The sequence below is a fragment of the Culex quinquefasciatus genome, chromosome 3 (genome assembly GCF_015732765.1).
Source record: "Culex quinquefasciatus strain JHB chromosome 3, VPISU_Cqui_1.0_pri_paternal, whole genome shotgun sequence".
Classification (NCBI taxonomy): domain Eukaryota; kingdom Metazoa; phylum Arthropoda; class Insecta; order Diptera; family Culicidae; genus Culex; species Culex quinquefasciatus.
Genome location: NC_051863.1, coordinates 109,956,852 through 110,028,940, shown reverse-complemented (window position 1 = coordinate 110,028,940; position 72,089 = coordinate 109,956,852). Strand labels below are relative to the sequence as shown.

Here is a 72,089-nt window from a genome sequence, read left to right as displayed (position 1 = left end):
CGATAACTTCAACTTCCCAGGGATTTGTGAGGATGTTTAGATGATCCTAGAAATTTTCAGAACTCGATTTGATCAAATCTGTAATTTTTGCAATCATTGCTCCGTGGAGTTAATCATCATCATCATTGTTCCATTGCGATTAAAAAAAGATTTATATACGAATAATTATCCACCAACTCACACGAAATCGGAAAAAGTTGCCCCGACCCCTCTTCGATTTTCGTGAAACTTTGCTCTAAGGGGTAATTTTGGTCCCTGATCACGAATCCGAGGTCCATTTTTTTTGATATCTCGTGATGGTGGGGCGGTACGACCCCTTTCATTTTTCTGGTTTGTTACTTAGATTTGTAGCTCGCAATCGTGAGAGATAGAAATTTGTTGTCGAATGGACTTTTGTGTAAAATTAGACGCCCGATTTGATAGCGTACTCAAAATTCCGAAAAAAAAGTATTTCTCATCAAAAAAAAGTTAAAAATAGTTTTTTTTTAAATCGCTACCATTTCCCGTTAATCAACTGTCAAAAATCGTGAGACATGTCATTTTATGGGAAATTTAATGTACTTTTCGAATCTGAAATAACCCAGAAGGGTCATTTTTCCATTTAGAACAAAATTTTTCATTTTAAAATTACGTGTTTTTTCTAACTTTGCAGAGTTACATTTTAGAGTGTAGCAATGTTCTACAAAATTGTAGAGCAGACAAAAAAAAATTTGATATGTAGACATAAAGGGTTTGCATGTATTCTTCACGAGTTATCGGAATTTTACAAAAAAGTTATTATTTTGACCATTTTGACCAGTTTTTCGAATTTTTAATCCCAAAAACTCAATCGTGTGCTTTTGAAAGTATTTTTTCGGAAAGTTCAGCTAATTTTTTGTAGGAAGTCATCTTGTTATATATTAAGAATGGTATTTGAAAGACCTTGCCAATGAGCCTAAAACATCGAAGATCTGACTAGCCTACCAAATTTTATAAGCACTTAAGAACAAATCTTTGTTATTATTTTCTGTTATTGTCATTCAATAACAAATCCTGAACATGAGCTTTTCCTGATTCAACCAGCTCAGGATGGCTGTTTGCTAAAACTAACATACAGCTTTAGGATCAAATTATGAGGAAGGCACCTACCACCTAAAGGTTGATTAAGCAACGTTTTTTAATCGAATCATATTCTTAATCAGGAAGCTAAAATTCGACATTCTACGTATAAATCTACCATGGCTCGCAAACTGCATTAATAACTCAAAAGTGATTAAGATACAAATGGGACATTTATGCTAACAGGGATATTGCTGATCTAGAAGATATTTTAAAAATAAGATCCAGTAACTGTTGACGGAATCGGATGAAAGCGTTTCGCTTAGAATATTGCATTCCAGATCACTTTTTCAGTATTCCACTACGATGAATCATCTTGGAGAAGCTTGCTTTTTGTTATTTGATGTTTTTGCCAATTTAAGACAATTGAAAATACCTTTCGGAAGCTTTAAGGCCGCAACATAATTGTGATAAAACAGGCATGTTTTCTCTTGCTTCAAATTGTGATATTCGTGACAGGCAGCAATTCATTTTCTAATTTGTAAACCATATCGCGAGGCATTTCCTTTCTGCATGCTCCTGCTCGAACCATTGGTGTGAGTATTCTTCTGTTCTTGAAAAGGCATTTCATGTACGTTGAACCAGGAAATAGAAAAAAATGTTGACCATGTTAACAAAAAAGAACTCAAAGTAACAAATCCGTGCTACGAAAACAGAAAAAGATAAGCCTCAACTGATGAAAAAACTCCCAAAGTTGCACTTAAAATTATGATTTATAAGACTGAATCACACCACGCCCCACCGAGCGAGTGAGTGTGCCGTCTGACACAAAACCTCCAACAACAACAAAAAAACACACCACCCACCAACACCCCCTTCCAAATCACACCTGTCCTTTTCACAGGCACACCACGCTCAGCCCAGTGCACAATTGTTGCATGTTTCTTAATCAAAAAATAACTAGTGCTGCTAAAGCCGGCTGGCCTGGCAGGCAGCAGGTGTTTCTAAACTTTGCCTTTTTATCCTGGCCGTGGATTTCACCTTGCACGACGTGGTGTGTCTCCGGTGAAGAAGGAAAAGTTTTTTTTTCCTGCCAACCTCACCTTAACGGCCTCCGCCGAGGTGAAGGGACATTCGTGAATTTCAAATTTGTGATAAATACGATTACCGCACGAAACCAGCTCGGAGTTGGTCTAGGTGGAACGGGAACGGAGAAAGGTTTGTAATAAAATTAAAATTCTTTACGCTTTTCTTGCCGAAGTAAGAACAACAATTTACTGAGGGACTTCAACCCCAACCCAACTGCCAGGTGATGTAGTAGTGTTGCCAGGCTTGTAAAAAAGAATAAATTTAGTGGACATGCTACATTTATGTTTACATCTACTTTTCTTTGCTTTTTATCAATAAACAAAAGTTCGTCTACTAAAACAAGTTTCAAGGGATTATTTTTAGCATTTTATCATTCTTGAGTTTAACTCCAATCCTTTCACCATAATTACACCACTATCTATCAACTGAGCAAAACTCACACGTGCGTGAAATCTCATTCCGAGCGTCGACCATCCATAGAGTAACCTGTCCTGACGGTCAACCAAAAACCGAAACTATCCCTGTCATGGTGCAAATTGTGTTTACTCAGTTAGTAGTGGGAGGACTCTTCTTCAAGGGTTGACTTTGGGCGTCGTCATCATCATCACCACCGAAACCAGCGAACCGTGCATGAAGACATTAAAAATTGCTTCCACGATGAACACAGTCAGTGGGGAGTTTGTTGGTTCTGGCTCTAGCCAGGACTTGGGCCCGAGGGTGATGAACTTGGCTTGTACGCTTAATTTAACTAAGTGAAATTTGAGTTGGTTCAGTTTAAAATAATCTCTACTTCCCTTCCACTAACTGTCGCATTCATTCTATAAAATAAATTGCTGACAACAAGCCTAATGTCCAACCTGATTTTTACCATTTGTACCATTAAGATGATTTAGCATCATTTATTATAGTATACCCACACTTTTTTAAAACCAAAAGTTTTAATTATCCCCTGAAACACATTACAAAGAATAGAGAATCTTTTCAGACTAACGTAAAAAAATAGTTTGGATAATTGTCTACAAGGAAAAAAACGGGTGGGGAAGGAAATTTGTCAACTTGGTTTATAAATTGCATCTAAATCGCCTAATCGCGAATAATCCACAACTTGAAAAAAAATATATATTTCATACATATTATTTTGTTATTGCATTCATTTCATTCTGCACGATAATTCGTGATAGACAGTAAAAAAAATCTGTGTAAAATCGCACGCAAAAGCATGCACATCGCCTTTGTGAGCAAAAGCATGTGGGTAATTCTCTACCAACTCACACGAAATCGGGAAAAGTTGCCCCGAACCCTCTTCGATTTGCGTGAAACTTTGTCCTAAGGGGAAACCTTTGTCCCTGAAAACGAATCCGAGGTCCGTTTTGCCTTCCTCACTGAGGTAAGGCTATAATACTGCTCTAAAAATTGACTTTGTATAAAAACGCCGTAGACCCACCTTCATGTATACGTATCGACTCAGAATCGAAAACTGAACAAATGTCTGTGTGTATGTGTGTGTGTATGTATGTATGTGACCAACAAACTAGCTCATGTTTCTCGGCACTGGCTGAACCGATTTGACCCGATCCTGTTGCATTCGGCTTGGTTTAAGGTCCCATAGATCGAGTTTTATACAGATTGAAGTTTCGATAAGTAGTTCAAAAGTTATGTATAAAAATGCGTTTTCGCATATATCCGGATCTCACTTAAATGTATGTAAACTATGTCCGGATCCACCATCCAACCCATCGTTGGTTAGGTTCCCAAGTAACATTTTTTTCCAGGAGTTCTACAAGAGCTCTCCAAGATAGCTACAGCATAGCAGTTTGGACCGCGGTAGGATAAAATTCTCTTCAAAACTTCTCCAGGAGTTTGAAAGAGTACTTGAAGAGAGTTTTATCCTACCGCGGTCCAAACTGCTATGCTGTAGCTATCTTGAAGAGCTCTTGTAGAACTCCTGGAAAAAATGTTACTTGGGTTATCAAAAGACCTTTCCAACGAGTCTAAAACATTTATGATCTGGCAACCATATCTCGAGGTATGGCCACTTAAGTGATATTTATGAACTTTTTTATTCCGGATCTAAAAAATAGATGAAATATGTTTACAATTCCATCATATCAGCCATTGTTGGTAATAAGTGAGGAAGGCTCCAACCACATAGGTGGATTAAGTTAGTTTTTTGATATCTCGTGACGAAGGGGCGGTAAGACCCCTTCAAGTTTTGAACATGCGAAAAAAGATGTGTTTTTCAATAATTTGCAGCCTGAAACGGTGATGAGGTAGAAATTTGGTGTCAAAGGGACTTTTATGTAAAATAAGACGTCCGATTTGATGGCGTACTCAGAATTCCAAAAAAACGTATTTTTCATTGAAAAAAAACTTAAAAAGTTTTAAAAATTCTTCCATTTTCCGTTACTTGACTGTAAAAAAATTTGGAATATATGTAATTTTAAGAGAAATCTAATGTACTTTTCGAATCTATATTGACCCAGAAGGGTCATTTTTTCAGCGCGATCTGCCGAAAGGTTAAATTTCGTAGCATTTATACTCGAAATTAACAATTTTGTTCATTAGCAGGGAATCCACTAAAATGCTATTCCGTCGATTGGAGCATATTCCAGAAGCCCAAATCTGCCTTATATTTACGATACTGAAGCGTTTACTGATAAAACTTCAAAAATGTCGTGATGTTCAATCAGGGTCCTTAGTGCAGGTAACCTACAAAGTTTATTCAACATCATTTATAAAATACACAATAAATACTATTAAAGCCATGTTTACTTCCAATTAGATTTCACTTTGTTTCCCAAGAAAACCGTTACAAACGGTTCTGTTCTTTTATTTATTTATTTATTTTTTATGTTTAGATTTGTCTCGTTCTTTTTTGTTAGTTGAGCAATTCCAGCTCAAATCAGGAATGTTTCTGGTACTTTTGTACCTGACCCTCTCCGATTTCAATGAAACTTTGTAGACATGTTATCCTAGACCTATATAAGCCATTTTTGTGTATATGGAGCCAATAGTACTCGAAAACAACATTTGAGAAGGGTGTAAAGTATTTAAATATTTTTGTATTGTGCAATTTAAAAATTACTGTATCTCGAAGCCGTTGCGTCGTATCAAAAAGTGGTCAAAGACAAACTTGTAGGAAATAGGACGAGCTTTCTGAAAAAAATACACTGAAACAAAAATACAGGCCACTTATATGAGATTTTTTGATTTTTAAGTCTAAAACTTAAATTTAAAGGTGATGTCACGGTTTTTTTCGTTCAAAATTTTTGAGGAAATAGCCAAAAATGTTACCAAAAGACTATCGAAAAATGCAAGATATGTATGTCTCTCCTAAAAAATACAAAAATCATTTGCTAAAACTGTTTTTTTTTTTTTTGAAAAGGGTTCTAAACGTCGAAATTTTCAAAAACCGGTAGTGGGAATCGATTCCCCAGACATTTTTTTCATAAAAGTTTCCATATTGACAGCTTTTTGATTTATATCGTTTTTATATTTACGTAATCAAATTTACTATCCTGATTTCTACCACACTGAAAAGAATATTCTCTTTTCAGTTATAAGCAATGTAATTAAGCTTATATTTGTAAGCCCTTACATCCAATTGAAATGCTGTCAAAGACAAACTTATGGGAAATTGGACGAGCTTTCCGGTAAAAATATTTACCAGACTGAAAAACCGAGTCTGTCATACAAAAATTGCCAAAAAACACCAAAAACCCCATATTTCAACATAGGACAATGGTCAATATGGAGACTTTTATGTAAAATTGTCTGGGGAATCGATTCCCACTACCGATTTTTTCCCACATGATTTTTTATAATGTCTGTGAAAAAGTCTGTGTATGTCTGTGCCTTTGTCTAAAATTCAAATATATCAATTTACAGTCATAAAAACCCATCAAAAAATGTGTTTTTAAGCATTTGAAGACTAACGAAATAATTTTCGATTGATTTTTTTACAAAATAACAATTTAATGAAGTTTTTAAAAAGTCTGTGCACCTCAAAAAATGTCTGACACGAGCTCAAATGTCTGTGAAACACAGAAAAATCTGTGTATCTGGCATCCCTGGTTTAGACCACTTTTCAAAAAAACAGTTTTAGTAAATGATTTTTGTATTTTTTAGGAGAGACATACTATCCTGCATTTTTCGTCAGTCTTTTGGTAACATTTTAGGCTATTTCCTCAAAAATTTTGAACGAAAAGAAAATCGTGACATCACCTTTAAATTTTAGTTTTAGACTTAAAAATCAAAAAATGTTATAAGTGGCGTGTATTTTTGTTTCAGTGTATTTTTTCAGAAAGCTCGTCCAATTTCCTACAAGTTTTCCTTTGTCCATTTTTTGATGCGACGCAACTGCTTCGAGATACAGTAATTTTTAAATTGCAAAATACAAAATATTTAAATACCTTACACCCTTCTCAAATGTTGTTTTCGAGAACAATTGGCTCCATATACACAAAAATGGCTTTTATAGATCTAGAATAACATGTCTATAAAGTTTCATTGAAATCGGAGAGGGTCGGGTACAAAAGTACCAGAAAAATTCCTGATTTGAGCTGGAATTGCTCAGTTTCGTTTCGTTTTGTTTTTTTATTACTCTATAAGTATCTATGAATTTATTTTTTATTTATGCTTTATAATGTTGTACTTTTGTGCTAAAATAACTTATTGCGACTTTTAAATTTAATGCATTTTTCTATTTCGTTGAAATCATTCGATACCCACTAGTAAATTATGCCTCACAGTTTTCCCGGTAAAGTTTCGAGTGTACAGTAAACGTTGCACAGTTACTAGCAGCAGCAGCAATTCAGTGATGGCAAGGCAAGTGCACTCAGCGGCGTCGCACATGTCGTATTATGATTAATAACGTTTAGCCGGGAGTTGTTGCAGGCAAGTGGAGTTCCACTTTCATGCTGGTGTTTGGTTGGCCGACCGAGAGTGGCGGCGTCGATACACGAGACATAAAATGCTGCTCCTTCGCAGGGTGAACCAGGGCTGGCCATCAGGACCATCACGGGCGGACGCTCAATGTTTGTGCACGGACCAAAGTGTGTATCATGTGATATATCGTTGGTGTTTTGATTTATGATGCCAAAATAGTTTTTTTTTGGTTCGGTTCGGTTCGTCGCTGCCGCCATCACTTAAGTGCCGTATAGTGTCTGTGGGTGGTTGATGGTTAGTTGCAAATTCTATACAACATTTATGTTTCTGGTGGGAGCTGCTTTTTGTCAACGGTGGCTTACCCAGTAGCACCAGCAGCAGTGGCCACAGCCTGTATGCAGAACGCCACTAAACTGTGTTTTTTGACGGTTAGGAGCTGAGTTCGTGAAATCCGACCAAGCCCATCAGCGGGGATCGCCAGACAGGACGATTTGCGATGGAGACGAGCCCGCGCGGATGTGGAAATGAGATTTTGATTAGCCTTAAAGGATTTCCGCTTTTCAGCGAACAGACACATCGCCATCACCATCATCGTCGTCGTTTGGACGGGGTGGCCGCATTAGGATAAAAGTCATACTACTCAAGTTCAACACGTTGCACATTATGGACGGGCGCGGTAAGTGGTGCTGTTAAACATGACATGGCCCCACGTGGGTGATAGATGAGCAGCCAGCAGGACATAAAATGGAGGTGCACACCTTGGCTCACTGCACTCAATCTGCTTGCAGGCTGGTGCCGTGTGGCAAATTGAGCGAAACATGTGTGGAAAATTTGCATGATCCGAAAATTTGATGGAAGAGGTACTTTCGAGCAGTTTAATCATTTTCACACAGTTACTCAAAATACATGGCAACAAATTGTGCACATTTTTTTTTTATTTTTCAAAATCTTCGCAAAAACATAGGTAGTTAGTTTGTTTTATTTCAAACGTTTATTACGTTTACCAAAAGTATGCTTTCACGCATGTTCAGTTTATAGAAGTATCGCCTCGATTAACCCATAACGATTTTCCTCCAAACCATAAAGTGACCATATAAAAAAATCCCTGATCGCCCTGAAGCGTCACCCCTTGCCTTATCCAGCTGTGTTTTTCTTCCGCAACACACAAAGACTGGAACGATGTACAATGTACATAAAAGAAGATATAAACCAAAAAACAGAAACGCTTAATCGAAAAGGTTCGATAAAAATTGCAATTTCTGCCAAGTCCACGCATTTTACACTAAACCACATTTGAGCGTAAATCACTTGCAAGTAAATAAAATGTTACGACGCTTCCGACATAAACAGTTTACGTCGAAAAGCCTCCGGTCGTCAACTTGCTTGGAACGTACGTGTGGGGTTGGAATGAAGTATAATCTGTTTTGGACAATATGATCAGGATTTGAAGTCATTGACCTTAGTTGAAGATTTTACAATGATTGTTTCAGCTTTGTTGTTCATAGCTTTTCTTATTTACATGATGATAAACTGATGAGTTCCACATAACTGATTGCACCGTATAACACCTCAGTAGTCTCTACTGTCTTACTGTCACCCAAATCTTCTAGAGGTGCAAAACTGCTTTGTCACAAAGTCTATACGACTGTCATCAGTGTGAAACGCGCCTTGCGCCTATGCAGTCCAACACTGAGCTGACTTGTTCAGCTGCTGCTGCTGCTGCGTTTGCATTTCAAGCAGGCGCACATGAATATTTAATTAGTCTCGCAGCCCCGTCTTGACGTATGAAATATGTTCCCGAATGTAAATTAATAAAGTTTGTTCTTAGATTTTCACTGCTGCGCTCGCACACACCCTGCCAAAGCAGCGTTCCGACTGCTGGAACGTGGCGGCAAAATGCAGATGTGGCAGCCTTTCGCTTTGGCGTTTTCCACGGAATATGGATTACTCCAAGTGATATGAATAAATGCTGTTCAAATATTTTAGTTTTTGGGTGGGAGAGAGAGCTGCTCGTGTGGTGGTGGCATATGGCAAAGGAGCAAGAGAGCTCTCTTCCGCACTGGAATGATGGAACTTTCTTCGGAACGTCAAAAATTACCATATCCGTGCAATTGTGTGCAGTGGACCGACAGTTTGAATTCATCAATTAGTGAAAAGTGCAACGACATGCTGACGCTGTTGGCGAACCTAATAACATGCACTGTTGGATTGTGTGTCTTTATCAACGAAGTACACAGTACCTGGCTCGATTTCTTGTGATAGTAACCTTACTTAATTTTTACCCAATAGTTATATGGATTTAATACTTTTGTTTAAAACATTTTTTAACCTAGTTTCATGATACAAAATTTGGGTAATTTGGGTAATTCTCTACCAATTCACACGAAATCGGGAAAAGTTGTTCGAAACTTTGTCCCAAGGGGTGACTTTTGTCCCTGATCACGAATCCGAGGTCCGTTTTTTGATATATCGTGACGGAGGGGCGGTCCGACCCCTTTTATTTTTGAACATGCGAAAAAAGATGTTTTTTTTTTCAATAATTTTCAGCCTGAAACGATCATGAGATAGAAATTTGGTGTCAAAGGGACTTTTACGTAAAATTGGACGCCCAATTTGATGGCGTACTCAAAATTCCGAAAAACGTATTTTTCATCGAGAAAAAAACATAAAAAATAAACTCTGCCATTTTCCGTTATTTTACTGTGAAAAATTCTGGAACATGTCATTCTAAGGGAAATTTAATTTACTTTTCGAATCAACATAACCGAGAAAAGCCATTTTTTCATTTAGAACAAAAATTTTCATTTTGAAATTTTGTGTTTTCACCAAATTTGCAGGATAATTTTTTAGAGTGTAACAATGTTCTACAAAATTGTAGAGCAAACAATTACACAATTTTTGATATGTACACTTAACGGGTTTATTTACAAACATCACGAGTTATCGCGATTTACAAAACAAAATTTTGGAAAAGTTACTTTTTTCGTTTTTCTTTGTTTCGTCGTTCTGTCGCGGGTGACCATGGACGGACATTATCAACGACGACCAACTTTTTCAAAACATTTTTTCCTAAAATCGAACCAGGCTCCAAATTGACCAAATGATCTCTTCTCATAAATTTTAGGATATAGACAAAAAGAAAAACATTTTTTTTAATAATATGTCGCCGTAGCGCTAACTTGTCGTACGTGCATTTTTGGCCAAATTGTGTTAAGAACGCCATTTTGTGCAGCTCACAATGCCTCACCTTATGATCTTCACAGATTCCCGAAATTCGATTTCAATCCTGAGATATTCAACGTAATCCGAAAAAACTACGTGCATTTTGGTCACATTACATATAAAAGTAGTTTCAATCTTGTCGTGCTATCTTGTGCCATCGGTATAGCTTCCGGTAGCTTCAGTGAACCACGATGTATACTAGGGTGTTTCATCCAAACAAAAAAGTTCTCAGAATCAGGCAAACCGAGGTTCCCCTTGTAGAGGATACCCATAGGGACTCTCATGCCAAATATCAGCCCATTTGGTTGAGAATTGGCCTGTCCCCAGCGGTTCAAAGTTTACATGTAAATTACTATGTGATTTTTATGCTTTTCGTTTAATCGTTCCTACAGGTCTGGGGACAACATGGATTCACTCGGAATAAAGATAGGTGTGTAGGGGATGGTCCAATGAACAAATTCCAGAAGGAATTGGGGTTGTCCATTCTGTCCCCAAGGTGCGCATTGGATCGACGTCCGGTGTCTCCAGAATCAACGATTCACCCTTCAAATGTACGCATTGTCCTTAGTATGCTATGACGGCTAGCTGAAAATTTCGACGCCCCATGTCAGACGGTGAACACGTGGGGAAGCATCGATTACATTATTATTACAAAATCATCATGTTACGTTATTTGGAGTAGTTCAAATTGTTACAGGAACATCAAAAATTATAATTTTATTGCTTTAAAGTATGTTTCTGAGCCAAAACATGAGTGAATGCGGTATAGCTTCAGATAGCTGGATTAACCTACGCTGAGTACACTGTGATATGTTGGAGTGCCATAGGTAATCCAAAAACTCCTTGAAGTTAGAGTATCCAATGTAGGTTACTGAGGGTACCCGAAGCGCCTTACTAGAATACCTAGAACTCCATTGATCAGTTAGTTATCTAGTTCATATTTTCCAAGAGTTCTTGAATGACCTGTACTGCCATTATTAATAAAACGGCCAACATGTCGAAGGGTATACATCGTGGTCCACTGAAGCTACCGGAAGCTATACCGATGGTTATTACACCCATATAAACCCTCGTTGATCAGGTAGATCATCAGGTCATATCTTCCGGGAGTTCCTGGAGGACCCATAACAATTCAACATAACCCAGAATATCCATCGTGGTTCACTGAAGCTACCGGAAGCTATACCGATGGTTATTACACCCATAAAGACCCCCGTTGATCAGGTAGATCATCAGGTCATATCTTCCGGGAGTTCCTGGAGGACCCATAACAATTCAACATAACCCAGAATATCCATCGTGGTTCACTGAAGCTATCGGAAGCTATATCGATGGTTATTACACCCATATAGACCCCCGTTGATCAGGTAGATCATCAGGTCATAACTTCCGGGTGTTCCTGGAGGACCCACAACCATCCAACATGGCGAAGAGTATCCTTCGTGGTTCACTGAAGCTACCGGAATCTATACCGATGGTTATTACACCCATATAGACCACCGTTGATTAGGTAGATCATCAGTTTATAACTCCTGGGAGTTCCTGGAGGACCCATAACCATCCAACGTACCCCAGAATATCCATCGTGGTTCACTGAAGTTACCGGAAGCTATACCGATGCTTAATATACCCATATAGACCCGCGTTGATCAGGTAGATCATCAGTTCATAACTCCTGGGAGTTCTTGGAGGACCCATAACCATCCAACGTACCCCAGAATATCCATCGGGGTTCACTGAAGCTACCTGAAGCTATACCGATGACTAGATCCCAGTTGATCAGGTAGATCATCATGTCATAACTTCCTGGAGTTCCTGTAGGACCCATTAAAAACCAACATGGCGAAAGGTATCCATCGTGGCTCATTGAAGCTACCTGAAGCTAAATCGATGACTAATACACCTATATAGACCCCCGTTGATCAGGTAGATCATCAGCTCATTTCTACCGGGAGTTCCTGGAGGACCCATAACCATCCAACGTACCCCAGAATATCCATCTTGGTTCACTGAAGTTACCGGAAGCTTTACCGATGCTTAATATACCCATATAGACCCGCGTTGATCAGTTAGATCATCAGTTCATAACTTCCGGGAGTTCCTGGAGGACCCATAACCATCCAACGTACCCCAGAGTATCCATCGTGGCGAAGAGTATCCTTCGTGGTTTACTGAAGCTACCTGAAGCTATACCGATAATTAATTCACCCATATAGACCCCCGTTGATCAGGTAGATATCCAGGCCATGGCTTCCGGGAGTTCATAGATGCCCAGATTTGTGGATGGCCCCTTATCCGTGTTCTGTGGATGACCCCTTATACAAATGTTCCAATTTTATGTAAATAAAGTACATTAAAAAAGAAAACCCCGTTTTACGCCAAAACCCCGAAATAACGCTCCCCCGATTTGCGCTCAAACCCCGAAATAACGCTCCCCCCGTTTGCGCTCAAACCCCGAAATAACGCTCCCCGAATTGCGCTCTCCCCGGTGTGCCCCCAAAAAGAGCGCACATGGGGATTTAGTGGGACTCCAGCGACCAACTTCAACCAAACTACGGCACAATGCACTGAATGGTCAGCCAAACAAAACGTGTTTGTTATTGTTTACATTGCGTGCTCTAGTTTTTCAAACATTAAAACGCGTTTTTCTCGGATGACGTCGAATTGCAACAAAAGTGCACAAGCTTCATAAACCACTACTTGCTCGCGCACTTCAGAGCAACAGTCGAGTGGACTTGAGTTTGCATGGATTCATCCTTCTTTTGTCGTAAATGTTTATAATAATGTATTAGTTTGACGACAGACCACGCTGCTGCACTTTTTAGGAACCCCACTTCAGACTTGATGATTTTTCCTGATAGTGAGGCTAAATTTTGAACGAAGCTCATCGACACTCCACAGAGAGACCAACGACGTCGTCCTTGTGGATTTCCCATTATTATGCGAATGGTTTATAGACTTCCTCGTAGGTTGCAACGGTTTTCCACTTGGCAGTTCTGCGGAAAAGGGCCCTTTTGGCCGCTGCCACTCGAGTACCGTCGAAAGTTTATTGTAGAGTCATCGGTTTCAAGATTGTGGCAAACTCTTCTTTGTTGCTGCCCGAGTTGGGTGGAAATGCTTCGGGCTTGAGCTGAGGATCCATCATAACTGAACTGCACAATGCATAATTCCAGTGAAATCAACAAGCCAGAATGAACATCATCGTCAAGAGCGCTCGTCTTATCCAACGACAACGCTGCAAAAGCCTGGCTAGGGAGCCTCACACTCAACTTAATTACACATACAAAATGTATAACATTTGTTAATTTATTACGAAATTCGAAAATGGCTTTACACATCGAAATTATACATTATGTTCGAATGAATGACTTTTCTAAAGCCCATCCAACCGAGGCCCCCGAGAACATGAACACGAAGCACACAGTACAGAAAGAGCTCTTGTGTTCACTGTTGACAACCCTGATGCGAGAATAGAAGTATGCTGTAGTACAACATCCGGGGAGCTCGGAGCCTGATGATGGCACGGGTGCAGAAGCATATAGAAAAGCTTTTCATTAGGCATGCACAGCCTCAAAGGCAGCGGCTTTGGGTGCGTTTCCTGCACGATCTGTTTGATCCCACCACCGGCCCACCACTGCTGCTACTCCATATGAATTTAACACAAAACCCCGCTCGAACAACTGCATGTACGAACAATGCTCTCAATGTACACGCACAATTACATGTGCGGAGGAGGTTCATCCCGACGTAAATCAGTGAAGTTTTGTGTAGGAACTGCAATTCTATGGTTCTCCGGACTGAGTCGACTGGATTTTGAACGAATGGATTTTGCTGCTCTTAATTATGATGGTATTAAATTTAACTTTCTTGAACTGTTGAACTGTTTCAAATAAGATTGCTACATGTACTGGCCAGTTCGAAGGAGAATAAAATTGATTTACAACTTTAAAGCACTACTGGAAAGCTGAGCAAATTTTCTACATTTTTTCACTGAGAATCTGAAACGCGGAAAATTATTTTCTGAGATACAGACTCACAAAGAATTTGAATCGATAAAAATGAGTTTTTTAAGTATCATCTAATTAGAACTAATGGTTCGATTCTAAAAGCCGGGACCGTGGTGTAGGGGTAAGCGTGGTTGCCTCTCAACCAGTCGGCCTGGGTTCGATCCCAGAAGGTCCCGGTGGCAAATTTGTTTGTCGAGATTTGTTTGTCGGACTGAGAAGTAAATGTTGGCCCCGGTCTAACCTCAGTCCAGATGTAGAAGTCGTCCCCCTGGGTCCTGCCTCGGTGGAGTAGGCAGTTGGACCAAAATTCCAAAGGTCGTCAGTTCGAATCCCGGGGTAGATGGAAAAGAGGTTTGCAATTGCCTTAACAATCAAGCCTTCGAACACCTAGTTTCGAGTAGGAATCTCGCAATCGAGAACGCCAAGGCAATGCTGTAAAGCGAATAATTAGATTTTTTTTTGGTTCGATTGTCAATGTTAAGAAATATTTTGCGATCTTTTCAATAAATATTGTACAATCAGTTCCTAGCTGGAACTGACCCCTCCCTCCCCTCACTTCGTCTCACCATCTAGCTGCAGCTTTGTTGACAAACAAACGGAGCACGCGGTCGAATGGTGGCGGCATCGAGCCAGAATAAGGGGTGATTATGTGATTAAAAATAAAAGTTTTTTCAAGAAAAATAATATTTTCCGACTGAATAAAAAATTTGCGAGCATGTTCAAACAATTATTCCTGATATCGGAGAAGTGATTGAAAACCAAAACTTTAATCCATAATTTTTCTATAAATTGAACTTTTTCACTCCAATTGGGAACCCCTAGGTCTATCCACGACCGTTTCCAATGACCGTGAAAAGATGCCAGAAAATCCAGCTACCAGCTAAATCCACAATAAATAATTAAAAATATATGATCTATTTATCAAAAAAATTTGGTCTAACTTGTGAAATGATTTTTTTTTTCAGAAAAATCCTAATCATTACCTAAAACTTTGCAGCAAATCAGTCAGAAAATTCCTTCTCAAGATACCCCACACGAACACGAACTATAATGTTATGCGGTTTTTGAAAAATTTAAGGTAATTAGGAGTGGCCAAAACAAAAACACCCTGTCCTGTCGCAACCAATCAGACTAATGTTTCGATTTCGGACTTAGTACACCTAGGGGTACTAATTGAAAAAAACTAAATTCACTGAAAAGCTGGAAATTGTTGTTTTGAAAAACCTGCAAACTGCCTCAACTTCTGGCGGCAGCTATTTCCACTCAACATGCATGTTGAGTGCATGTGTCCAAAACACTTTCGTACACTGCACTAAACGGTGCAATCTAGTCCATCACACGTGTGGCAGTGCCCCTCTTATTAAGCACCCAATTTCGTCGGGATGATGTGGCATCAGATGGCTGTCCGTCCATTCCGCGAGTGCGCGCGTTCCACCGTTAATTTATTATCTCATTATTTTCTGTCATTTGCCTGTTTTGAATAATTTATTCGACAAAATAACTCTCTCTCGAATAGTGTCAATGATGGACGGTCCGCCGAGTGGCATTTTACTGGTACACAAACACAACAAGTCCACTCCTCGGGATGTTAATCCGTTCCCGCGGATGTGCATGTTTTTGGCGAAACGTTTGCGTTTTTGGGCTCAAGTTTGACCATCACATACCGGTCAACTAGTAGATTTGGTAACGATTTACATGTTAGAGAGATGCTCTGGTTGGACAAAATAATAAAGGCTATAATTCAAACTGACGAATATGAACAATCTGATAACTTTTTCTTCAAAACTCTTATTTGAACAACTACCACGCGTCATCATCCAATAAAAATGGCTAAGGTACATGAAACGGGAACGCATGGTCATTTATCATATCAGCATTGACATTTATGTCTAAATCAAAACATAAATTACTCCTGGTTTAAATAAAAAGTCAATTTGACACGTTGTTTAGCAACATTCCGCGGAACTAGCCCCAAAAAACAGCGATTGGCCACATGTGGATTAATTTCGGATGACTTGTGTTTGCTTTTCATTATCCCGAGTGCGCGTCAATAATCCCTTTTTCAATCAATTTCATGCAAGCCAAAGTGTCAGCAATCAGCCAAATTTGCACTGATTGAGATTGATGCGAGAATCGGCTCGCATGCTGCCAAATCGTCAGTAGTCATGTTGTTTCGTCAGCTCAAGCATTCAAAGGCCCCTAATTAGTATACAGATCATCGATCATCGAATAGTAATGCAACACGTGCTAGTTTGGGTAATAAGCCATTTCATTGCTAAATTTTCAATCATTTATGAAAGCGAAAGAGCAATTCTCTACGAAATCGGTCTTTTTTCTTCAATTTTAATTTTTGTATTTTTTAATCCGGCTGAAACTTTTTTGGTGCCTTTGGTATGCCCAAAGAAGCCATTTTGCATCATTAGTTTGTCCATATAATTTTCCATACAAATTCGGCAGCTGTCCATACAAAAATGATGTATGAAAATTCAAAAATCTGTATCTTTTGAAGGAATTTTTGATCGATTTGGTGTCTTCGGCAAAGTTGTAGGTATGGATACGGACTACACTGAAAAAATAATACACGGTAAAAAAATTTGGTGATTTTTTATTTAACTTTTATCACTAAAACTTGATTTACAAAAACACTATTTTTAATTTTTTTATTTTTGATATGTTTTAGAAGACATAAAATGCCAACTTTTCAGAAATTTCCAGGTTGTGCAAAAATCACTGACCGAGTTATGAATTTTTAATCAATACTGATTTTTCAAAAATCGAAATTTTGGTCGTAAAATTTTCAACTTCATTTTTCGATGTAAAATCAAATTTGCAATCAAAAGTACTTTACTAAAATTTTGATAAAGTGCACCGTTTTCAAGTTATAGCCATATTTAAGTGACTTTTTTGAAAATAGTCGCAGTTTTCATTTTTAAATTAGTGCACATGTTTGCCCAGTTTTGAAAAAATATTTTGAAAAGCTGAGAAAATTCTCTATATTTTGCTTATTCGGACTATGTTGATACGACCTTTAGTTGCTGAGATATTGCAATGCAAAGGTTTAAAAACAGGAAAATTGATGTTTTCTAAGTTTCACCCAAACAACCCACCATTTTCTATCGTCAATATCTCAGCAACTAATGGTCCGATTTTCAATGTTAATATATGAAACAATTGTGAAATTTTCCGATCTTTTCGAAAAAATATTTTTGGAATTTTCAAATCAAGACAAACATTTTAAAAGGGCGTAATATTGAATGTTTGGCCTTTGTGAAATGTTAGTCTTGATTTGAAAATTCCAAAATATTTTTTCGAAGAGATCGGAAAATTTCACAAATGTTTCATATATTAACATTGAAAATCGGACCATTAGTTGCTGAGATATTGACGATAGAAAATGGTGGGTTGTTTGGGTGAAACTTAGAAAACATCAATTTTCCTGTTTTTAAACCTTTGCATTGCAATATCTCAGCAACTAAAGGTCGTATCAACAAAGTCCAAATAAGCAAAATATAGAGAATTTTCTCAGCTTTTCAAAATATTTTTTCAAAACTGGGCAAACATGTGCACTAATTTAAAAATGAAAACTGCGACTATTTTCAAAAAGTCACTTAAATATGGCTATAACTTGAAAACGGTGCACTTTATCAAAATTTCAGTAAAGTACTTTTTGATTGCAAATTTGATTTTACATCGAAAATGAAGTTGAAAAATTTTACGACCAAAATTTCGATTTTTGAAAAATCAGTATTGATTAAAAATTCATAACTCGGTCAGTGATTTTTGCACAACCTGAAATTTCTGAAAAGTTGGCATTTTATGCCTTCTAAAACATATCAAAAATAAAAAAATTAAAAATAGTGTTTTTTGTAAATCAAGTTTTAGTGATAAAAGTTAAAAAAATCACCAAATTTTTTTACCGTGTATTATTTTTTCCAGTGTAGTCCGTATCCATACCTACAACTTTGCCGAAGACACCAAATCGATCAAAAATTCCTTCAAAAGATACAGATTTTTGAATTTTCATACATCATTTTTGTATGGACAGCTGCCGAATTTGTATGGAAAATTATATGGACAAACTAATGATGCAAAATGGCTTCTTTGGGCATACCGAAGGCACCAAAAAAGTTTCAGTCGGATTAAAAAATACAAAAAAAATCGAATGACCGAAATCCTAGAGAACTGCTCGAAAGTCCACACGAAAATAAATTGCTTGAACAAAAGCCACTTCTTTTGAATGTCAATAACTGTAACAATATTAATGCGTTGTGCTCGAAAAGCAGAATGGTTCATTAATTATGAAAACGAATAAAAAATATGAAACGATTCGATCCCGCTCGACGACTTGCATTCAATCGCAATTGTGTGTTTAATTATACTCATGAGCAAACAATAATTACTGAATTTATGACTTTTTATTGGCTAAAATTTACGTTCAATTTAATCAGATTCAATTATTCAATGAATAATTACCGGTACTTTGAAAAGAGCTGCTTTTCCAGACTATAAAAAAGTCAATCTTTCAATGTTTCTGAGGGAACACCCGTGAAGAGTATCGGGGCCGGCATTTACAAAGCAAATTCAGTGACAGTTTATTTATCAACTAATGTCACCACCAAAACAGTTAATGTTAACAATCCACAGGTTGTCTTCCTAATATGCCTTGATCTGCCCATATTTAAAGATTCGGCTATTATGCCAAATCAAGTATTTCTAGAAAAACGCGTTCTTGTGTTCGTCACCAAATTTTAGCCACGGCAATTTCAAATTGGAATGGGATATAAGCCGTTTGGTTTTTCTCATCGGCAGCCAAAATTAAAAAATATGGTGGAAAATTCAATTTTTAGAAAATGCGTTGGAACATCCTTTACCATCTGGAGCAAAAATCTCGATTTTGCCAAAAGTGGAAAATAGCCGTTTTTCAATGATGGGCAGTAGCCTGTCCCATTTTGAGGTCATGTCGAGGAATTTCAGGTGCTCACTTCTTAAATGATATATTATGATGTTAGAAACAATGTTTTCTTTTACAAGAAAAAATAATAAAATACTTTCTCGCAACCCCTAGTCGATTTACTGAAAAAAGTCACTTTTTTTTAACTAATTTTCCAAAATCGCTTGGAATCAATACAAAAACTGATCCGATCAGGTGTGTATTATCTTCAAACGATAGGTTTTTGTCCAGAGATCAAGATTCACTATCAATATTGGACCAAAATTTATGTTTTTGGACCTTCCCAGGCTGATTTATGTCGAAAAATCGCATTTTTTCGAAACTTTTTTCAGAAATGCTCATTTAATTTTGGGTAGCCTATTTTTCCCAGTAAAACCAATACATGCATCTTGTAGGAAATTTCATGGCAAACATTTTTCACTCTGAGAAAATACAATTTCGACACTCCAGAGCCGAGATATTTGAGTTTTAGTGAGAAAAAAAGTGCCAATTTTCAAAATTTCTCAGAATTCTGAAGCAAGGCCTACTAATTACATGATGTTGCAAGCATATGTCTTAAAGGTCAGGGTATGCTTCCTTATAGTAATTTTGACCGCTGAATTCGAATCTGTTATCAAATTTCGTGTTGACAGTGATGTTTTGGAGCTAAACCCTTTTGGAATGTTATTTGCGTGATTAAATCGCTGCAATTTAAATTGCTTGCAAATTCGGTCATACTTTTTTCGGTTTTCATTCCACTTTGATATTTTACTCACAGAACTGTTTATGTTTATTGTTTTTTTTTACGTTTTGATTATGTTAGGCAATTCTGAAATCGCATATTGTTATTTAGCGGAGGCTTAGGGACTATCCATAAACCACGTGGACACTTTTTCGATGGTGGAAATGGTGGAATGGTGGATTCGGATTCAGCGGCCAAAATTACTATAAGGAAGCATACCCTGACCTTTAAGACATATGCTTGCAACATCATGTAATTAGTAGGCCTTGCTTCACCTATCGTTTGAAGATAATACACACCTGATCGGATCAGCTTTTGTATTGATTCCAAGCGATTTTAGAAAATTAGTTAAAAAAAGTGACTTTTTTCAGTAAATCGACTAGGGGGTGCGAGAAAGTATTTTATTATTTTTTCTTGCATAAGAAAACATTGTTTCTAACATCATAATCTATCATTTAAGAAGTGAGCACCTGAAATTCTTCGACATGACCTCAAAATGGGACAGGCTAATGGGCAGTGATAAGGTCCAACTTGTGACGATACACTACCTTTCCTTTACTAAGCAATCGAATCCAGAAGGGAAACGATCCCCCAGGTCCAAGCCGGGATTTTAACCCCGATCTCCCGCTTATTAGGCGGAAGCGTTACCACTCGGCTACGTGTTTCGGTCTTTTTCAGACTGGGTCAGTTTATTTTTTTTTGTGTGTTGTATATATTTTTCAAATTAATTCGTGTTCCTGTAAACTTTTGAAAAGCGCCATATTAAATGATTAAAACTTTCTTCAAATGATAAAAATTATTTCAAATTCTGAAAATACTTTTTCTAAATTTCATTGAAATAAGATACAAATAAAAAAAACTTTGATCTCTCAAAACAAAAAAAAAAGATTATGATTTCTATTAAAATACGAATTAAAGGTCGTAGATGGTGTCATTCACTTTTGGGGCAATGACTGTCAATGACGGTTCTAAATTCAGGGTCAAGAAATAATAAATTGAAATGAAAATTAATCACGATACATGCTTCTGCGGGTCTCGTGGCGCAGGGGTAGCGGCTTCGGCTGCCGATCCCGATGATGCTATTAGACGCGGGTTCGATTCCCGCCTTATCCACTGAGCTTCTATCGGATGGTGAAGTAAAACGTCGGTCCCGGTTTCTCCTGTCTCGTCAGAGGCGCTGGAGCAGAAATCCCACGTTAGAGGAAGGCCATGCCCCGGGGGGCGTAGTGCCAATAGTTTCGTTGCTTCTGCAAACAACACAAAGAAAACATTTTTTGATTGATACATTCTGAATCAAGATGCAGAGTGCAGTGACCAGGGTTGCCAGGTTGCCAGATAAATCTGGGAATGCCAGATATTGACAGATTTTTCACTTCATGTCCATTTTGAACAATTTTTTGATTAGAATGAACGAATTTAATTGAAATTAAAAAAAATAGGATGTGTTTCTTAAAGAAAATGTAAATTTAAGATTTTTTGGCCAAAACATCAGTTAAATCATATTTATTTTACAAACTTTTGAATTTATTCATATCCTCCCTCCCTTTCACCATGCAAAACTGTTAGATTTTTGTCTGCCAGATTTTCCCACATTTTTATTCTAAACTTTTCCAGATTTTTCATATTTTGACCTGGTAACCCTGGCAGTGACGAAGTTTAAAAAAATGTAACAATTTTTGTTTGCCATATTGCCGAGAATTTCGAAACAAATATGGGAGGAAATAGATGCAAAAAGAGTTAAAGTGGAACGCTTACATTAAAATTTAAACTTTTTTTTAATAAACACCAAGCATCACTCAGGGAACAACTATATAACTTTGCGAGACTTCGGCTGCTATAGGGTGGTTCGATTTGAATTGCTTTGAACCGTTGGTCATAATTTGCTGAAGTTTATCACTATCTTTTATTTCCTAAACCTCTGTTGATCCTATGTTTTGTACTTTTTAACGATAAAATTGCATGTTTCGATGGTTCCCACGCTACCATGAAGGCATTTTAACTGGCGAAAAAAAAGCAGATTTTCAGCCTGAAAAAAAACTATATGCTCTCTTACTTTCCCAAGCGTAAGCTTTTAGCAAACATAAACTGACACAACTCTTCTTCTGGCCCAGGGGGCGGTGGCTACAGAGTGGCGTAGGTGGTTTCCGCCCTCCTGCCACCAACCACTCTTATTCTAGTGGTCCAGGTGATACCGAAAAAGGCGGAAGAAAACTTTCCAACAAAAGCAATTAATTTTTTGCCCTTCCCCACCATTACCAAACTCCGTTTGGCTGACTTCCTTTCACGTCGGACGTCTTTTATTTTTGCAAAAATAAAATAAATTTTGTAACTATACACAGGTGATAGACATTGGGCGAACCTCACGAAGATTGGAAAAGGGAACCAACGGGGTACTAACAAATCAGATGAAATTTTTAAGCTATATTGTTTTCGCTTTAGAACGACCACAGAAACTTTAGATCTATGCTAGGATCTGTGGAAACAACGCCACCTGGTGAAAGAAGACCCTGAATGTGGAGCTGACTTTTATCCTTTTTCAGGGATTTAAAAATTCGAACGTAGAAGATGTAAAAAAGAAATGGTTTTATAATTCCTAAATGAAATTTTCAAAAATTAAATATTGTGTTTCTGTCCAGTATACCACTCTAAGGTATAATTTCGCCAATAAAACATAAACTTCCTTCAACGGGGACAATCCTCGCCCATGTTCGCATCTTGAAGGCATCTTTGTTGCACATTCATTCCCAGGGGTCATGATTTACCGTATAATTAAACGGCCAATCAGCCAACCGATATCTTTGATAATCCTCTCTCCTCTCTGATTGTGCAGTGCGATCCGATGGAGGTTTGTAGAATTGTAAAACGAAAACGAAACTATTGGCACTACGCCCCCCGGGGCATGGCCTTCCCCTAACGTGGGATTTCTGCTCCAGCGCCTCTGACGAGACAGGAGAAACCGGGACCGACGTTTTACTTCACCATCCGATAGAAGCTCAGTGGATAAGGCGGGAATCGAACCCGCGTCTCATAGCATCATCGGGATCGGCAGCCGAAGCCGCTACCCCTGCGCCACGAGACCCACTTGTTGTAGAATTGTAGGGATGTTGAAAATAGTAGACTGGAAATGGAGTTGAATTAGGACACCATGGCTGCAGCTTTGTTTAATTTTAGCACAGACATATTGTTTTATAAGTCATGAAAATTCGTAATAATTGACGTTCGAAGATTACATGTTGAGTATTTCTTTTTGTTTTTGCAAATCGACTTTTCTAAGATTTTTTTTATTTAAATTCAAACTTTATCCAAACTATATTCCATATGTCAACAGAATTAATTACTTATTCCACTTGGTTAATCAAAAGAACGATTTTTTTTAATCTTTTAGGATCCCCGGATATTTTTGAAACAGTCTTAAAATTTGTTATGTTTCAAAGCTTAAAATCAAAGAATAAGCTCAATTTTTTTCTGTCATCTTAACTTCAATCTGAATAAGAACAGCAGTTTTTGATAGCTGAAAAGAAAAGAAAAATAGATTTGTTTTGTTTTGTTGAGCTTTTAGGATTTTGAGCGAACCCCAATTTGTAATCCAATGTAATTCAAATTGAATAAATCTCTTATAAATATATTTATTCTATGTACAGTATGTAAAAAAAGTATTTACACCCCTTGGGCACTATGCATATATTGTGATGAAACATGTACACAATTCAATGTTGACAGAAACCTAGTACTACGTTTTGTTCAGAAACTGATTCCAAACATTTTGATACAAAAAGCTCATGAAAAGCTAATTTCTATAAAAAGTTATATAACAAATACTATTACAAAATCGAAAAAGGTGCAAAAAAAGTTTGTACACCTTTCGAAAAATTAACATAAATAAAGTTATTTGTTGTCAAATCACCATAAATCCAGTCTCCCAACTCCAAATAGGCATCCTTGACAGATTAATAAAATAATTGGGATTGAGTATAAAGTTTACTAACTACTTAAGGCCTATCTACAATCACTTTACTTAGAATAGTTAAGTTGCGTAGAACAGATAAATTGCTTAGAAATAGTACGTAACTTACTGTCGTCATCTACAATCAACTTAGCAAACTTGCTGCGCTGTTATACGTTGCTATGCAGTTGTTTGTTTACCTTTGATATAGAAACGTCAACTTGCCGTAGGTTTTGAAATTTTCCAAACCATACGTCAAGTCACCAATTTGCTTACTTTATCATTGTGGAAGATCAGATTCCTTTGCATGGATTCAAATTCCTACGCTAAGTACAATTTTCTAAGTAAAGTGATTGTAGATAGGCCATTAGTATAAAAGTTTATATAACTCTGGAAATTCTATATAAAACTTATCTAAATTTAATTTTGCAAACTTTCAATTTAACTTAATGTCAATAAATTACTATAGAATTGCTAAATAAACATTCTGGAGTGGGTATAACACCGCTTTGAGGGTGTTTGTATCGATAGAATAGATTTTTCGTTGGCATTTCGTACCTAAGTAGCATTTGGCAACATGATAAATTTGACTTAGTCCAGTTTTTGTTTTGTTTTGCTGTAGAAACATATAAATGACATTTTAGCAACAATGCGTTGCAATGTTGCAAACGTTTCGAGTTGAAAACAACTTTGCAACAATCCATTTCGTTTTGTAATCGAAACATATTGAAAACTCATTGGTTCCATTGTTGCATTATGTGACTTAGCCCGATTAATGTGCTAAGAATAATATTGAAATCAAAAATCCTTAGATACACTTCAGCCCAGACTCAGTTCATCCGTGGCTTAGTGGTAGAGGCAAGGTGTGTTGATTTGAAGGTGCCAGTCCAGAATCCCGACAGGAGCACTTTAGTTTTTTTGTTTAAAAAGATTTTTTTTTTGTTTCGTGCAAATTAAACGACAACATAATGGCATCATCATGACAACACAACAAACTACTTTATCGACATATTTAGACAAACACATTGTTTCTGGAACTTCGTCGTAACAAAGTTGAAACAAGCGGCTGAATGTTGCCAACACCAAATTTTCGTGCGCTTTTTAGGGCACCACGAGTGTTCTAACTATGTTGTGATAGCACATTTTGGGTGTTATAAAATAGTTGCTTTTAAGGATCCGCAACAAAAAATGTGACTTGGGATACCAACCCGGAATTACGTCGTCGGAAAATCCGCCGGCATCCGAACCGGTCCACGATTCACAAGTCAACCTATGTGGCATCGGAAAGAGCATAAAATTTCCGATCTTTTGATACCCAGACATCTAGGTTTTCTATAAAACCCACGTTTTTATATACCTGAGCAAAAAGTAAGTTTGATCCACGAGAACAAAAATTACGAAATTCCATACATTTTTGTCAGGTTGCTCAAATGAAACCACAACAACGTTTTTATCTAGGTATTTAAAAACGTGGGTTTTATATAAAACCTAGATGTCTGGATATCAAAAGATCAGAAATATTATGCCCTTTCCGATGCCACATATGTTGACTCGTGAATCGTGAACCGGTTCAGATGCCGGCGGATTTTCCGACGACGTAATTCCGGGTTGGTACGAAATTCCAACGAAAAATCTATTCTATCGTTACAAAGACCCCTAAAACGGTGTTATACCCACTCCAAAATGTTTATTTAGCAATTCTATGGTAATGTATCGACATTTAGTTGAATTAAAAGTTTGCAAAATTAAATTTAGATACGTTTTATATAGAATTTCCAGAGTTATATAAACTTTTATACTAAGTAATTAGTAAACTAAACGAGCCTATGTCGAAAATATTTTTATCGGATTCCTCGGAAAATTTTACATAACATATCAAAAAATGATGAAGTTATGTTTTCAATATTCCAAGATACGATTTTTTGATCTAATCTAATCTAATTTAATCAGACCCTCGCGCAGCCAATCTTTCGAAGGGATCCTGGAGAGTGCCTTAGATTAGATGACGCCTAGCACTCTTCTTGTCATTTATTAACATTTGTAGTGCACCATTGCATTAGAATGCATTGAAACATCACAAGCGTTAAAGCGGCCAGGCCTACTGCGTAAAGCCGTATCGCAGAGATGACTGGTAATGGAGCATTTCCATTCGAGAGCATTTTGAGTTTTCATTTTACCTTTTCAAATGTTAGACTAAATATTTGAAACTTTGAACTATTTTTCTTTAAAAGCCTATCTAATACCCTTTTATTTGCGCCCAAGACTGCTTAAATCGGTTGAAAAAGTGCGGAGTTATGATTTTTTTAAAGTGTGGTTTTTGCGAATATTGGCGAAAATGGTCATTTTTTGGACCACCCTAACACGGCGTAGGTCACCCTTATGGCCAAACAAAAAAAAATACGGGTTTGATTATTTCGGCCAACGATTTCCCAGAAAAATGTTAAGCCCACTCGGAGAACCTTTTTCGAATCATGCTGTTTTCGTGGGGAAATGCTGTTTGATAGTTTTTTTTTCTGCTTTGGGTTGAGGTGTGCACTTTGTTAGAGAGCTTTTTTACAATTTTCACGATTGTTGCAAAATCCTTTAAATCCCCAATACTAATCATTCAACTTTTCAGTAGTTTTTCACAACCAAATTTGAATTCCCAGACCAACCATTTTTTTTATTTTTCTTAATTTCGGAAAACCGGGACAAAGTATCAAATTTCCCGGGATTCGGGAATTCCAGGTTTTGGAAAGAACCCGGGAAAAACGCACCTTTAAATTCAAAACAGAGGTTGTCACTCGTGGGCACTATTTAAAAAATACAAAAACTACAAATTTATTTTAAAAATCAAATTTGGAGTGCCCACATCTCAAAAACGATGCACTTTTTCAACATTTCTGTAAAGTAATTTTGGATTGCAAATATAATTTTACGTTGAAGGTGCAATACAAAATGTTTAGGGTAAGATTTCTTATTTAAAAGAAAAAGAAATTTCTTCAAAAAATCATTACTTGTTGTCAAATTTTTAATCCCTAAAACAAATAAACATATTTCAAAAATTTAAAACATACGAATTTAATTCGACCACACTCTTACCCAAAATTTACGAGCGACAACATAGCCCGATATCGACAATTCGCCGATATTTTTAATAAAAATATATGAAGAGCTGCACATTTCCAGAATGTGTGGAGTCCCTATGGATACTTTCCCAAAATCTTACCTATCCGATTAGAGCGCACCATTCAATATCATAAACTTACCGGTTGCAGCCGGGAAATAATAATTAATTTCCAGCCGCGAAACAAAAGGAAAACGATTTTTGCTCAATCCCGCGTGATTACCCACCCAAGAGTCCATTTGTCCCTGCCCCCTCCCCCTCGATGCCGCCACGTGTAGCACCACGTGGGGCTGCTGCATCGGCCATAAATGCATGCAATTATGTAGTGGAGAATTTCCACATTCTCGCGCTCGCGTGGATGTGTGCGTGTGTGTGGGTGGCAGGAAATACATAAATTCACATTCTCGAGGTGGCCAAAAGGACCGGCGGCGGCGATCAGGCGCGCGAACACGGAGCTAGAATCGCGGACTTTGGCCACACCAGAAAGAGGGCCACACCAAATGCAACGAGCCCATTTTCAGAAGCAGCTCATGATGAGCATTCCAGAATGCAGCAGCAGCAGCAGCAACGGGCGACAAATGCCGAGCTCGGCCTAAATGACGATAATAAATCATTGTCAATAATGTGAGAGCGTAATTAATAATGCATTATAATATTAAAGCTTTAAAAAAATTATGAAATTATTACCACAGTCGGACGGACGAACGGCCCAGCAATGGCTCTTAGGGCGAATGCAATTTCTGGTGCATTTCTGCTCGGAGGAGTGCACGGTTGCATCGTTTGCAGTTTGTTTCCAGGTATGGTTACACTGGTTGGCAAAATCAAATCGATCGATACGAAATATGATGCTGCTGAGCTTATTAATAGAGGAAAGTAAGGTGACTTGACCTTTTTCATATCTCTCTAATGTTTCTCTCATTTGAATGATTTTGAAGCTTTTTTATTGTAATGCATCGAAAACAGATCTAAAACAATATATTTTCTTTCAACCATAAACTCTTAACCATACAACAGTTCTATTTAAAATTCTTACCTCTTACACGGAGAAAAAAGAGTTCCCAAAATTGTGAACAAGTGTTCATGAAAATTGGAACCTCGAACAAAGTGTTTAAACCCATGGTACGATTTTAAAAAACGTACCATGAAATTTGAACACTTTGTTCGTGGTTCCCATTTTCATGAACACTTGTTCACGATTTTGGGAACAATTTTTTCTCCGTGTACTATGTTAAGTTTGTTTTGCAAGCATTTTAAAATGAAACTAGTAAAATTCCAAACGCATAATATTCTGACAATTTTTACTAAAAAGCCAAATAATATCGTTAAAGTTTTGGACCATCGATTTATTTGTGTCACCCCGTGTTATGATTATTGTTATTATCATTATTATTACCGGCCAAGCACCGAAACCAGAACTTCAGAACTCAATAGTTGGCGAGAGAAGGCGTACTCATTTTATGATAAATGTGGTGCTCGGCTTGCATCTTCCCCATGCAAACAGTGCTGAATCGCATACATTCTATACGGCGAAGAAGGATGCGCTTTCCCAAAGTGCATTTCAGCCATAGAGAAACTACCTCTCGATGGCACTTATCACACCACCATGCAAGAATTGCTTTCGTAGGCATTTTGTGTTGGCCGCCCTAGAATTGAATGCAAGCCGCTGCTGCAACTCACCGGTTGTGCTTATTATGTTGTCATTTCATTATCCATTAATAATAAAACCATTATGTTACTGCTAATTAATTCCCGGCTGGTTTGTTTCTATAGCCATAGTGGGTGGTGGTTTCGCCTTCTCATTCTCTCCCCTCTGTGTTTGGGTTTGTCATAAGACCTAACATGATGTGTGTGTGTTCAGGTGTGGTGTGCACGGTACAAGTGTTTTCAAAACCATGCTGTGGTGTTGTAGATACATCCTTGTTGACAAGAGTCCTGGATATTAACATTGCTGGCTGAGTAATTCCTATGCTATGTTTCACGCAGAAATAGTTAAATGCCCCTTTTAGATATGCGTTAAAAATGTTTAAATGTCAATATATTTTGAAAGCAGACGCGAAAACCTTTGAAAGCATTAGAAAGGTACTATAGAGTTTTATTACGTCTTTAGTTTTCTATAAACAACACATCTTTTACCTTGTCAACTGGTCTAAAAGCTATTTTCAGATCGTGTTGTCCCAAATTAGAGCGTCCAATTTCCCGGGGTTACAAATTTCCCGGGAAACGGGAAATTTTCAACCAATTTCCCGGGAAATCCCGGGAATTCCCGGGAAATTGAAAATTTATTGAAAATTGTTTTGATCTTGGTTCTGCTGCAATTAAGTTGTTTAGAACAGCGACTGAAAGGCTAAAACAAGTGTGAGGATCAATTAACAGCTTAACTGCAGGTCAAAAATCATAAAACTGCAAGAAAATGTTATTTTTTTCTTATTTTATATGTTCCAATAGTACAATAAATCAAAAAATAATGTCATTTATTTGTTAATCAAGGTAATTAGACAGTGAGTAGTGGAACAGCATCTTATTCCGTCGTACCTCTTATGTTGGCAAGTCAGCACTTTGACGTTCAATTACAACTCATTGAAGGCGATTTCAACTGAAATAGAGTGATAAATAGCTCAATAAGAAGTAAGCAAGCAAGTCACTTTTAAAAGTTTTGCAAAATTAGTTGTTTAAATAGAAAAAATAGCGAATTGGATGGAGTCAGGAGCGAGTGCTTAACCTGCGAAACCTACAAGAATTTCCCCTAAAATGAATCCATACTCCACAATCATACCCATTATTTTCTTGCCTCTGTGACCAGTAAAAGAGAGCGTGGTTTGATACAAAGAGTTGGAAAAAAACATGCACAAATTATGTTTTTTTTCATGACAAATAACTTTTCTAAAAAAGTCATAATGGTTTCAGTTCTTGGACAAAATGGCAAAGAAAAAATCAAACTTCTTTTGTTTGTTTACTTCAAACAACTCAATGTTTTCAAATATTTGGAAGTAACATCATGTCACAATCAGTCTTACATTTTTTGATATTTAACCTTCTAACACCAATTGTTACACCAGTGCTCCATTTTTCTTTAACTACATATTGTAATTTCTTGTATACCAGGTATTAAACAAATTGAATTAATTTCTTTTGCACAAAACTATTTTAAAAACTAACTTAATCCACCTATGTAGTTGTTGCCTTCCTCACTTTTCACCAACATTTGGTGATATGATGGGTTTGGACACAATTTCTATCTATCTTCTATCTATATATATAAAAAATTTCGACGGTTTTGTTCGAACGCGAATCAATTGAACACGGAACGTCGGATCGAGGTGATATTTGTTGCGTTGGGTTCGTATAAGTCCAAGATAGGTTCTTACGCCAAAAAGTTATAACTTTGGCCACTCTGGAACCGATTCCGGAAAATCTGTAGATTATATGGAGAAAGTTACGTAAAATCAAATTTAAATCACAGGAGGCTGAAGAAGCAAAAACGTTAAAAACGTCAACAAACGAAAAAAGGCAGAACGAAGTTTTCGGGTAAGGCTTGTATCTCAATAAAGAAATACACAAATGTTACTTAAGCGGTCATAACTTGAGACTGAGCGTTGTCAGATCTTCAATGTTTTGGACTCATTAGAAAGTTCTTTTGATTAAATAACCAACGATGGGTCGAATGATGGATCCGGACATTGTTTACATGCATTTAAGTAAGATCCGGCTTCAAAAAAGTACATAAATATCACTTAAGTGGTCATAACTCGAGACAGGGTTGCCAGATCTTCAATGTTTTGGACTCATTGGAAAGGTCTTTCGATTACCTATCCAACGATGGGTTGAATGATGGATCCGGACATAGTTTACATACATTTAAGTGAGATCCGGCTTCAAAAAAGTACATAAATATCACTTAAGTGGTCATAACTCGAGACAGGGTTGCCAGATCTTCAATTTTTTGGATTCATTGGAAAGGTCTTTTGATGATCCATCCAACGATGGGTTGGATGATGGATCCGGACATAGTTTACATATATTTAAGAAAGATCCGGCATCAAAAAAGTACATAAATATCACTTAAATGGTCATAACTTGAGACAGGGTTGCCAGATCTTCAATGTTTTAGACTCGTTGGATAGGTCTTTTGATAATCTAACCAACGATGGGTCGGGTGATGGGTCTGGACAAAGTTTACATGCATTTATGTGAGATCCGATTCGCAACTCTGGCACTTTTTTATACGTAACTTTTGAACTACTTATCGGATCTTCAAACAATTCAATAGTGCAGTATGGGGCACCAAACCGGATCGAATGCAACTAGATTGGCTCAAATCGAATCAGCCAGTGCCGAGAAAACTTGGCAAGAATTTTGAGCACCAAGGGGAATACGCACACACATACACACACACACACAGACATTTGTTCAGTTTTCGATTCTGAGTCGATAGGTATACATGAATATAGGTCTACGAGCTGTTTTTCAAAAGTTCATTTTTCGAGCAGGATTATAGCCTTACCTCAGTGAGGAAGGCAAAATGTTAAGATGTCAATTTGATTTTCAACTCATTAGATCATGGTAAACAAAAACGTAAAAATTCTCAATTAAATATATTTTTTTATGAAATAATTCCAAATATTCTTGAAAAAGCTTACTTAATTTTCCCGTAGCTTCAAAAATTAATATTCTCAGATATCAAAGTGTCTGACAATCTGATTAATTGTATATGAGCTATAAAATAAATTTAATTGAACAAAATCATCTTCTTTTATTTTTTTTTCTGAGCATCGAAAAAAACGGTTCCAAAAAGTGTAGAAAATGTGTACTTTTGCTTAAATTTCGGGAATTCCCGGGAAATTTACAAATTTCCCGGGAATTGGGAAATATATTTTTTCGAGAAATTTTCCCGGGACGGGAAATTGGACGCTCTAGTCCCAAATACCTTGCTAACTTTTCCCCAAGGCCTGGTACGCAAGGAAACGTTAAAAAAAACCCCCGTGGTGTCTTTACGTGTGTATTTTTTGTAATGTGTTGTAAACTTTGTGTAACCTTTCGCTAATCACTTTTTCTACAAGAATGCTGAGATAACTGATGTTTCTTAAAATGTGTCTTACCAACAACTCTCTATTGTTGATATATCAGAAAATGTTGTATGAATAGCGGCAAACTGCAAAAGTGACGAGAATAGATCGAAATGCTTAGTGTGACGAAATTGGTATATTACCCCTATATTAGCTTTTTATGTGTTTTTTTTTCGATTATGTGTTGTTTATTTGAGCTCAAATAGGATTCTCAAAAAAAAATGTTCCGTAATTCCAACATTTTATCAGTTTTCATCGTCTTTACTGCTGTGTCTGACTCCATGACTATTAGGTACTTAGCATCGAGATGAAAGTTTGTTTATGTCCTGTAAGCTGGGCGCTTTGCGAAATAAAATGGGTCTGGGGACTCCAGCAAACAATAGATCAGACCGGCGTTTGTATCGATTCTCGAAGTTTTGCGGAAATGGTAAGACTTTCTCTTCGAACATAGGGAAAATTTGCCCATTTTAAACCTAATAAGCGGTCGTGTTTGAATGATGCTGGATAATCTTGATTGTTCCTTGAAATTCACTAAAACCAAGTACACCAACGAGTAGAGACACTTTTTGTGAACATTTCTGTTTATTTTGACTTTTATTAAAAGTTATGCTATTCCTTTTACAAGCATTTAAAAAAAAAATTCAAAAATGCATTCTAATCAGTCGAGTGCATTGGGCCACGCCCATTTTTCTATTTTCAGCTTAGTTCTGTTTTTCTTCCAGCGCTCTTTTGGGTCTGCTAGTGCTGCCAAAATTGACGAAATTTTAAGCGAACACTCACGAAAAGTAGCATTTATAGCGAAAGTTTCCTGGCAGCACTTGCTCACTCTAACAGGCGCTGCACCAGCATGTTGGTGGTGTTGGTGGCCACCCTTTGTTCTTTATTTGCCTTCGCTCCTCGCTCGGTTTTCTTCAGCCTTCGATTGGAATGGGTATTCAAAATTCAAACGTCAGAAGACTTAGCGCGTTTGTTTTTTTGATGGTGCTAATTATTTACATTTTTCGGGATTATTTTTCAAGTGAGTGACTAAGCAATAGAGCAATTCTCTACGAAATCGGTCTTTTTTCTTAAATTTTAGTTTTTGTATTTTTTAATCCGACTGAAACTTTTTTGGTGCCTTCGTTTGCATCATTAGTTTGTCCATATAATTTTCCATGCAAATTTGGCAGCTGTCCATACAAAAATGATGTATGAAAATTCAAAAATCTGTATCTTTTGAAGGAATTTTTTTATCGATTTGGTGTCTTGGGCAAAGTTGTAGGTATGGACTACACTGGAATGAAATGATACACGGTTAAAAAAATGGTGATTTTTTTATTTAACTTTTTATTGCTAAAACTTGATTTGCAAAAAAAACACAATTTTTATTTTTTTTATTTTTTGATATGTTTTAGAGGACTGCCAACTTTTCAGAAATTTCCAGGTTGTGCAAAAAATCGTTGACCGAGTTATGCATTTTTAAATCAATACTATTTTTTCCAAAAATCTAAATTTTGGTCACAAAAATTTTTCAACTTCATTTTTCGATGTAAAATCAAATTTGCAATCAAAAAGTAGGGGAGAGTGGGGAGACTTGATCCCCTTTTTTGTATCGCACATAACATTGTCAATTTCTCACAAAACTATGAACTTTTTGCATGAATTGAAAGCTTAAACATTCAACTATGTTTGGCTGATAAGGGTATTTCACCAGATAAACTCTTCGAATCATGCCAAGCGTTTTAGAAAAATATTTTAAATCGGTATTTTCAAAATGTTGGGGGTAATTTGATACTCCTTTCAACATTTTGAAGAAATCTTAAGCACAATGTTTCTTATTCATCCAAACTTTTAATTTTCTATAAGTTACAGCAATTTCACATTAAACCTGCACGTTTGTGTTCAAAATATAGCAAGTTTAGCATGCAAAATATTTAAAAACTTAAAATTTTCTTTTTTAGTCCAAAATTGAGCATGTTTACAAACGCTGGTAATTTTTGTTTACAAAACTTTTGAAAAATGGTTCAAACTGCAGTAAGTAATGTACAACTATAGTAAAGGAAACTATGTACGAAAACCCAGCCCAATCAATTAATCTTGAGGGTGATTCCAGTGACTGTAAAAATGCAGGGATCAAGTCTCCCTAAACGCACTTTTTTAAAAAATTGATTGTAAAAATAGTATGATGATAAATTTAACGTCAAATGCGCAAGGGGTTTGGAGTTGATATGTTTATCAAACAATCATGTATAAAAAATATTTTTTTGAATATTTTTTGCGTGTTTTCTATACTTGGAAGTTTTTTGCAGCACTTTTTAGAAAAATTTTTGTAACTCAATCTAAATTTTTTTTTAAATTTTATTCTTCGTTTTCTACAATGAGTTTTAGTCAATTTCGCACAACTTTCTAGAACAAAGCTTATTTTTTGACCCACATGCTGACGAGATACAGGCTTGGGATCAAGTGTCCCCGGGGATCAAGTCTCCCCACTCTCCCCTACAGTCATCCCACATATTCGGAACACCCACAAATTCGGAACACTTTTATGATAATTTGTCAATAGCATACCAAAAGTAGCTTTTCTGTCGACCTTACTATTTTTAGAACCTTCATTTGGACATTATCTTGCTATTTCACTAGTAAAAGTAGTACTTTTTGAACAAAAACTTCATTCCAAGACTATTTTGTCCAGAGCAGCAAAACACTGCCTCCAAATGGCCTGTTTCATAATTGTGGGATGTTATTGTGCCTCCCACAATTGTGGAACACATGAATTTAACTGATATTTTCACACAAAAAAGTTATCAAACCATGTATAAAACATCACTAAGCTTGAGTTTCATTGGTTTTAGTGTGTGAAGTCATTATTTGGTAATAAATATGTACTCCTGGAGAGATCCAAAGTTTGTTTACATTCGTAAGAAAAAAGTGTTCCGAATTTGTGGATTTCAAGGGTCAAAGTAATTCTTCAAAAACTTCTTATAAAAGTTAAAATTTGCAGATGTTCGATACAGCATTCGAAAGATCGCAAGAAAAGCTTTCAAATGAAGGTAAAAACGAATCATTAAGTTCAATTATCGATTCGCTTTGATTTTTTGAACATTGGACAATCTGGAAACCGTTCCGAATATGTGGGATGATTATACTCTAGTGAAATTTTGATAAAGTGCACCGTTTTCAAGTTAAATCCATATTTAAGTGACTTTTTTGAAAATAGTCGCAGTTTTTCATTTTTTTAAATTAGTGCACATGTTTGCCAACTTTTGAAAAAAATATTTTTGAAAAGCTTAGAAAATTCTCTATATTTTGCTTCTTTGGACTTTGTTAATACGACCTTTATGGCCTATCTACAATCACTTAGCTTAGAAAATTTCACTTAGCTTAGGAATTTGAATCAATGGAAATGAATCTGAGTTTCTACAATGGAAAAGTAATCAAATTAGAAACTAACGGGGGTCGTCCCATAGATGACGAAACACGAAAAGAAATTATCGTGTGTCAACTATGTGGGACATTCTCCGACACCTTCTGTGTCGGTTAATGGAAGACCCCTAAAAAGCTAGTTCAACCAAATATTACACTTAGAATGAATGGCCCTTAGCTTCTTCACCTCCTTTCCCCTTATAACTGCCAGTGCCCTGTCTGGATCTATCCTCCATGTGACAAAAGGTTTGAAAAAACTTGTCGCGATCTTCAATTCTGTCTCTCCTCTTTCTGTCCTAGGTTAGCTTAATATTTCTCGCCGCAAATTGCCAATATAAGCAAATAATTATAATTGACTTCCGGTGATCAAAACAATATTGTAATTGATATTATTGCGTGTCAGTATCGTGCAAGCAGTGGTGTTGGGAAGGTGGATTTTTGTGGTGTTCTCTTTGTGCTATGTTCGTGTTCATGTTCGAGTCATGCATGCAGTGGGGGGTCATTGTGGTAATTGATATTATTGCGCGTCAGTATCGTGCAAGCAGTGGTGTTGGGAAGGTGGATTTTTGTGGTGTTCTCTTTGTGTTATGTTCGTGTTTATGTTCAAGTCATGCATGCAGGGGGGGGTCATTGTGGTAATAAATATTATTGCGTGTCAGTATCGTGTACGCAGCAGGGCCAGGAAGATGGTTTTATGGTTGTGTTCGTTTTGTAATGTATTTGTATTAAAATCTAGCATGGCTTTTTGTGGTGATGGTATGGTTTTGGTGGTGGTGGTGGTGGTGTTAAAAAAACAAACGTTCAATTTACTAACATTGAGTCCAAAACCTCCCTACAAACATCTATACCACTAGGTGACGTAGAGATCTCTGCGCATTCTAGATAGATGTTTACTAACATACCTTCCAATCCCCGAGGTTAGCAAGGTACCGGCCAGGAGCCCCTTATCTTACTGGATAGTATTACACGCTCATCTAAAGAGGAAAACATGGTATCTCCCGTGTTGGAATATTGTAACCGGATGAGAGTCTAGTGCTATCATACGTTTAATTACAGTTAAACAGCAAGATAAGCGTTGTGCAGCCATCCGGAATTGTGCGACCTTTATTGCTAATGCTAATGCTAATGCTAAACTTATGGTCCGATTTTCAATGATAAAATATGAAACATTTGTGAAATTATCCGATCTTTTCGAAAACAACATTTTCATAATTTTTAAACCAAGACTAACATTTTGAAAAAGCGTAATATTGAATGTTTGGCCTTGGGAAGTATACATTTTGGCCATTCCCAAGTCGAGACACTCAATCATCGCTTTTTAAATCGCCTCGTGGTATGCAACCGAAGCAACATCGAATTTTGAGTTGTGTCTCAGCTAAACTGCTCGAAAATTGCGCCCAAAACAAAGTCTATTTTCACATCCAGATGTCGCGCCAAACTGACGTTGTAAATGTCAAACTTTGCTGGCTGACGTTTTAAATTGCTTTCTCTGCCCGTCGCGTATCATGGAATCCTTAAAATTCCTGCGAAAATTGTAAAATAGTGCGCTGAATTCGGTGTGATTGCTTGTAAAAATAGTGCCCGCGCGTTCTTGAAGGTAAGCGGCTGCTGGTGAAAGTGAAAAATGCTTGAATTTCGGTGAATTTGTGCGTGAAAAGTGCGTTTGAAAATTTGCCCAGTGAAGAAGGGAGCAAGTCAAACACGACTCGCCCATTTTTTGATTGCATTTTTTTTTCTCCCTTCTCCGACCGACTGAGGGGAAGAGGAAAAAATTGCTCCGCAGAGAAAGAATAATAAATAATTCTGCGGTATCAGTGCGTTGACGGTGGTGGAAGAAATTTCGGAAGTGCAATCCGTGCGCGACCGGAAATCCGGATTAACGTGGAACTGCCCTTTCCCTCCGGCCCAAGAGTCCCGTTAGAGCTCTCCTTCAATGGGCATGGCATTCGAGTAAAGTATTTATTTACTCTCTGCACTGCTTCTTCGTTCGTTCGTCGTCGTAGGTCGGTTCCAAAAACGCACAGACCAAAGCAGAGAGACGGCACGTAAACAAACCTGCAAAATCGGCCGCCAGTGCGTGTGGAATTTGGAATCATTTCGCCAACTCGAGTCCAGCGCATGAGGAAGATGACTCATACGATCGTGGTGCATCATCAACGTTAGCATGCGCGGCTCGTTTGCCATGGCGCGGTCGGTGCAAATAGAAACATTTTTGTTTTATCTTTACCTCCCCTCGCGTTGAACGCTCTGGTTGGTTTTGCGGTATCAATTTGAATTAAATTGTTTGCTTTAGAAGCGGTTTGTTAGTGGCTGATTGAGGACTAATAATTGCATTAAAAATAGGGTCATATAAAATCAACGTTTTCTTTTTGTTAAACAGTCCACACATTCAGAACAGATCAACTTTACGCTCGATAATAGAAAGTTGTAGGGAATTAAATTTAATACAAAAAAATATACATTTACGCAAAATCCAGCGACAAAACTCGCGAAAATGGAGTTAATTGGGGTGAATGGTTCACCCAACATTTTTTTGTTGGCTAAAACTGCTCTGTTCAGTCATTATTAGATTAATATTAACATTCAAATGAGCTTAATTGTGGTAACAAAGCTATCAACCAACAAATATCGTCAATATTGAGTCGTTTTTGGAATTTACCAAATGTTGAATGTACTATTAAACAATTTTTACCCGCATGTGACCCATCTTTTAAGGTTTCGTTAGCCGAGAGTCCTTTTGTGATTGTGTCGCCAGAAAATGCTGTGTGCAACGATTACTTTTTTTCGGGCTTGTTCCGATTGGCTTACTAAGTCCATTTCCCAAATATTAGCCCTAATTAAGCAGAAGCTGGCACTTTGGGTTTAAGTTTTTAATGGGATTTAAAAAGACGTTTTATAAAAAAAAAATCAATTTTTGAAGCACTTTCATCACTAATACGCACTTCAAGATCTTGTGGTCGCTTCGCTTGAAAGATGCATGAAAAACGCTCGTACGTGAGAAAATCGTAAGGGCATCTCCACCGCAGGGACCTAATTGCGTTGCAAAGCTAATTTGGCACCCGCGTCAAGCCCACCGCGGTACTTGTGCAAGAGCTAATTTAGGGTCGAGTTCATCCGTGTTCATCCGAATCTAAACAAAACTCAGGTTAGCTCCGGGATCTACCGGGAGCAAATCGTCTGACGGATGGTTTTTTCAAGCAAAACAATGTGATTGGGCCAATGTGAGTTTGTAAACATAGAGTTTATCCTGCTCACGTCAGTAAATGTTTACATTAGGAGTGATGATTGATTTTTCGATTTCAATTATTCGAGTTTGGAGATATTTTCCCTTCCGTGCTGCAAGTTTACGAATGACTTTTGGTAATCTGGGGTGATGCAGTTTAGTTTTTTAGGTCAGATTGGGGCTGTGTTTGTTTAATTTTGGTTAACGCATTGTCGGTCTACTGCCGGACATGGAAGAGACAAGTCATTTGTATTGAATAAAAAGCAAAATTCAAGCATAATATTTTAAATAAGCCAATACGGATTTAAAAACAAGCAATCCCAGCAATCCTGATCTTAATTTCTTAAATTCTTAAGTTCTTAAATTCTTAAATTCTTAAATTCTCAAATTGTTAAATTCTTAAATTCTTAAATTCTCAAATTCTTAAGTTTTTAAATTCACAAATTCTCAGATTCATAAATTTTTAAATGCCTGATTTTGAATTCAATTTTTAATAAAAATAGTGTTATATATATAAGAAATTCGGGTTTTTCGTAAATTTATATTTTCGATTTTCTAAATTTCAGATTTTAAAGCATTTGTAATTTCGACATGTAATTTCTGAATAAAACAAATACTTAAATATTAAAAATTTTATTCAACTCTGCATACTTTTTATTTAGAATTTCCAAATTTAAAATTTTTTACTATTGAGTTTTTCAGTTATTTAATAGATATTTGTATGATAACTGTCAAGTTTATTTTCACTCTGGTTTACTTCATTTCGATCCGTGTGGATCAATTGGACAGCGCACTGGACTCACAATCCAGAGGTTGCTGGTTGGTACTCGAAATAGTGGCCGACAGCTTTTAAGACAACTTCTGTTTTTTTTCTGGATTTTCAATATTATTATATCGAATACAATATTATTAAAACGTTTTTGAGTTTCAGTCGCATACAAAAAGGAAAATTCTTGAAATATATTTGAATTTTAATACACAATTTAAAAATGTTTAAATTTGCTGTGATGATTTGCTTATATCAAATATAGGTGGTTGATTATTTTTTATTTATAAAATACTAAATAATGATACGGGACCATCCATAAACCACGTGGACCTTTTTTTTGAATCTTTTACCCCCCCCCCCCCCTTCGTGGACAATTGTCCATACAAAAAAACTTTTGTATGGATCGTGGACAATCGCCATACCCCCCCCCCCCCTAAAGTGTCCACGTGGTTTATGGATGGTCCCTACATAACACAATTTTTCAATTTGATAAAGTCGTTTTGCACCAAATTACTGATTTCTTCAATATTCATTAAAATTTGATAATCAAAATAAATGCAACTTTAGCCAAACAAAGACAAATAATTCTAAATATCGCTGAAAACATTAGCCACCGGCAGCTCGGGGACTTCTCGAGCATCTATCTTGGCTACTCGACGGATCCTTGATGAACTTTTTCTTCGCTGAATGAACTCGAAGACTAATTTAGCTTTAGCTTTGCTACCCGCGGTGCGAAAGTTGGGGTGCAAACATGTCGGGAGCAAGTCGGATGAACTCTTTTAAAAATTTGAAAATGATATTTTATTGATGTAAGCAAACAATTAGGACATATAATGCAATTGGAAGCATGTTCTATCATGCTAGAATGTAGTTTTATTGATTTCGATCAACAAAACGGATAAAATTTTGAAAATAAATAAATTAGATCCCCGCGGTGGGCTTGATTCGGTAGCCATATTAGCTCCCAGCGGTGCGAAAACGTGTATTAGCTACGGAGCAAAGCTAAAAATGGGGCTCCAACCGATAGGTTTGCCACGCAATTAGATCTCTGCGGTGGAGATGCCCTTAAGAACTAAAATTACGGTGCCATACGTAATTTGGAGTTATAATCGTGCAGCTCGCTATTCTGGTAGAATGGAGTGTCACCAGTTGAATCCAGCTTGACTGAAATGATGGTCGATTGACTACTTGCCTACTTGTCTTATTGAGAGGCTACTTGTCTTTCTGCTCGGTTACAGGTTCAAAAAACGTTTGTTCAAATAGTGAGAAACTGCAAATTGGACGAAATTAGAACCGAGTCCCTAACCGGCCAAACATACGAGATTCCATTGAATACTTCTCAATTTTTGATTATTCTTTTTCCTGAGTCTTGTTACGCAATTTTGTCCTCAATTTTATCAAACAAAACCTAATTTAAGCTGTTTCATTTTCGTATTTCAGTTGAACAAAACACCAAAAAGGCACCAACAATGTCTCGCCAGCTGAATCCCAACCAGCAAAAGATATCGGAGAAGCTGATCATCCTGAACGATCGCGGCATCGGAATCCTTACGCGCATCTACAACATCAAGAAGGCATGCGGCGACACCAAATCCAAGCCCGGCTTTCTGTCGGAAAAATCGCTCGAATCGTCGATCAAATTCATCGTGAAACGTTTTCCCAACATTGACGTCAAGGGACTGGCCGCGATCACCAACATCAAGAGCGAAATCATCAAGTCTCTTTCGCTGTACTATTACACCTTTGTGGATTTGCTTGACTTTAAGGACAATGTTTGCGAAATTCTCACCACGATGGACGCGTTGCAGATTCATCTGGACATTACCCTGAACTATGAACTTACCAAAAACTACATGGACCTGGTGACGACGTACGTTTCGTTGATGATCCTGCTGTCGCGCGTCGAGGATCGCAAAGCGGTGCTGGGGCTGTTCAACGCGGCGTACGAAATGCAACACCAGCAAAGCGACCAGAGTTTCCCCCGCCTCGGTCAAATGATAATCGACTACGACGCGCCGGTGAAGAAGCTCGCGGACGAGTTCATCCCGCACCAGCGACTGCTGGCGAGTTCGATCACATCGCTCACGAAGATCTACCCGATGAGGAACCTGAGCGCGGAAAAGTGGCGCGAGTTGCAGCTGCTGAGTCTGGTTGGGACGCCGGCCACGCTGCTGAAGGCGGCCAAAACGGACACGATGTCGTGCGAGTACGTCTCGCTGGAAACGCTCGATCGCTGGGTGATTTTCGGGCTGATGCTGAACCACCAAGCGCTGGGGCATCACGACACGATCACCAGCATGTGGATTTCGGCGCTGGACTCAAGCTGGGTGGTGGCGCTGTTCCGGGACGAGGTCATCTACATCCACCAGTACATTCAGAACACTTTCGAAGGGATGAAGGGGTACGGCAAGCGCATCTCCGAGGTTAAGGAGTGCTACAACCAGGCGGTTCAGAAGGCCGGCCTGTTGCATCGCGAGAGACGCAAGTTTTTGAGAACGGCGCTGAAGGAGCTGGCCACGATTATGACCGACCAGCCGGGGCTGCTTGGGCCGAAGGCACTGCTCATCTTTATTGGGTTGTGTTACGCGCGGGACGAGATTCTGTGGCTGCTGCGGCACAATGATAATCCGCCGGTGGTGAAGAGCAAGGGCAAATCGACGGAGGACCTGGTCGATCGGCAGCTTCCGGAGTTGCTGTTTCACATGGAGGAGCTGCGGGCGCTGGTGCGAAAGTACAGCCAGGTCATGCAGCGCTACTACGTGCAGTATCTGTCCGGGTACGACGCGATCGATTTGAACTTTAAGATGCAGCAGTTGCAGGTGAGTGGTTGAGGGAGGCTTTTGATGTAACTAAATTGCTAATAAGTCTTTTGTTTTCACAGGTTTGCCCGGAGGACGAAAGCATCATTCTGTCGTCGCTGTACAACACGGCCGCTTCGTTGACCGTGAAGCAGGTGGAGGATAATGAAACGTTTGACTTTCGGGCGTTCCGCTTGGACTGGTTCCGGTTGCAGACCTTTATGAGCGCCAAGTCGGCCATTCGGATCGTCGATTTCCCGGATCTGGCGCGGCTGCTGGACTCGATGGTGTTCCACACCAAGATGGTGGACAATTTGGACGAAATTCTGGTCGAGACGTCGGATCTGTCAATTTTCTGCTTCTACAACAAGATGTTCGAGGATCAGTTCCACATGTGCCTGGAGTTCCCGGCGCAGAACCGTTACATCATTGCATTCCCCCTGATTTGCAGCCACTTCCAGAACTGCACGCACGAAATGTGCCCCGAGGAGCGGCACCACATCCGGGAGCGGTCACTGTCCGTGGTCAACATGTTCCTGGACGAGATGGCCAAGGAAGCGAAGAACATCATTACGACGATTTGCGACGAGCAGTGCATGATGGCGGACGCGCTGCTGCCGAAGCATTGTGCCAAAATACTGTCAGCCGCGGCCAGCCGGAAGAAGAAGGACAAAAACAAGAAGCACATGGACGACATCAAGCGGCCCGGGGACGAAAGCTTCCGCAAGACACGCGAGGAGCTAACCACGATGGACAAGCTGCACATGGCCCTGACGGAACTTTGCTTCGCGATCAACTACTGTCCCACGGTGAACGTGTGGGAGTACGCGTTCGCCCCGCGGGAGTATCTCTGCCAGCATCTGGAGACGCGCTTCTCGCGAGCCCTCGTCGGAATGGTCATGTACAATCCGGACACGATGGAGATTGCGAAACCGTCGGAACTGCTCGCATCCGTACGGGCCTACATGAACGTGCTCCAGACGGTAGAGAACTACGTGCACATTGACATTACGCGCGTGTTCAACAACTGCTTGCTGCAGCAAACGCAAGCGCAGGACAGCCACGGCGAAAAGACCATCGCGGCGCACTACAACACCTGGTACTCGGACGTTCTGCTGCGGAAGGTGAGCGGAGGAAACATTGTGTTTTCGCTGAACCAAAAAGCGTTTGTTAGCATAACGGCCGAAGGATGCATTCCATTCAACCCGGAGGAGTTCTCCGACTTTAACGAGCTGCGCGCGCTGGCCGAACTGATTGGTCCGTACGGAATCAAGCTGCTGAACGAGTCGTTGATGTGGCACATCGCCAACCAGGTACAGGAGCTCAAACGGATGGTCGCGCTCAACAAGGAAGTTTTGATCATTCTGAGAAGCAACTTTGACAAGCCCGAGATCATGAAAGAGCAGTTCAAGCGACTTCAGCAGGTCGACAACGTCCTGCAGCGAATGACCATCATCGGGGTGATTCTGAGCTTCCGCCAACTTGCCCAAGAAGCTCTGGTGGACGTCCTCGATCAACGCATTCCCTTCCTGCTTTCGTCGGTCAAAGATTTCCAGGAGCACGTTCCCGGCGGTGACCCGCTCAAGACGGTCTCCGAGATGGCGTCCGCGTCGGGACTCAAATGCAAGGTCGACCCGGCCCTCTCAAACGCCCTTAAAGCCCAAAAACCCGAACTCGACGAGGGAGAACACCTGATCGTGTGCCTCCTGATGGTCTTCGTCGCCGTGTCAATCCCAAAGCTAGCAAAAACGATACCTCCTTTTACCGCGCGTCCCTCGAAGCGCACACCAACAACACGCACTGCATGGCGGTCGCGATCAACAACATCTTCGGTGCAATGTTCACAATCTGCGGCCAAAGCGACATCGAGGACCGGATGAAGGAATTCCTCGCGCTGGCCAGCTCATCCCTGCTGCGGCTCGGCCAGGAATCGGACAAGGAAGCGATCAAGAACCGCGAATCCATCTACCTGCTGCTGGATCAGATCGTTCAAGAGTCGCCGTTCCTGACGATGGACCTGCTCGAATCGTGCTTCCCGTACGCGCTAATCCGGAACGCGTACCACGCCGTTTACAAGCAGGAGCAGTTGCTGATGCATTAAGTGGGGGGAAAGTACTAATCTGTATTGCTATTGGCGAATACACTAAAACGCTGCATCCTAGGCTACAAATTTCCAAACACAAATCGGGCACCATCGATTAGTTACAGATGGCGCTCGTTCTTAGTCGCTGAATATTATGAGTGCATATAATGAATTATTATCTACTGCTAGCATCAACACAAACTCACACAAAATGGTGTAACTTTTCCACAATTGTATTTAAGCTACAAGTATAATTACAACTCTAAAACATCATCAATAACAACAATTACTCATCGTAATGCTGATCGTAAGCAGTAACGTTATTTGTAAACGCAATATTTCGTAAGATTATGGAAATAAATATATTTAGGTGCAAACTCGTACTTGTTTTTGTCATCGAAATTAGAGAACGCCCAACTCGTCAACACGGCAACATTTTATTGAAATAAAAATAGTATGGTTTGGTTAATTTCGTCTCTGAAAAAATAAAAACAGAAATTTAACAACAAAAAAATCATCACCCCACTAAAAACCAACCTCAGTGATGCACTGAACAATCAGCGCGGACGCCACGCCCACGCCGAACATGAGCGCGTACGGCAGGAACCGGATCGAGAAGCCCTGGCGCTTCTTGAGCAGCGTGCTCAGGAACGACAGCTTGCTGTCCGAGTACGGTGGGTAGCGGGAGCTGGACAAAAAAAAAGTTTTATTTGAGATTAAAAATATCCGATTCGAGTGAACTGCGACTTACGAGGCCAGCTTCTCCCCGAGCGCGTTAAAGTCCTTCATCAGGCAGGACTTTTTGTGGGTGAACGAATCGAAGCCGTACTTGCCGTGGTAGGCGCCCATTCCGCTCGGGCCGACGCCGCCGAACGGCAGGGATTCAACTGGGGAAGGGGTTTAAAAGAGATTTAAGTACGGTGTCATACATTGGTTCGATTGTCAGAGAGCTCATGAAAAGTTATCTTGAGAACCATGCACCCTGATAAAAGAATGATCTTTTCAATATTTTTGCCTCAATATATATATTATGATAAGTATCCAAATTCCCGGGAGTCTCAACCAAATTTCGCGGGAATTGAGAGGCTCAAAAATGGCAAATTTTCCGGGAATTCCCGGTCGTCACCCTCTAATCGGTGTCATCAATTATTGTCAACCAGTTCGTCAATTATCACATTACAAAATTACATATTTTTTTAGATTCATTTGTGTTAGATCAAAAATTCCTTGAGTGGCTCCAGCAGCCATGAAATAATCATCATCAAAAGAAAATCATTTGGCGTTCATCAAGAGAAAAAATCCGAAGGGAGCATGGCTCTCCTCTCTCGCACACGAAAGATCGGTAAAAGGAGTTTAAAAAAAATCATCATCTTGATTTTTCAGCGGAACATCTTTTGCACTACTGACCGATTCTTCGGCTCCTATTCAAAAAAAAATCCCAGTTTTTTTCAGCGTTTTGGCTGTAGTGGCAAAATAAAAGAAGAAACCCCCTACCTGTGCTTCCCCTGAAATAAAAATGTAGTGTGACGGGACAACATCGTAAAACTGGACTTTTAAAAGGCACACTACCAAAATCGCTACAGTTTTGCCAGTTTGATTTTTAAAAACTTTTGCTCTTCTACACATTATCACAAATTGAAAAACGAATCTTTTGCTTCTTGAACTGAACGGATTGGTTGAAATTTGAGTTTTTGCCAGCCGTTTCTTTTCGTGACCGGACAACGAAAGGAGCAGATTTATGAAAAAACTCCTCTTCCATTCAATGGCTTGCAGACCATATTTGGTGAATATTTTTGGCTTTTGAGGTAAGAAAACGTATTTAAAGCACATTGCAATTATTGCATCATAATAAAAATGAAATCTTTCATATTAAAAATCACATTGAAAATTGAAAAAGTGACATTTTGGTGTACCTTCGCTAAGAATCGGTCTACTACACTTGCATGTGTAACGTCACAAGTCGAAAAATGAACTGTCACTTTTTGTAGATGGACAAAGAGTGTAAACAAAGCAAAATAAATAATTTTAAGTGGTGCTAACAAGGAAATTCACAAAAAAAAATCATCGACAGATTGATTTTTTGGAAAAGTCCGGGAGCGATTTTCTTTTGTGTGAATTACCTCCTCTCAAAAATACTTTAAATAGAATAAAATATAGAGCATTTTAGAATTACGATAAATTTTCTTTGAAAATGATGGACGGCTTCACCTTTATTCAAAATTTAACAAAAAGAATGGTAGAAATGCGACATTGTTCTTTTTTTAATTTCTAAAATCACGGTTTAGAAAACAAAAGCATCACCCAGACATGCATCGGCAATTTCCTTATGAAAACTAAGAGCTGTCAATGTCCCTGCGAAATATGTTGGCTGACATCGGGCGGAAAGCCTTAAATTTTTGACTAGAAAGCCTTATTTCAAGTTACACTGAAAACCCAACCATGGTAGTTGCTACCATATTGTAGGGTTAAATTGAGAACACGCACCGACGTATTTTTGCTAAAAACATTCCGTGCTTGAATTAACTGTTTAACGCAGTTAGTTTTACTATGTCGAGAGCGGTATGGTAATTTCAACCCTCCAATATGGAAAGAATGATAATGAATTCGTAATTGCTACCATGTAATTTTGTGGAAGCATGGTACATTCTACCATTTTTGCGTTTACTTTCACCAAAAAGCCACCGTTATTTTAATAAGCAGCATTTTTAGCAAATGTTCTTAAAATTACCATGGTCGGGCTTTCAGTGTATGCTTGTTAGGGGAACAGCATCTATTTCCAGCGTGCCTCTAATGTTGCCATATCAGCACTTTGACATTCGCTCAAAGCTCATTTAAAGCGTTTTTAACTGAAACCGAGTGATAAATAGCTCCATAAGAAGTGAGCAAGCAAGTTTCTATCAAACGTTTTGCAAAATTAGTTGTTTAAATACCTAGCGAAAATCAGCTATTTTGATGGAGTTAGGAGCGAGTGCTTAACCTGCCAAACATACGAGATTTCCCCTACTCATGAAAATTTCTTGTTTTAAACTTGACTAGTTCCTCTAAACAGGCCTGCCAACGCACTATGGGCCATCTCCATACAAACAGGCGGCCAAATTATTTTTTTGCTTTTTAAATGTTTTTTTCATACAAATTTGGGTAATTGTATGGTATTGAAATGATATACGTCGATTTTTATAACTTTTCATGTTTTTCAATAGTTGATTGTTTATAATAAATAGTCTTTTCATACATTTGCAAGTGCAAAAGAATTGCGTATATATTGTATTGCAAGTTTATATTATTAAATTATGGATCAGCTAATACATCCCCACTTTAAGGACACAACCCCTCCCTTCACTTTCTCACACCCCCCCTCCTCCTCCTCCAACAAAATTTTGTTAAACGTAATAAATCCATTTAAAGTCAAATATTTATTATTTACTGCTGTGTGTTTCTTTTGTGAGTCCATGCCATATAACTTGAGACCCACCCCCACGCCCCACCTACCCTTTACGGGCATAAATTGCGAAAATTTGAATTGTTAAATCAAATAACAGAAAAATTAATTTTATTCAAAATATTAATTATGAAGTAAAGCGATAAAAACAAAACATATTCTTACTAATCCTGATGTTCTTGTTCATGAAAATTCATTTGATTATAGAGTTTCTGACGGCTTCAGGATATGTTAAAGGTACTTTTTATGATGTTTTGTACTAACCAACATAGAACTTAAATGTGGATCAGTTTCATGGATTGATCGCAGAAATTCATCATGCTATGTCAATATTTTGCTGAATACTTTTTCCGGTATCAAACTGAGATTCTCCAATTTCGCTTGAAAAACTTCGGTACGAATACCTTATTTTGACTAAGGTACTCAATTTTAAATGTAGGCAACAGAAAATTCCAATAAAGTCATTTCGAACCAGGGCTGCGGAGTCGGGTCATGTTTCAAATGACTCCGACTCCGACTCCGACTCCGGCTCCGGCTTTCAGCTCGAACCGACTCCGACTCCGACTCCAACTCCGGCCTACAAACTCTAGCCGACTCCGACTCCAGCTTTCAACAAATGGTTAGCTCCGACTCCGACTCCGACTCCACATATTTTAAAAAATTTCAAAAGTTAGTTGAGTATTATTTTGAAAACATTGTTGAATAGGATTACTTAAATACTCTCTAATTGTTATGTTTTTCTCAAGGAAAATAAGTTCGAATCACAAAAGTGAAAAAAAACATTCCGGGTAACAATTTTTAAACGTAATTGAAACAGAAATCAAAAAATATCTCCAGTTTTTAAGGGATTTTAGAAGATCAATTCAGAAGTATGGACCAAAATTTTGCCGACGATTTATGATTTTTAAAAAATAGTGATTTTTGTAAAAAAATAAATCACGTATTTAAAATTTTTCGACCTCATTTTTCGAATACAGTCGAATTTGTAATCGAAAAGTACTTTACAAATTTTTTTATTAAGTGTACCGTTTTAAAAATATAATATTCAAAGTTAAATATTGTCCGAAAAATTCCGTTTTTTTTATTTTCGAAAATAGTGTCCATGATTGTTCATTCCTGAAATTATCTTTATCGAAAAGTTCAGAAAATTTCCTACTATTTCGTCTAAGAAGATTTGACCACTTGTTGCTGAGATACAGCGGATAAAAGAAACAGGAAAATTGATTTTTTAAGTCTAACCCAAACAACCCTCCATTTTCTAATGTCTATATATCAGCAGTCCGATTTTCAATATTGAAAAATGAAACATTCGTGATTTTTTTTTTCTTTTCGGATTTTTTTTTTTAATGAATACTAACATTTTAATAGGGCCAAACATTCAATATTTTTAGAAATGGACAATCGTGGACACTGTTTTAAAAATTAAAAAACCGGATTTTTCGGCAAAATTTTGCTTTGAATGGATATATTTTTTAAACGGTGTACTTACTCAAAAAATGTGTAAAATACTTTTCGATGGCAAATTCGATTTTACATCAATAATTAGGTCAGAAAATGTTAAGTACAAGTTTTCAATTTTTACATAAATCACTATTTAAAAAAAATCATGACTCGTCGGCAAAGTTTTGGTTCATACTTCAGGATGGCTTGATGCAGGGTTTTGTCCCCTGAAAAAAAAAACACAAAAATTTAAAAATTTTGATTTTCTGAAATTTATTTTTTGTAAATAAAACGTAATTAAAAAATCACCAAATGTTTTGTCCGTGTACCTGTTTTTAATAGTTTTCTACAATATCTACAACTTTGCCGAAGACACCAAAACAAATAAAAAAAATTCTTGAAAAGTTAAGTTACAGATTTTCGAATATTTACGTACCATTTTTAAATGAACTTCTGCCAAAATTGTATTGAGATAACTATGAGTGAATCATTGACACAAAATGGCTTCTTGTGGGAAGGCCCCCATAAAGTTTGACTCAAATAGCAAAAAAAAAAAAACAAACAAAAAATAAAAAAGGTTGAAATCGGACGATTTCATAGAGAATTGCTCATCTGATAAATCTATTTAAAAAAAGAAAAAAATGGCAACGCAATGCATGCGACTTTAAAAAACAATTGAAAATAAGAAGTTTTATGAATTAACCTGCATTATAACAAATACTAAACAATAAAAAAAGATAATTTTTGTTGAATTTTAGATAACTCCGACTCCGACTCCGGGTTATCAGGAATTTTCGGCTCCGACACCGACTCCGACTCCAGCTCGTAAAATTTAGCCGACTCCGACTCCGGCTCCGACTCCAGCTGTTCGAGTTTTGACGACTCCGACTCCGACTCCGACTCCAGGTCCCCAAAAAGACCCGACTCCACCGACTCCGGCTCCGACTCAGACTCCGACTCCACAGCCCTGTTTCGAACTTCTTGAAACCAGGTATTGATTTTTGAAGCGACGATGCCCACGAAGTAGGTAGCAAAGCAAGTGAAATAAACGGGCGCATATGTAGATTGCAGCAAATTTTGATAAAACGTAAATGTTCAAAATGGCATATCTCCGAAAACGCAAAAAATCGCAGGCTGGAAAGTTCAGCAATGTTAGATTATGATCCAATCTTTTAAGTGATCTTAGTTTCATGTTTAGCATCGGTTAGCAAAAAAAGTACTCGATTAACAAACACAAAAAAATAAGTTTTGTCAATAAAATGCTCCAGTTATACGATGAAAACTTCAGTTTTTGGTTTGGAAATAACATTTTATCTGTCAATAGTTTAAAAGCTTATCTCATTACCTTTCCAAAGATGTATAATTGTCCTAATAAAATATTTAAAATGACTGAGCTATGTTAAAATTAAACAATCAGCCTTTTTTACGAAAAACGCTAGTTTTTTACTCCATTTTTTGACTTTCAGCTTGCTCTCCGTAACGAACAAACTTACAGCTTTGAAAATTTGGATTTTTCTTAGTTAGAATGTTTACTTTCGAGAAAAAAATACCAAAAAATATTTGGAGAAGGTCACTTTTTTGAAACTTGGCCACCCAATGTACCATAGTGCAACGTTCGGCCCGCGGGCCCCTGAAGCCATTTCATCCGGCCCGCGACGGCTTTTCAAATTAGTTCTTAAGGCTGCTTATGAAGTATTAAATAAATAAAATTATTGTCTGAATTAAAAAATAGCTTGAGATCAAATTTTAACATATTACATATAAGAACATTCTTCATGTTAGAATTTAATTTTTATAATTTTTATATTGATATTTTTTAACTGAAAAATTGTGCAGAAAAACAAAATTATCCATTTTGTAAAATTGTGAAAATTATGAAAAAACTTGGATTGTTGTCTTAAAGTTTACAAAAAGAAACTTAATGTTATTTCTTTCAGTTTTAACTTTGTTTACTTCCAATTGATTTTTTTTTCTATTTTCTTTTTTTTAATAAATAAGTAAGCAAAACTAATGTATTTTTCCAGAAAAAACATTTAGTGATAAAGTTTTTAAAAAAGCATAAAAAGTCAAATTAATCATTCTGAAAATAGATTCCTGCAAATATTTTAAAAAATATTAGGAAATTTATCAAAAACTTCAAAAAATTGCAACGATCATAGCAATTTTAATGTTTGTTTTATAAAAAAAAATATATCAAGGTATTTAATTGCAATCGTCAAAACAATATCAATACAATTTCAAACATACAAAAATTAAAATAAGTCAAATAAACACATTTTTGAATGTTATCTTTGTTGTTCATTCTTAAAATCAAGATATATGATATATGAATATGTTTGCAACACTAGTTCTTTTATGTATTTACTTTAGAAGAACCCAATCATAAGAAAATTGAAAAAAAATGTGTTTACTTTTTCAACTTTTATTAAATATCAGTTCCGGCCCACCACTGCTTCAGAAATATCAGATCCTGGCAGCCTGGTTTCGGTTAGAGCAGACACAGAACAACAAAACTAGCGCATCGGCTGACAATTTTCAAGATTAAGACGGTAGTTGAAATGTTGTCATTTTTGGGCATCTTTTAAAATATGTATACCAGAACTAAGATAATCTAAACCCAAACCAACCTGCAAAGTGTCCCAAAGTATCGTTGACACAGATTCCACCACAAGATGTGTTAGCAATAAGTGCATCCCTGGCAGCTTCGTTCTTACTAAAAATGTACATTGCTAGCGGTTTGTCTCTATAGAGTGAGCAAGCAAAAAGAAAATGTTTAGTACCAACAACCAATAACTCATTAAATTAACACCAGAAAAACCGAATAAAATCACACATGAGTTTGGAATAAAAATAAATCAAACTTACCTGTATACTGCATAATGGTATCGTTGAGACACATGCTTCCGGAAGTGGTACGATGAATGAACAGCTCTTGAGTCGTTGCGTCTTGGGTGAAAATGTACACGACAAGTGCTTGTGATCTAACGGACACAAGCAAACAATGAGGACAAATTCCCAAACGAAATGATAATTATGAATAGGATAGACAAATACACAGACAAAAAGACATCGATTGAAATTTGGACATCTCAACAAAATACCTGGCATTTATGAAGTTGATAGCCTCCTGGGGGCTCTCCACAGTCAGGATCGGCAAAATAGGACCAAATATTTCATCCTGCATCACCGGATCACCCGCCTTGACATCGATCAGGACGGTCGGGGCAATGTACTTTTCGCTGGCATCCAGGTCCCCTCCGATCGCCACGTTTGCCCCCTTGATCATGGAGCTAAGACGTCTACAAGACATAAGCGATAAAATAAGTTAAACTTGCACCAGAAAAAGAGCCAACTTACTGAAAATGTTGCTGATTGATAATGCGACATAAATCTGGACTATCTTTGGCATTTTCGCCGTACCACTCCTTCAGTACCGAGCGAGCTTCCTCCAGAAACTGCTTCTGGACCGACTTGGAACACAGCACGTAGTCCGGCGCGATACAGGTCTGACCCGCGTTGATGAACTTGCCCCACAGGATTCGCTTGGTGGCGATCGCAATGTCTGCCGTACTGTCGATGTAGCAAGGGCTCTTGCCACCCAGTTCCAGCGTGCACGGCGTCAGGTTCTCGTTGCAAGCCTGGTGCACAATTCGTCCCACGCGTCCCGACCCGGTGTAGAAGATGTAGTCAAACTTTTGCTTCAGCAGTTCAGAGGTCTCTTTGACGCCGCCTTCCACCACGCGGTAGCAATCCTACATGTGAAGGGTAAACATTTAATTTTAAGATTTTATAACAAAACATAGATTAGTAGAGGAGTATTGTTCTAAAATTTCATTTTGCGCGATTTTCTCTTTTGGAAGATGGCATACTAGCCGTTTGATTTTCGCATCGGCCGTCAAAACATAACACCGTGATCTGGGGTGAATTGGGACTACAATCTTAATAGGGACAGCAGTTTTTAGAGCACTTAAAGCTTTTTAATTAGGAAATGATTGTACCGTAAACTGACTTTGATAGGATTTCAATTTGTTTTTGAAATATTTTCCAACAGGTAAGGTTTTTCTCAAGATTATTATTTTTAAAACATGTACTGGGGTAGGTCACACAAAGTCCATGCACTATTTTGGAAAAAAAGTTTATTCAATAGTGTTTAGAAAAATAGTTACGTTAAAAATTCTTAGTTAAAATTCCGGGGTGACTTTGATAGTCATAGTTTTTCTTGTTAAAATCATATTTAAAGTGTTCAAACTTTATTTGTACGTTAAATGTAGCATCAGTACCATTTTAAGAAAAAAAATCAATGTTTATATTTAGCATGAGCAAGAGCATGAGCATGAGAGACCACCCATGGTTGTCCTTCTCCGTTGCTAAACAGGACCATAATATCCCATCAACACAACCGGTCACACGCTTCAACGATCAAATGATGTTTCCCTTATCAACAGCATTTATGAATGCGCTAAAAAGATAAAACATCACGATCATCCAAACTAGAGCCGGTGCGAATAGGAAACATTCGTTGGCCACCAACGGCGCCCGCCATGTCAGTTTGTAGATCTCGAGGGAATGGGACGGGAATGTTAGTTAGCACAGGCTGCTACCAAGGGTGGGTTCTATACGATATCCACACCCCCGCGTGTGCCGGAAAACTACTTCTACTTGGGATTTTGTTAGTGGGTAAGGGTAATGGCCAGGATTCAACATAGAGGATGATGATGCGACCCAATAATCAATAAATTTTGTTTAATGGTGTGATTTTTTTTTTTTTTTTTTTTTTTTTTTTTTTTTTTAATTTATATTTATTCAAATTTCTTTTCCATGTACATTCATTCAGTTAAAATATTATTGAGTGTCCAATCACAAACGATGACTTTTCACCTCAATTTTAAATACTAGCAACTTTCATTTATTCATGAAATATTGTAGCTTTCGCTATTCAGTGATTTCAAATGTAGGAGGTCCTACATGTACAAAAGGGAAAAGGGATACCTTAAAACTAACTTATAAACTATATAAAGAGCGGATCAATGTAGCTGAAGACTGCAATGATTTTTGTCGAAATGCATCAATTATCTTATTGGACATAACATCCAAAGTGTCAACTTCGGCTAATTGATGAAGTTCACTGGTGCTGAACCAGGAGGAAGTTTCAGAATCATTTTCAGAATTTTGTTCTGAATCCTCTGAAGTTTTTCTTCCTGGTTAAGCAACAGCTTGTCCAGATCGGCACAGCATAAAGCATGGCAGGTCTGAACATTTGTTTATAAATTAACAGTTTATTCTTGAGACAAAGTCTAGAATTCCTGTTTATAAGTGGATACAAACATTTAATATATTTGTTACATTTAACCTGGATACTTTCAATGTGATCCTTGTAAGTAAGTTTTTGTCAAAACCAAGTCCAAGATATTTCACTTGATCCTCCCACTTTAAATTTACCTCATTCATCTTTATAATGTGATGACTTTTGGTTTAAGAAAATCAGCCCTTGGTTTGTGAGGGAAAATAATAAGTTGAGTTTTGCAGCATTTGGAGTAATTTTCCATTCTTTCAAATAAGAATTGAAAATATCCAAGCTTTTTGTAATCTTCTTGTGATGACACGAAGGCTTCTGCCTTTGGCGGAGATGCTTGTGTCATCAGCAAAAAGTGATTTCTGACATCCTGGGGGCAAATCAGGCAAGTCAGAAGTAAAAATATTGTATAAAATTGGACCCAAAATGCTTCCTTGAGGGACGCCAGCACGTACAGGTAGTTGATCAGATTTGATATTCTGATAACATACCTGCAGAGTACGATCCGTCAAATAATTTTGAATAATTTTCACGATATAAATCGGAAAATTAAACCTTTTCAATTTCGCAATCAAACCTTTATGCCAAACACTGTCAAATGCTTTTTCTATGTCTAGAAGAGCAGCGCCAGTAGAATAGCCCTCAGATTTGTTGCTTCGAATTAAATTTGAAACTCTCAACAACTGATGAGTAGTTGAATGCCCAAGGCGAAATCCAAACTGCTCATCAGCGAAAATTGAATTTTCATTAATGTGCGTCATCATTCTATTAAGAATTATTCTTTCGAATAATTTACTAATAGATGAAAGCAAACTAATGGGCCGATAGCTTGAGGCTTCAGCAGGATTTTTATCCGGTTTCAAAATCGGAATTACTTTGGCATTTTTCCAACTACTGGGAAAATATGCCAAATCAAAACATTTGTTGAAAATTTAATGGTGTGATGTATTATGCATTCTCAAGGCAATCAGTCGGAGTATGCGGATGAGACTATTCCCGGTTATTTGGTGTTGAGTTTATCTTAAATGATTTTATCTTAGACAGCCGGCTGTGCAAAGATAAAACGAAATAAAATGCGAAAACGCGAAACCGCCCGGATCGAAATACACACACAATCGGGGGGACAACAAAGACGGAAACGGCAACGAAAATCCTGCGTGATAACCGCGACGCACACCGTTCAAATTCTCCAACGCCCGGAAGTGTTCAAACTTTATTTGTACGTTAAATGTACCATCAGTACCATTTTTAGAAAAAAAATCAATGTTTATATATAGTAAAGCTTATAAACTTAAGCTTTTTATCAAAATACTAATAAATTTTACATAAAATTTTTGAAAAGTAGGAATTTGGCCTGAAATTTGTTAAAACTAGTTTTGTTTATAAAATTATCGATTTATATTGCATTTTAAACTGAATACAAAGCATGAATCACAAGTTTTCACATTTTACATGAAATTTGTTCAACTGAAATTGCCTATAAATTTGGAGATTTTTTTAATTGTGTTTCAAGGACATATAATTTTTATTATTTACAAACTTATTTAACATTCTGCTAGTGGAAAATTGTCCAAAGAACCCGAAAATGCATTCCGTTTTCCGATTCAAAATCATCTTCATTGAGAAAATCATGACACTTTGAGAAGTTTTAAATAATGACTTTCATCAACATTTTCTTAATTATAGTTAACTAACATTTTAAACATTTCAAAATTTTATGCAAAGTTCTGCTTGAGGTACTTTGAACACTTCTCTACCACGGTCAGTATGATTCTGAACCGTACGTATTTTAATTGTACTCTTCATTTTGCGGAAAAATCAAACCTATCAAAGTCACCCCGTTTTACGGTACACATTTTGTTGGCCTTAGTCTGTTCTAACCGAAACCAACCAGAAAAATCAAAATATTTTGCTCCAACATGGTTAAAACTGCTGTCCCCATTCGCCCCATGTGTCCCGATTGACCACAGTTACACCAGATACAAATGATGTACAAATTTGTCCTTTGTAAGAGATAGTGGGGAGACTTGATCCCTGGGGACACTTGATCTCGTCAGCATGTGGGTTAAAACATTAGCTTTATTCTAAAAAGTTGTTCGAAATTGACTAAAACTCATTGTAAGAAAACAAAGAAAAAAAATGATTGAGTTACACACACTTTTCTAAAAAGTGCTTCAAAAAACCTTCAAGAGATTTTTTTTGTTTTGATATGTATAGAAAACACTCAAAATTTATTCAAAAAAATATTTTTTATACTCGAATTGTTTGATAAACTTAACAACTCCAAAACCCAGAAGCATTTGACGTTAAATTTATCCTCATACTATTTTACAATCAATTGTTTAAAACATTACGTTTAGGGAGACTTGATCCCTGCATTTTTACAGTCACTTGAATTAGCCTCAAGCTTAATGAATTGGACTGGTTTTTCGTACATGGTTTCCTTTAGTATAGTTGCACATAACTTACTGCAGTTTGAACCATTTTTCAAATGTTTTGTAAACATGCTCAATTTTGGTCTAAAAAGAATATTTTGAGTTTTTAAATATTTTACATACTAAACTTGTTATATTTTTAACACAAACGTACAGGTTTTATGTGAAATTGCTGTAACTTATAAAAAATAAAAGTTTGGATGAATAAGAAACATTTTGCTTAAGATTTCTTCAAAATGTTGAAAGGGTGATCAACAAAATGCCGGTTTCAAATATTTTTTTAAAACACTTGGCATGATTCGAAGTGTTCATCTGATGAAATATCCTTATCATTCATACATAATTGAATGTTTAAGCTTTCAATTGATGCAAAAAGTTCAAAGTTTTGTGAGAAATTGACAGAGTTATGGGCGATACAAAAAAGGGGAACAAGTCTCCCACTCTCACCTATGTTCAAACATTAACTAATCAAAAATATCAAAATATTGTGCAAAATCAAAGATCTTATTAAACTAAAACGGTGTACTTAAAAAATAAGGTCATTTTGCCAGATAATACCAGATTTTGCACCAACCCAAACTCTAGATGTCTTTTTTAAGTCCACTAAACTGTTCCCGTTAACATAAATGTCCCATATGCTAAAACAACAAGGCAAAATTGTCCCACCCATCAAGTAATGTGCTTGAAATTTGTGAAAAAGTAAGGTTTAACGAAGTTGCTTGAACTAAGTACCGACTTATTGTGTTTTTTTTTCGAAAGATCGCTTGCCTTTGAACCAGACTGTACTATTAACTCAACAGTGAGGAAAATGTACATGGGACATTTATGCGAGGAGGGATCGCTAAACAAATTAAAAAAAATCAAGCTTTAAAAATAACTTTTTTTTTAATTTTGTTTTTTTAATGATCAATATTGATTTAATTGATTTCTATGTATAATTTTTCTGATATAGCCCTATAAATTGTAAGGAGGCTTGTATGAAAAAAAACAATGATGCAATGGACAAAGTCTCATCCAAATGAAATAAATACAAATTTAAAAATCTGATATTGTGTTCAAAATCAGATTTTTAATTTGCTGTGTTATTTAGCAAAATCTACATTTCGTGATTTTGGTAAATAACATTGCAATGACTTTTTTCTAGTCTAACTATTAAAACGTAGCTATGATTAATGAAAGTTTCATTTTATGAGCAGCATGAAAAGCATTGAAAAATGTCTATCAACAATACTTTTACACCAAACATATATTAAACGGTTAAAAGTGGAAGAATATACATTAAAACAAGAACAGTTTATTATAAAGAAGTAAATCACAAACACAACAACTTCAACTATCCACTAAAACTACACAGTTTTAATTTGGATAGTTGATAAATTTAAGTTTGAATATTCCTTATTTTTCGATGTAACTTTGCTCATGTTTTGCGAAATAAGTAAAAATGCGGATGTAAATCACATTTTTAGCGAACATAATTTTTCTAACACAAAATATGTCAACATTTCAAGATGAATTATTTGCATGATTGTTGAACTCACCTGATCGAGATACTTGGGAATCGTTTCGGCGATAAACCGTGACGTAGCTGGGGCCACCTCGCTGGGCTTGATCAGCACACAGTTCCCCGCGGCAATGGCCGCCGCAACCGGAACCAGCGTAACCTGCAGCGGATAGTTCCAGGCCCCCATGACCAGCACCACACCGTACGGATCTTTGTAGATAAACACACCGTCCATCATGTTGACCATCGTTTTCTCCGGCCTGTCCGGTTTGACCCAATCGCGCAGCTTAAAAATCGTGCTGCGAAGGTCATTCATGAGAAATTCGATTTCCATCAGGTAAGCTTCCTGCTTGTGCTTCCTCAGGTCAGCTGCCAAAGCACGAGCCATTTCGGCGTGATTTTCTTCGTACATTCGAAGCAGATTTTGTAGCTGCTTCTCTCTAGGGGGTGAAAATTGCAATTGCAGTTACATTGGTCAGATACTTGCTCAATTTGGTATTTTACCTGAATGCTACATCCCTGGTCCTTCCACTGCTGAAGGCGGTGTTAAGCTGTTGAACAATCTGAATTCAAAACAAAAATTTAATTGTAATTTTGTATTCCATCGGCTTTAGGATATACTGCACTTACATCCGCAAAGTTACTCATGGTTCAATTGATCAATGATCTGCAATAAAAGAATAAACACAAAACAACGGTATTATACAACTAAGGAGTGTTAACTCGTCGAGGTGCAAACGTTCAATGAACCTAACAGTCTTCGATCGACCCATGTGCCCATCTGACGAGTTTTGCCGCTAAACTAGTTTCCAAATTTGATACCAGAACCGATGACGACGCGAATGTGTGTCACACATATGATTATTTAGTATCAACAAAAATGTGTGTAACCTTGACCATGGCCGCGAAGCCACGAGACGTAAACAGAGTTCGTAGGCAGGTATCGGCAGATATTCTACATCGCATGGTGCTAGCGATGGCTAGAGAGGGTAATTTGGCTTTTTTCAGCTATATTTTTTCAAACGCAAACAAAAAATGCCACTGAGCTGAAAATAGTCGCAAATAAATGTCCAGGAAGTCGTGGCCAACCGGAAGGTCGATCAACTACCCAAGTAGCACACGTAACTTGTCAAATATCTGATTAGTTGAACAATAGTTGGACAAATGTATTGTATTCAACATAGTTAAAAAAATCAAAGGAAAAATTGAAATACTGTGTATCAAACTGCTGTACAACTTGAGTAAATAACTAAAATGAAAACAATGCACTCAGTTATAGTGCAGTTATATTTTGGCTTTTCTAAATCCATTTATCAAACTCCCTTATATAACTGTAACAGCTGAACTTTGATAAACCAAGTTTATAAACCAATCAGCGAAAATGAGAAAGAAAGCTCAAATAAAAATAAGTGTTCAAAGTATTTAACTAAACCCTTGTTTTAGATTATGTTTCCATTTCCATACTAGTATCGATAGTGGCAATAAAATTATTTATAACCAGAATTTGTCTCTTAAAAACGATGTTCAGCATTGAACCAAAACATTACCATTACCCTCAACTGGGGTGATTCGGGACAATAGCTTAAATGGTGATATCAGATTTTGGTGTATTTGAAATCAGTGCACTTATTATGTTGTTTTGTGTTGCCCCATGTATCCTTATTTCTGTCAGCTAACAATTGAAAATGTATTCATAATCCCAAGTAAAAATATACATCTATGACACATTCTTCGGCAATATACACCTTAGGATGAAATTTTGAAAAGTGTGTATAAGCTATTTGGATATTTTTTCTCGATTCTAGACAACTTGAAGCTTCAAAAATCATGGTTTTCATTAATTGGTCATTTGAATATCATTATATACAAGTTGGTTAAGTTATGCATCAATTCATGATAAAATCATCGTTTTAAAACATTTTTCTAAAAACTCCTGGTTTTCAGCGAAGTAAAATCCAAATATTATTCTTTATATTGCATTTTGTAGGTTTTTAGATGTACTAAACGGAAATGTCCTGGGTTCGCAGTTTATCTTAAGTTGAGTATTTTTCCAAACTAGTGTAAGTTTACCATTTTATTGCGTTGCAACGTCACGAAAAAGGGACAGTTGTTTATGCCAACAGAAAACTAAACATTCAATCATTTTGTTATTTTAGATGCTCTTTGTACTAGGAAAGAGCTTTCAAATGCAACCTAGAGCGACTAAATTAGTTGTCTAGATCCAAAGTTACAACAGGTTTAGGATTGCGTTGCAACGTCACGAAATTTTAAATCATATTGGTCACATGGCAAAAAAGGTGTATGCGTAGTTGGTTGTTGAAGATAAAAGGTTGCTACATATTATATATTTTTTATATAATGTTTCCGAGCATATTTACAGATGAATTTTACATGGTTCATTCACAAATTCCGTCACTTAAGTTTGTATGCAACTTAAAAAAGAAGGTATTTTATGAAACTTGTTCAACAAATCAAAATAGACCGATGTTTACAAGGGGGGAAAATTCTAAAACTAAAAGTAATCACGTGTTTACTGGATGGCCCCTTTATGATAAACTGATTTACTTGAGGGTTCATTCTAATACAACGCAACGATTTTTTTATCCCACACCCTTATGTAGGCCAAATTACTGTGAAATTACCTTATCAATAAAAATCACGCGATTCGATTGTTTTTTTACAAAATTTTGTCACTTTGTTGTTGGACGAACCCTTACCTAAATAAGTTGTATGCAACGTTTAGTTGTTCTCAATTAAAAATATTATGTTGCGCAGATAAACAGTGTTACTATTTCCTCAAATTTTATTTAAAAAGCACCAAAGTCAACAAAATAAGTTACGTTGTTTGCAGATCACCCCTTAGGGGCCATCAACAAACGATATGTGCACTTTATTTATAAATTTCAGCCCTTCTGAAAACTTGAAGCTCCCCCTTCCATTCTAAAACTTCCACGTGTTTTGTAAATTGGCCAAAACCATTAAAATATTAAGGGAGCGTTCTTTCATTACGTAACAAAACCCCCTCCACCCCCTGGTAATACATTTCCAATACATATTTTTGTTTTTAATATTTATTATTACTTTGAAAGCGCTTTGAAAAATATCGTAAATCGTACTAGTACTGTGCGGTATAGAGATAGGGGGGGGGGGGTCTAACATGGGCGGGCCAATCAATTCACATGTCCTTGTACTGTCTATCAATGTCTTATAATAAAATTTTAATCTACTGTTGTTAAAACTAACAAAAACTTTGATTTATTACGAAACTAGAATTTCGTGACGTTGCAACGCAACGAAAAACCCTGTTTTCAAAAACAGAGAGTTGCAACGTCACGAAATGTAAGTGGTCTTTAAAAATCGGGGTTTGATTTTTGTAAAAAACTAATGATTGCATTCGATTTGTTGGCCAATTTTACATTAAAAATGGAAGAAGAACTTAAAATTTGCCGTTTAACAGAGCAGAGTTAATGGCGAAACATGAATTGGGTCAGGATTGAGAAAAAGTCACGCGTTGCAACGTCACGCTACATATTCCCCTCTCAAAAATAGAATATTTGCTTAAAATAATATTTCAACAATGTTTCTTATAGGAAATTTAATGCCCTTTTCGAATTTGTAATAACATATATACCTATTCTATGTATTTCTTGGGTTACAGCCGAAGTACTGAAAAAAAAAGTCAACGTCACGGCGGAATGTGTCATCTAGAGTTTTTTTAAAAAAGGTCCAACAAACCAAATTTCCAGTTTTTGCTTTTTGGGTGTTTTTGAAACCGCCTTGAGTCAGGGGTATCAAAAAACACCCAAAAAGCAAAAACTGAAAATTTGGTTTATTGGACCTTTTTAAAAAAAAAACTCCAGACATGAAATTATGGTTCAAAACATTGCAAAACTGCAGTAAACGGATACTAGCCAATATTTTTGGTATAATAGCCATTTCGTTTTTTGAATCTGCAGAGGCCTACGAACTTGGAAAAAACAAGTTTCGGGGATTATTTAGGCTTTAAAGAACAAGCGTGCTCAATTTTGGCCAAATGGCATATTAGCCATTTTTTCGATTATGAGCATTGTATGACCTCTATAATTTTCATAAATGTGAAAAAATACGTGTTTTTTCAATAATTTGCAGTCTAAAATAGTGATGAGATAGAAATTTAGTGCCAAAGGGACTTTTATTTGATTTAATGGTGTACTCGAAATTTCTAAAAAACGTAATTTTTAATTGTGTTTCTTGTTTATGTATCACTTTTTTGTAATTGTCTACTCTACAAAAAAGTCCACGTGGTTTATGGATGGTCCCACAACATTGTAAAACATTGTAACACTCTGAAAAAAATCCCTGCAAAGTTTAAACAAAACACGAAATTTTTAAAAGAAATTATTTTTTCTAAATGAAAAAAATACCCTTCTGAGTTACTTCCGATACGAAAAGAACATTAAATTTCCCTTAAAATAAAAAAAATACAGTCGAATAACGAATAATGGCAGAGTATTTAAAAGTTGTTTACTCTTCTTGTTAACTCAAACCGTACTCCAAGCAATAGAGTATAACTTTATTTGAAAATAACGCCCTGACTGCAACGATAAGAATTTATCAGTCTTTTCACAATCAGATAAGATAAATTCAAAGATATTTTTAGCATATAATTAAAATATGTCGATAGAGCCTTTTACTGATAACAGTCATTTTACTGATTGAATATCAAGCTAGTATTAAATGCATTTTGAACATTTTACCTAATACCTGAAATTTCCAGTTGAATCAATAAACTTTTTCAACCTCGACGATTTGAAATGATAATTTCTATCAACAACACAGTTATTCTTCTTAAAACAACATTTGCACAATGCAATGTACCACTCAAAAATGTTCTCCAACCAACCAAGGCGGATTTGCTTTATTTCTTTTTTTTTTGCTTCGCGCTTCCAAGATGACTCGTACAGTCGCTTATCTCGCACCAGTACACTCGTCTTGATTAAGCCCAGACTTAACCTTTGGACGTTTTCACTAAGATTAACCTTCCGTTGGGTTTTGACTTAGTTCATAAATGTTTTCTACCATAGCCAAACTGTAAAATCACTTGAACCGGTGACCTTATAGGCCACGTATTTTGTTCGATCTTTTTTTTCAACTCACATTGCACCTTTGCACACAAAAACAACTTTTCTGTTTATTTTTCTTCTCTCTGACAAACACCTGAATTTTTTGCTTAAATAACGCTCCATCATTCACTACATTTGGTAAATTCAACCTCCAAATAGAGGACAAACTTGTTTAATTCATATGCGCCAAAATGAACTCATACCTCTAATTTGCCCCTTTAAAAAAAAGAAGCTTATTAGCTTTTAATTCCACACTTACTTAGGATCACTTGCAACTTAAAGGGGGAGCGCGGTCAAAATCTTGCTGGTCAAACCAAGTGTCAATTACCAACTGAAAGCGCGAGCGAACCAAACCGTCGCTATTAGGTGTATTGCCGAAATCGCGAATGAGCAGGCGAAAAATTTACGAACGTATCATTTTGCTTCTATACAATTACGTTTACGCGAGCGTGATAAGCAGCCACGGTGAGACGGTGAGCGAGTTACTTCTACTGCAACACTTGGACAACTAAGTACATTACTGTGGTTGAGAGCTGGAATTTTGTAGATTACAAAAAATCTCAAGATTTCACCAATGCATGAATTTAATTAATTATCGTCAGTGGGGTTCATATTAGGTCTGGGGGTGAGATTGGGTCAAAGGTGGTTTTTGTAATTTCTCAGATACTTATCAATAAAACATTATTATGTTTAAATGATTGTGTTTCACTTTAATTCGGCAACTGATTGATGGTGAGGTACGATTTTGACCTCTAGAAAAAAACAACATTTTAAACAATTGTTTTGTAACTGATCAAAAAGAACCCAAAAAAAATACTTTAAACATTGTAGCATATCAACACGATTTCTGCTAACATGTTACGCTTGTGGAGTGCTTGTTTTGACCCATTATTATTTGTATTTGAGCATCAAAAGGTAAAAACAGCAAACCGCTCAAAAGATTCACTAAAATGAGCGAACGAACCATGGTTCGCCAAAAAAGCTCTTTCAATAGAATCGCTCACAGGCCGAAAGGTATTGAAATGAATGTGTTTACAATGGTAAATAATCAAATTCATTGTATTTTGAACAATTAATTGATTTTAGTTTTTTTTATTGCATATTTTTAATTGTTTACTTTTAATGCATCTAAGATTGTTCATGATTTTGCGAATTGGAGGATTTTTTGAAAGAAGTAGTCCTCCAGTTGCCTTCCTCACTTCAATGAGAAATGGCTATAAAATCACTCGAAAAATGAACTTCTTTATTTGACCTCGTAAACCCACCTTCGCGTATACCTATTGACTCAGAATCAAATTCTGAACAAATGTCTGGACGTGTGTATGTCTGTAAGACCGTTTGGTCCACCATAGGTGGATACAGTAACGTTTTTTATGTTTGAATGAAACTTTTCCATTTCCTATGTCAAAAGAAGCAATTTTGCATCATTAGTTTTTCCACACAAGTTGCCATGTGAATGTGTGAAATTTTATTTCTTGAGAAGGAATTTTCTGAACGATTTGATGTCTTCGACAAAATTGTAGGTAATAATTAAGATTTTTCGAAAAATATAGATACACTAGGGTGCCCAGAAAAATTGAACCCTTGCTCCACAAGCGGAAAACTGTTTTTTTTAGGTAATTTTAAGCATATGTGCCAATTTTCAAAGGGCCTCGTGGCGCGGTGGTTAGCGGCTTCGGCTGCCGATCCCTAAGTTGCTATGGGGTGCGGGTTCGATTCCCGCCTTATCCTTCTGGCCTTCTATCGGATGGGGAAGTAAAACGTCACCACACATAACCTTCGGACGCCTAGAAATGAGCAGAAACTTGCAACAGAGCCCACAAAAGACCCGGGGGTCGTTAAAGTGGATTGCTCTGCTTTTTTGCCAATTTTCAGCGAAATTGAATTGGATTAACCTATTGATACCCGAGCCTAAAGTTGGTAAAAAAAGGTTTTTCATGAAAAAATGACTTTTTGCCTTCATCACTGAGGTAAGGCTATAATCCTGCTTTAAACATGAACTTTGTATAAAAACGTCGTATACCCACCTTCATGTATACATATCGACTCAGAATCGATTTCGTCACTTTTTAGATTGACGTTGAGTGGACACTCAACCCCCGGTGGTTGGTGACTTTTTCGTTTGAAACTTTTTTCATTTTTACCCCGTTGGTTGGTCAAAGTCAAACTAAAAAGTGACGAACTGGATGGAACCCAAAATCGGACTTAATTGAACGCGGCTGGTTCCCTGGTATGAAAAATAGTGTTTCTTATGTAAAAAAAATCCAAGGAATCGATTGATGATGGTTTCATCCACCGCACGAAACGGCAAAGGGTCCATTTTGCCCCAATTCTCCATTTTTTAACATTTTTTTTCTTGAAAATTGGTCTGTATTTAGAGCGAAGGCTTTATGAGGCTATCCAAAATGCACTTAACTCATGTGAAAATGTCCCAGGAATCCAGTAAAAATAACCACTTGCACCGCAAAAATCATCTAGGGTCCATTTAACCCTAATTCCGCTGTAAAAGCATTTTTGGCCATTTTCAAATGTTAGCTCAGATTTTAAAAATCTGAAAATATTTTTATCGTAAAGATCAGACAATTTTACATAAGAATGACGATTTGCACTTGATAGTTTGATACATTTATGTTGATATAGAAATTAAACTAAATAAAAAGATTGAAGAACTCGTTGAAGAATCAGTTTTAAGCCAATTTTCCCAAACGCAGAATAAACTGCCTTTTACAAAAAAAAAATATTTTTATCAACATAAAAGTGTCAAACTATCAAGTGCAAATCGTCATTCTTATGTAAAATTGGCTGATCTTTACGATAAAAATATTTTCAGATTTTTAAAATCTGACCTAACATTTGAAAATGGCCAAAAATGCTTTTACAGCGGAATTAGGGTTAAATGGACCCTATATGATTTTTGCGGTGCAAGTGGTTATTTTTACTGGATTCCTGGGACATTTTAACATAAGTTCAGTGCATTTTGGATGGCCGCATAAAGCCTCCGCTCTAAATAAAGACCAATTTTCAAGAAAAAATGTTAAAAAAATGGGGAATTAGGGCAAAATGGACCCTTTGCCGTTTCGTGCGGTGGATGAAACCATCACCAATCGATTCCCCGGATTTTTTTTACAAAAGAAACACTATTTTTCATACCAGGGAACCAGCCGCGTTCAATTAATTCCGATTTTGGGGTCCATTTCGCCCACTGTGCACCGGGGGTTGAGTGTATTTCCAAATAATAAATAGCTCAAACAAATAAAAACTATAAGATCGATTTTCAATATTAAAAATTAATCTCTTGTGAAAATTTCTGCTCTTCTCAATAAAGATAATTTCAAAAGTTCAAGGACGTTTCATCCAAATAACAAAAAATAGAGCTTAGTCGATTTGAGAAAACGGAGAGAACTAATCAACTTCGAAATAATAATTTATGTTGACTATCTTATGTCTCAGTTTTTTGTGTGTTGATTTTCCATGTACTCAGAACATCCTTCATGCATTTTTTTTATTTACAAAGGAAAACGAAAATTTGAAAAATGCCTTCCCTATGACATGAGTATGACTATAAATGCTGTTTTGACACCCGGTACTGTATATCTGCGGTTTTCAACCTAACTTTGAAATGTTGGTCATCTCATGAAAAGTTTGAAAATTTTCTAAAATATTTTGAAATTGAAGAAATTGTTTGGTCTCAACCTACACAGCAAAAAAAAATATAAATTTTGAAGGTTTTAAAATTGCAAGTGTATAATTGTACCGTCAGTGGGGGTAACATTGGGTCTGGGGAGTGAGATTGGGTCAAAGTGATTTTTTACGGATTTTACCATTTCTTCTTCTTCTCAATGAAACTAAATTCTGTTAAAAGGGTTGTGTAGGGGACGCTTAAAAACTACCCAAACATTTGAAAATATCTACTTCAAACATTGTAGCATGTCAATACGATTCCCTCGAACAAGAAACACTGTTGGATGACTTGTTTTTACCATATCGTTGTATTTGAGCATCATTTTAGATTCATTTGACTCAATGTCACCCCGCTAAGGGGTGAGATTGGGTCAATTTTCAAACTATTGGCAATTAAGGTAGTGTTCATCAAAATCCGCCATATTTTGGGAAAATGTTAGTAAACTTTCTAAGAACAAATCTAAGTTGAAAGATTTTCGAGGTTATTTAAATTGTTTTTGTTTTTAAGAAATTACGAGAGATATATCGTTTTTTGACCCAGTGACGGTACTCATTTCCAGTTTAATAACTATTACCAGTTTTTTTTTACTGTGAGGTCCATGCGCGCTTGGGCTTTTAGGTGTTAATGTAATAAGTTAAGACAGAGTTGCATGGGACCGTGTTTTTACTTCTAAGGATGTTCGGATACTGATCATAAAAATACGTAATAATTATTTTGAGAAATTTTCTTATTTATTAAAATTTGTTGATTTCTTAAAATAGTGCTTTGAAGAGAAAGTCAACTGCAATTGCATACAGAATTATCTGTAGGCAGTCACTTTATTTGTATTGCTGTATACAGTACCCCGTGTTTTGGTGTTTTCATGAATATTCATTTGTAACATTTAAACATAAAATTGCTTTAAAAACAGTTAAAACTTATACATACACGTAATGTTCCATCACTGGAACGCTAAAACTCATACAGACAAAAATAAAAATAACGGTGAATGAAGGATAGACTGTGTTTGTATACATTCTAGATAACTAAAAACAAAGCTGAAACCTTACCACCTTTAAAAACCAACCATTTCAAGGGGATTTATCACATGAATTTCATGGAAATGTTACCATCGCTTGCGGCGCTCAATTTGCAGTCTCTGAGGGGGGAGGTTATCATCTGCACAGTCCGACCTGGATTGGGCTGGTTTTCACTCCTTGCCAATCTATTCATCGTCCTGCGAGAGGTTAAACATTAAAATATGAAAGAATTATGAATTTTTGTAGGAATAATTTTATGGAAGCATATTTTCAGCAGGTTTATTTTTTTTGAAAATCATAATTGAATTGTCCTTTTAATTTGGAAACTTTTTTACATTATTTTCATGTGAAACAAATTATAATATTACTCTATAATTTCTTTAATAACGATGAACTGCAAATATTGTGAATCAACACTGTTAAAATAAACCTGCCAAAAAGAATATTATCCATGTTCATGGAAATTTTCAGCAAATAAAAAAGAACTCCATTTGAAAATGTCTAAATTTTATTTAAATTTCTAATACTCAATGACTGTTGAAAACAAAGCCAACCGATGCGTTTTTTTCATCTGCCCTAATAAATACTGTGTTCGCAAATGCTGTACGATTTCCGTGCTTTTCAATGTTAACCTAGCTGAAATTTTGTGCTGAGCTGTGTGTGGGTGCCATGTAAGTGAGCTTTATTTTCTCAGCGAAGGTAAAATTAGTGCACGTTTCTGAAAACAAATGGAGAAAACGTACGTGTTAGAATTTTGCAAAACAAAGTCAAAGCCAAAGCAAAGCTAGCTCATCTGATTCTTAAGTTAAGTCAGATTAATTATTTTTTTATCAGAACTATTCGAAGGGGTTTAAAGTACGGTTTTTATTTTTGATTAAATAGTTTCATAATTTTGTTTTAAATAAAAATAAAATCAACTGGTGACCTAAATTAAGAATCGGATGAGTCAGTCAGAAAAGCAGGACGAAAAGAACGTAAGCAATGCAGGACAGAAGCAACGACAGATTCTTTTTTATATTTTTAGAGAAAGTATCATAATATTTAGAAATTGTTAGAAATTTACGTTGAAAAATCATTACAAAGTTTTCTGAGAAACTGTATCATATTTTTCTCGAAATCATACAAATATTTGGATGTTTCATTTTCAGAAAAAAATCTTAAGTGTTTTACAGTCAGGACGGAAAGGATAATAATTCAATTTAAAGTTTAAAGATGATAGCGCTAATTAAGATGAGATGACATAGATTTTCTCATGCAACTCTTACCTTCATGAGGGACGTCACCAGCAGTGTAGTGGCAACTCCAACTCCAAACATCAGCACGTACGGCAGGAACTTCGTCGAGAAGCCTTGCCGTTTCTTGAGCAGCGTTGTCAGGAAAGACAACTTGGTGTCCGAGTACGGTGGATACCGGGATCTTGAGTGAGAAGAAAGTTATTACTTGTTCAACATTATTGTATGAAGTAAAGATCACTCACGAGGCCAGTTTCTCGCCAATCATGTTGAAGTCTTTCGCCAAGCAGGATTTTCGGTGGGTAAACGTGTCGAAGGAGTACTTTCCATGGTAAGCCCCCATTCCACTAGGGCCAACACCACCAAAAGGTAGGGATTCAACTGAATTTTACAGAAAAAAAACGAGATTAGTTCTGAAGTATTAAATGACAATTAAGGATTAGTCACACATTAAGATTTAAAAACAACTTAATCTAAAAGTTAAACTATCGCTACAAATCAACAATCTATTACATCCTACAAAGTATCAGTTCCAACCTCCATAGTGTGTCACGGTATCGTTGATACAAATTCCTCCGCACGATGTGTTAGATATTAATGTTTGTACATCAGTTTTACTGCAGCTAAAGATGTACATCGCCAGCGATTTGGCTCTGTTAAATTCAAAATTTCGTTAGGTTACTGTACTCTAATTTGTACTTGTTATCATTTTTGTTGGGAGTGCGATTTTATGACAAATTTTGCAATTCTTAATGTTATGGAATAAAAATCTACCAATAATTGTCAGCTGAAAATGAAGTATGAAACTACTTAATTGCAGCAAATGATGGTGCACAAAATAATTTCCCACAAATTCGATACATTACCAGCAAAAATAAATCAAACCTGCGAAATGCATTATCGTATCGTTGAGGCAAACGCCACCGCTAATGGTGTTTTGAATAATGATTTTTTCATCCGTCTTACTGGTGGTAAAAACGTACAAGACCAGTGGTTTTGCTCTGATGAAATGAAACAATAGAATCAAAACAATAAATCACGCAATCGATATGGAGGACCGACCCGGTGCACAATTTTGCATCATGAAACCTGACTCTTCGAAGGGATGTGAACCTACTTGTTAGTTCTTCTAAAATGATGTTATTTTAAATTACTTATACGCGAGATCAAACAAAATTAACACAAAAACAACTTTTGAATATAACAACAAATCCAATTTAGTGCCACCACATCCTAACCTGCCAGGTGCAGCATAGTGTCATTGATACAAACTCCACCACTAGAAGTGTTAGAAACGAGTGCCCGTTGCTCCGCCTTTTGCTTGCTGAAGATGTACAGGGCTAGCGGTTTCTCTCTGTTGTTAAGAAACAAATTTAAGGGTTTTTTAAGTAGAAAGAAATAGTACCAGCACCAGAGTTAGAGAAAAAAATTACGGATGATGTAAAGCGAAGAAGCAAACCGTGAGCTATTGATGAACAAAATTTGTTTCAACTTAATTTTTACTTCATTTCTGGAGTTTTTTTTTTTTGAAAAGGTCCTTTAAACCAAATTTTCATTTTTTGCTTTTTGGGTGTTTTTGAATACCCCTGACTCAAGGCGATTCTAAAAACACCCAAAAAGCAAATATTTAAAATTTGGTTTATAGGTCCTTTTAAAAAAAAACTCCAGATTTGGATAGTATTGTCCATAGGCTTCTTGTGTTCAATTTTAGAGACTCGATTATCTGAAGATTGATTGCCCGAAGGTTTGTATGAGACTTCGGATAATCGAACCATGAACAAAACATTTTGTCATGTTTTTATGCTGTCTTACTTTTAATGTTATATTCGATGATTTAAGTTAAATTCGAGAATCTGTAAAGTACTTTTTGGGAGGAGCGGCCGTGGCTGACTGGTTACAGTGTTCGCTTTGTAAGCGAATGGTTCTGGGTTCGATGCCCATCTGCTCCCAACGAGAAAGTTAAGAACACATAAATTTGAAATGATGAATATGACCGAAAAATCTAAGTCGCTCGAGGCGGAGTTCGAACCCCCGTACTTTGGATTGGTAAGCAAAAATGCTAACCACTAGGCCATGTCGACTTGGTGAGCGTGGACTGGAATTAGGAATACTGTTACAGAGAGCGAGTTGTGGCGCTATAACCACGGCAAATAGTGTCCAGGGCATTCGTGGAAATACAATGTCCCATCCCAGAGGGTCCCGGAGTACCAAACCTTCTTAGCATGGTGCTCCCAACGAATACAACCAAATCTCGGAGCGTATGGTGGTGTGTCCCCACGCTTCTTCCTCCCCTGTCGATTCAGAATTGTGTTGTTGTTCGAACACTCTGTGCTCAAACTCAACCCAATTACGAGTCATCTCTGCGATACGGCTTTATGCAGTAGGCCTGGCCGCTTTAACGCTTGTGTTGTTTCAATGCATTCCGATGCAATGGCGCACTACAAATGTTAATAAATGACAAGAAGAGTGCTAGGCGTCATCTAACCTAAGGCACTCTCCAGGATCCCTTCGAAAGATTGGCTGCGCTAGGGTCTGATTAGATTAGATTAGATTAGATTAGAATCTGTAAAGTACTTTTTGATTGCAAATTAAAATTTACATAAAAAAGGAGAACAAAAAAACTTTATGCATAACATTTCAATTA

General features: G+C 37.0%; 3 protein-coding genes across 12 annotated transcripts in view; 1 reads left to right on the top strand and 2 right to left on the bottom strand.

Moving 5' to 3' along the window:
- The first annotated feature begins 36,905 nt into the window (after window positions 1-36,905).
- On the top strand, window positions 36,906-44,679 carry LOC6033516 (membrane-associated protein Hem). The gene is given in 4 exon segments (XM_038260337.1): window positions 36,906-37,026; window positions 40,862-42,240; window positions 42,303-43,962; window positions 43,965-44,679. Coding segments are annotated over 3 exon segments (3,366 nt in total). The 5' UTR covers window positions 36,906-37,026; window positions 40,862-40,890; the 3' UTR covers window positions 44,321-44,679.
- On the bottom strand, window positions 44,520-63,937 carry LOC6033515 (aldehyde dehydrogenase, dimeric NADP-preferring). 2 transcript variants are annotated; one of them, XM_001843903.2, is made up of 10 exons: window positions 63,772-63,937; window positions 59,041-59,077; window positions 58,915-58,973; window positions 58,448-58,850; window positions 52,539-52,933; window positions 52,283-52,480; window positions 52,047-52,162; window positions 45,054-45,189; window positions 44,840-44,990; window positions 44,520-44,779 (listed from the first exon to the last, which is right to left on the bottom strand). In XM_001843903.2, the coding sequence occupies exons 2-10, from the start codon at window positions 59,056-59,058 to the stop codon at window positions 44,768-44,770; spliced, it is 1,488 nt and encodes a 495-aa protein (XP_001843955.2). In that variant the 5' UTR covers window positions 59,059-59,077; window positions 63,772-63,937; the 3' UTR covers window positions 44,520-44,767. The 2 variants fall into 2 exon arrangements, with proteins under 2 accessions (XP_001843955.2, XP_038116266.1); XM_038260338.1 differs by lacking the exon at window positions 52,047-52,162 and adding an exon at window positions 51,809-51,924 and having other exon boundaries at window positions 63,772-63,935.
- A 4,039-nt stretch (window positions 63,938-67,976) lies between these two features.
- The window catches only part of LOC6033514 (aldehyde dehydrogenase family 3 member B1), a 47,163-nt gene continuing 43,050 nt past the window's right edge, over window positions 67,977-72,089 (bottom strand). For 5 of the 9 annotated variants that reach the window (XM_038261642.1, XM_038261643.1, XM_038261644.1 and 2 more), the window contains 4 exons: window positions 70,331-70,446; window positions 69,691-69,826; window positions 69,479-69,629; window positions 68,700-68,931 (listed from right to left, as the gene is read on the bottom strand). In XM_038261642.1, coding sequence (XP_038117570.1) covers window positions 68,896-68,931; window positions 69,479-69,629; window positions 69,691-69,826; window positions 70,331-70,446 — 439 coding nt within the window. In that variant the 3' untranslated portion in view covers window positions 68,700-68,895. Of the gene's footprint in view, window positions 68,411-68,699; window positions 68,932-69,478; window positions 69,630-69,690; window positions 69,827-69,982; window positions 70,099-70,330; window positions 70,447-70,683; window positions 70,800-72,089 lie in introns of those variants that run through there. The other 4 variants (XM_038261648.1, XM_038261647.1, XM_038261645.1 and 1 more) reach the window with 4 other exon arrangements.

What these genes read in the sequence shown, in the direction of transcription:
- LOC6033515 (XM_001843903.2), bottom strand. An exon ending in TTCCCAAGTATCTCGATCAG is followed by an intron (nt 52,934 to 58,447) that starts GTGAGTTCAACA and finishes CTTCACATGTAG; the next exon opens with GATTGCTACCGCGTGGTGGA. An exon ending in ATCAACTTCATAAATGCCAG is followed by an intron (nt 52,163 to 52,282) that starts GTATTTTGTTGA and finishes TGTGTCCGTTAG; the next exon opens with ATCACAAGCACTTGTCGTGT.